This window comes from Thunnus thynnus, chromosome 18 (genome assembly GCF_963924715.1).
Source record: "Thunnus thynnus chromosome 18, fThuThy2.1, whole genome shotgun sequence".
NCBI lineage: Eukaryota > Metazoa > Chordata > Actinopteri > Scombriformes > Scombridae > Thunnus > Thunnus thynnus.
This window is the reverse complement of record NC_089534.1, coordinates 19,776,777-19,837,299: the sequence shown is the minus strand read 5'-3', so window position 1 is coordinate 19,837,299 and position 60,523 is coordinate 19,776,777. Positions and strand designations below refer to the sequence as shown.

The window sequence follows — 60,523 nt, the reverse complement described above, 5'->3', positions numbered from 1 at the left end:
ACAAGAATTTTTCATTGTATAATAAGTAGAGCTTGTGTTAGGGTTTAATGTATTTTAAGACGTCTGTGGAGAATTTAAGCGTATACCGTACTTGATCCTATTCAAGTAAAAATGTTAATGAACAACTGCAACCTTTGTTCATACTGAATACTCTTCCTCTTGTAATGTTATTTTGACTCCTCAGGTTTTAATTTTCCTATTTTAGGTGGTAATTTAATGTGTAATGAAGTCAATAACCTTCAAACTGAGAAGATAAAAGCAGGGTATCCCTGAACCTGCACAGTCCCAGTAGGCATCAGTTTGGAAATTGTGAGATGTTTTGCTTCAAGTTGATTAAGGCACAGAAAATTCTTATATCTCCTTGTCAGAGTTGTATAATTATTGAGACTGCTTCCCCATTCATTTAGTACATTCTCTAAATTCTCTCAGATTAGGATGAGGCTTCCTATAAAGGTAGGAGTTCTCCATTCATTCATCAAAAGAATGAGTAAGGAAGCTTTTTTTAGCTTGATCTTGCAGATATATATTTAATAATTTGGAGCAAAGAAAAAGAAGATTCTTTAGGGACATTGTATTTTTATCAGTAGTCCAGCATGCGCCAGCTGCACTTTGAAGTCCAAGGTAATATCAAGATATGCAAAGCCTAAAAACACGGCTAGAGCATGACATAAGTTTTCCATTCACTGTCACAGAGTCCTACAGAATATTAATTTGAGTGCTTAATATAGCTTCTCAACTAAAACACATAAATGTATTCAAAACAAAAGTATGAAGCATAAAAATAATGGCTGAAACCCGCTCATACACACAAGAAGAAGGATCAAGGGGACCATGAAAATAACCTGACTTGTTTTACAGCTACATATGATGACACTTTTTGGTGATGACTAAAGACTGATCACATTTAAATATGTAATTAACCACTGCTGGTCTAAAGAGATAATGCTTTAGTGAATGGGCTTCTATAAAAAGATGTTATTTGCGGTTGACATGGAGAGGGAATTTTTCGGAGGGAAGTGATTAGTCTTTGTAGTAGAGAAGTGCAAATGACTTGGGCAGAAAAGAGCAACTATGACCTATGAATGAGACGGATAATGGCTTTTTTCCCGGATTTACCAGCTAGCGTTCTCTTCATTGTGAGTGTCCTTAATACTTCATCCACTCTTGCATGTGTGTGTGTGGCAGGCTGTTTTCTATGGTCTTGAGTAGGTAGTTTCAATTTTGCTTCATTCAGAGCTGACAGCAGCTTCACACACGCTATTCCTGCTTCTTTTGTATGTTTCTTTTATTCACTCTTTTGACATACATTACAGTTCTGTTGGTTTTTTGAAAAGCCATTGCTACAACATTCAATATGTACTGAGGAAAAAACATGAAAACACCTTTAATATCCTGACCTCGTTTTACTAGTAACTATATATTACATGGCAGTATTGCATCATCCTGCCCATTTTGTGAACATCAAGGAACAAAGAACATGTTTGTATGTGCTATATGTGTGTTCAACAGCAAGATCATGTAATGTGCCCCTGTATTTTGCCATTATAGTGCAGAGTAAAGCAAAAGAGTGAAGAACACAAAAAGAGCCAGCAGCAGAGCATAGTATGTCCAATTAGCTCTGGAGCAGAGAGAGACTCAGGGAGAAGTCTATGTGGACCTTATTAGTGCCCAGCTCTGACTGCTTGTTCCTTAGAATAGAGTGTTGTGATGTGCATGAAGCTACTGGGCAAAGAAATTCAATGCTGGTCATGCACGGTTCACCTTACAGACACCCCTCATCACAGGACTACTACACTTTAACAAGTGATACTTGCAAATGTGACACCCATTAGCTCTGAATTAAGTCACATGAACACACACACACACACATAACCAGAGCCTACATAGAGTCTGCTGTGTATTACATTTTCTGCAGACATGAATCAATTAAACTTGTTGTCAGGTATTACACTGTTCACATTATCTTTTCATCCCAGCATGCAGCCCCACACTGCCCCCTACTGGTATACTGGGAGGAAACTCTTTTATTGAACTCAAAGCATAAGTAACTGAATTGTACTAATTAAGTCAGTGGAGGACAGAGGGTATTTATCATAAAGGGCAGACGCTTGGAGCTCCTAGAATTTGCATGACATAGTATTTTTTTAATTATTGCACTGTAATTTAATTTTGGAGTGTGATGCATTCAAATTCTGCATCTGCTGAGGTGTAGACATTCGCCCCCCTGCTGGTGTTGTCTACACAAGGCTGACGCGTGTCAACTCCCCCCAACAGCACGAGCCTTCTTCCATCCCTCCCCCGCAGCAGGCAATGACAGTAGGGCACGTGTGTCTTTACACCTCACACCCAAATGGCAACACAGATAGAGATACTGAAAGGTTAAGGGGATGAAAAGTTCAACAAGTCTTTTTTTCAGCAAGAAATTAACAATTCAAACTGAGAAATTACTCATGATTAGATTTAAACATGATCCTAATTTACACTTATTGACTATATTGACATTTTAGACTGAAATGGATTGCACATCATCTGCTCAAATAATTCACACGGGCTACATACAGTGGATGCAGAGAGCAGACACACCTAATCAACATCTAATCTAGATTTGAGAATACGTTTCAAATAGACCCAATCTTCTAAGGGAGAATTAATTTGATTGTACATTTAAGATTAAGCAAGAAACTGGCCATATGGTCGGAGTTTGCTCAAGTGTGACTTCGCACCTCAACACCGTGGCGCATGGAACCACTTGGGGACGCGTGAAAGCGCAATTTGGCACCGACTGCGGGGCCCTGATAAATAGGAGGTTCCTGTGTTCAGTGGCACATCCTCTGAGGACTGTTTGCAGGACTGATCACTACAAGGAACCATGGAGACTTGCGCTACCACCAGTGGATTAATTTCTGTTTTTACTCAGGACAACGCTACCCAGCAGTCCGGTTTGTGGAGACCGTGGACTGGAAATGAGGACAAAACTGCCAAACACAAGGTAGGTTTAGACGACTGAAAATCATTTTTGAAGCACTAATATTCAAACAGTGCACCGCAATGCAACATGCATTATTCAACGGATAAAAAGCTTAACAAGATCTCTTTTTTTTTAAAACTTTTAGGCTCACTCCATGAATGGAGATCTTACAGATGCAAAGCAACCCAAACCTCCTCAGTTCATTCATCCAGTGAAGTAAGTATAGTTTTGTTAATGAGATTATCTTTATTTTTATGCAGCTTGTTTCTTTATATCTTACCAATATATTTCTCTTTTTGAAGGTTGTACTGGCCGAAATCGAAATGTTTCGATTATCTGTACCAGGACGCAGAAATGCTCCTGCGCAACTATCCGGTCCAAGCGACCATCTGCCCGTATGAAGACTCCAGCAGCGATGAAGACAGCGAGGATGAAGAGGAGGAAGTGGAGAAGGAGCTGAACTAAAACGTCGCTCATTGGAGACTTTGGAGACAAACTGTTGCATAATGTGATAATTTATACTTCTCTTTATTTATTTCTGTAAATACTTGTAAATAGACCGTTTTTTTCATTCCTATACCAAACAAGAATGTAAATGCTTAAGTTATTCCTTCAACATTTCTACCTCTTTTGTACTTTGTTGAGCATTGCAATAAAATGCGTTAAATGAATGTCGTTGTCTGGGGCTCATTTGTGTGTTCAAATTAAGTTTTGTGTAGGTAATCTCGTTAGAGGAAGAAGAAAACACTCTCTGGGAGAATGGAAAGACGATTCTTAACTGTGAATATAAAAGTCTGTGTGCAAAGACATCAGACATCAGGTTTACTTTGTGTAGGTGCATAATGTGTCCCTGGGGCTTTGTGATATTGAAGCAGCTCCATAAATGCAGTTCTTCTCATTATTAAATCTTAGAGCTAATAGACATCTTACGAGAATATTGGCCTTAATAGTGGTCTTACTTTATTGATTAGAAGTTGTAGTAGTGTAGTTTTTTTTCTCTTACTGTGTAGCTGACATAGCAGCCTGCCTGAAGCTGAACAGATCTTCTCCCCATGGATAAGTGCAAAGTGGTAAAAACGCACCATTTCCTGCGGAGTGTCGTCTGAAGTGCGGAAACTGCGTGACATGTGGAAGGTGTCAGCAGTGTCAGGAGAGCACATAAATATCTAGACTGAGATAGTCAAAGGAGAAATATATGACGTCCAGTGGAATCATTAGACAAAAATCACCACATTTAATGTGGTTGAACACTTGAGATAACTTAAGCTCTCTTTAAACACATTTTATAGGTACATTTACCTTACAGAGATATTTGTCACCCTAAAGATATATGCCGTCCTTCACTCACAGAGCATAACCTGAATGGATGAACTGAAAATATATTAAATAACTTAATAAATACCAGTTCAACATTTAGTCACTCCACCCTCCACAAATCTCATTATATAAAAATACAACAGAAACGGATCAGTGCAAACAGACTAAACACCAGAGCAAGATGTCAAAGCAATTCTTTAATGCAGTGCTGCAGTATGACATTATGAGTTACTGATGTAGACATGATGACATAGAAATGAAGTAGTTTTAATATGTTATAGTTATAAATTGGCTGCAGATTTAAAGTCACTGAATATTAAAACACAAATATTTGTCTGTGATCTGTTTGAAAGAAGTTTCTTAAAGGATAGGTTCACACTTTTTCCAAGTCTGTCTTAAACTTATGGTTTCTCGCTCTCATCACTCCTCCATCAAAAGATCCCTTCCTAATGCAATTAATGTCCACAGTCCTCCTTCTGTGTAAAAATGTATTTAAAAGGTTTTTCTGGAGCTAAAATGAGGCTTCAGCTGTCTAGATGAGACAAATTGAGAGGATATTTTCCAGACTTTTTGGTACACATTTACCTCTTTTTTGTGACTATTCCTCCACTTCAGCTCAACAAGGAAATACTATGTGGGGAAACACAAAGGAATTTTGTTCTAAAAAGCAACTGCAACTTTGGAAAATATCCACTTGATTTGACTATTTTGGACCACACACAAAATCAGGACTGTGATTTTTTCCTCCACCATTTACATTGAAAGTGCATCAGGAAGGGATCTTCTAGATTAGTATGAGCAGGAGGAATGATTACAGCAAGAATAACTATTTGTTATCTTCATATGGGCACCTGATTATTGCTTTAAGACAGACTTGAAAATGTGTTAACTTATCCTTTAACTGTAGATTGATAGTTTGCATATTGCAGGTGAGCATAATCCCAAAGTTTCTGTCAATTTCATAAGAAGCATATTGTTTGAATCTGTTGTTATATATATATATTAATGCATGGCTGCTGTAACATCAAAACCTGTATAGGCCACATATATAAAAGTGCAACTGTCTACAACAAGACATGGAATCTAATATGCAGTCTGTGCTCAGTAAAAATTGATAATAATGCTTTGCAGGCTTTTTTTCTGGAAAAATAAATCCTCATATTGTTTTAATGCCCATATTTTTCAGGACTGACGTACTGTAATGACTTGAACTCTTCAACTTACCCCAGTGCCAGGATTTCAAGCCCTTCCGTGGGAACCCTTGGGATCATCTTTACGTGTTTTTCAAGGTGCAAAGTTCACACACCTTGATGGGAGACGCGGTGGCCTCTGAATGCACCAGGGCCAGTGCACTGAACTAGTGACCTCCACACTGGATAGATTGTATTCTAACTGCATGAAAGATAGTTTTAATAAGTTGACAAACTGGTTTTATTTTTCACATCTACAGTACATTGATATGAAGCCTTTAGGAGGAATAAAACTCATAGATTTAGAATCAAGACCGCAGAGGTGAACCATGACAAAAAGGTTGAATGTTTTCCAGAGCAAGTGATTATGGATGGCTATTGAGCATCAAAGTGATTTATGGGCCATAATGCAGGGCTTTTATTAGATGTGGTGATGAAATGATGAAGCTCTGATAACCTCTTCCATCCCTGGCTGACTGGGACTTTCCCAGGGTTGGGTGTCAGAGCTGATGGTATTAGCAGTGTCACTTACTTGGGTGTGAAATTTGCTCACCTCCAGGGTTAAATATAAAACCAGGGACTGATGCCCTGTCTGATGAACTTATAACCTTTGCTGCACATAGCTTTAGGGTCAAATAAAGCAGATATTCTGGCAGGGTTTATGTATTTTGTCTGGATGCTTTGGTTAAGGATGGTAGATGTTACAGATGCAGGCTGTTAATGGAAAGATTGTTGGTTTAAATTCTGGACTGACAGCAAAGTAAAGCTGAAGAAAAAGATGTTATGAGTCAAAAGATTCTCTGTATGGGGGAGTTTCTTTGCTTTGAATGTGTTTGTGTATGAGTGTAAGCAACGTGCAAATACATGCGGTTAATTAATATAAAATTACATTTTGGATTTTGGCCAGTGTACACTATCCTGTCCCTGCATGACATTGTGAACCTTGGTGAACTTCTCACAGTTTGAACTTTTCAGGAACATGCTGCCTATTTTCCCAGGAGCTGGTGTGAATTTGGGTGTGAGGAGGACACACCTAAAGGGGTGGACAGTGTTCAGTCACCATGTTTGACCTTTGTCATGCCATGGACTTTGCGTCCAAACAGTTTTACACCAGCCTCTAATAAAGTTAGTAGCCATTTTGAAGTGTGAATATAAAATGGATGATGATAGAATGACAGCTCATTTTTCAATATAGGACAGAACATGATTATGTACATTAGAACATTGCTGTTTTGTAAGCAATTGTCTTAAATGAACTCAAGCGAGCTACTCAAAATCAAGCTATGATTCTTAAAATTGAGTTGAATTCATGAATTTGGTATTTCTAATTTTGCTACAAACATTTGTGTACATTTGGAGACTGAGACTGCCGGCGCGCCCCTGTGAACTTTGACCGAGCTTGTGGTGTGATCACTGACACCAAAAAAGGTGACGAAGTGTGACTCAGCCGAGCTGAGGGCTGGCTTCTCACAGTCACACCTCTCTGCCTGTCAGTGGGAACAGGGTGCTTGTTGTCAGAGTTGCACCAAGTCAAAACAGTTTTGACAGTAGATTGTTTATTCTTAGCTGGTCACACAATGGTGTGTGTTAAAAGGCAATTCTGGTGCAACCCAGGAGGGGGCACTGTGTTTCTGTTATTGTACAAGTTTGTGTTCAAGAAATACTGTACATGTAGACAGGAAGTGCTGCATTGTGTGAGGTAGAAAACTATCACGAGAACATTTATAGCTGCTGTATGTGATGCTATGTTATGGCTGTGCATCTCATACAATATAATAAAAAGTGATTTTCAGTGTAATGATAATGATGCTGCAAATAATATAATGATATTGTACTTGGGGCAAGTTACGCATTTGTAATGACTACAGGTATGAATGTTTTTAGTACAGGAATGATTCATTTTTAAATATTTATTCATTATTGAAAGGACCAGTTAACCTGACATATTAATGCCTCTGAATGTAAGAGTGATACAGAATATTGAAAATAGTTTTAGGCAGTGTGTCTTGATCAGCAGCTGTCAAAAAAAACCGACCCGTTCTGTGTTTGTGATGTATAGACGGATGTCGTCTCCTGTAACCATCACCAGCTCAACACCCATCTTTTTTTGCATTATGCTCTATATGTGAACTGAACTCTTCCATCACTACTTCCCTGCACACCTTGCACATGCCCTCTTGCACATACAGGGTCCATTTTTGCACATGCTATGCACCTTAATGTACAATCAGACTGTACCACTACAAATTATGTTTACATGTCCCTTAAATGCAGCCATTTTCCTTTGTATCTAATTTTGTATTTTGATCTTGTAAAGTTTGTATATTGTGCTTATATTTCATTCTCGACTCTCTTTAGTTATATATAGTAGCTGGAAGGGAGCACTGTAAGTAAGAATTTCATTGTATGGTGCAACTGACCGTTCTCTGTTGGAACTTGCTTCTGCTAAAACTGTAGCTTCTTGCAGATGAAAAGCACAACTTAAATCTTTTCTCTTATTCACACTGAGAAGCTGGAGAATACTGATGGGGCTCATGGACATTCATCCTTTGTCAGGTTGACATTATTTAGAGAAACACAGCACAATGAGATTATTTGACCAACAGATGGGGCAAGATAACTAAAAGTGGAGGTTCAGCTGGCTTTGGGGGTCTATGATGTAACTTGACACTACTTCCACCTGGGGGCTGTGTTGCACTGACCTACCTACTTGCACAGTAACCAGTAATTTTCAATTATAGGATGTAGAAAATTCAAACTCCGCATCTGTAGAAAAGATCAGAGGTTTTTAGAAAGTTCAGCGTGTGACTTCTTTTTAAAACAAATAGTGAATATTGAATATTGAATATTATTGGCCGAATATTGAAAATTAAATTGCACAAAATGTCTTTATTTTATGTTGTAAAATATATTAAAAAAGACTAAATCCACAAGTGATGGGGAAATTGTTGTTCTACAAAATGGCTTAAATAAAAAAAACAACCTTTACTATATTTTTCATTACACTGCAGTAATAAGAAAATACAATCTGTAATTTTATAAAGCAATGACTTTCAAATAAATTAAATTGTGCATATGAGTAAGTAGATCTCTCATCAGAACTTACTTACCTACTTACTATTCTGTCATTGGGATATAAACACTGGATCAAAATGACATTTAATACTGCTCAGGTAAAATATTTGTTTACAACAATACATTGCATTATCAACTGCCTTTCAAAATGGTCTTAATTCTCACTTTTTAGCTCACAAAGGCTGATTACATATCTCAACTGAATCTCATTGGGCTTTGTTTTAAGTTTGGATTGCTTTGTGGTGCAAAAAAAAAAATGTGAACAAACAAAGATAAATAAAAAAATGAATAAAATAAAGGTAAAAATAAGTAAAAATGAAAAACCTGAAAATAAATATTTTTGGGTTTATTTCATGATCTTCTTAAAATGATTCCCCACAAAATGTGTAACTTATAAAACAAAGCATATTTTATATTTTTTCTATTATTTTATATTTAATTATATTACTTCTTCATATATATTATTTATTTATTTATATTGAAAACTTTGGCTTATTTTATTGCAATTCATTAATTAAGTGCAGCTCCTAGACCAACAAAAAACACATTAAAACAACAAATACATGAGGTGAACAAATCCTTACATGACACTGTATATATTTAGCACTTGTCATCCGTGCAGTAAAATAATGTGATACAAACACAGAACAGGTGTAATTAAGCAGCAGTAACACTGAGCAGTAGCCTTGCTGTGATGACACAGAGGATATGAAGCATAAATCTGTCGAGTGAAACTCCTTCACATGTATTTCTCTGCTGAGCGAGAGAAACCACAGAGTTGTACCGGTTCCTCTCAGCACATAAACATTCTGACTCATGCTGCTGTCTAAGAGATATATCTGTTGTGCTTTTCTACACCTTGCTACCTTACCCTCCACTTAAATAGTTAGTTTGGTCTCCTCTCTCTGAGATGTGTGCGGTGGAGATAATTACAATTTCAGCAACGTTTGCCAGGTGATTACCTCATAATCCCCTATTTCATTTGATAAGTCACGCATTGATTTAACTCAGAGTTGGACCTAATGGAGTATCTTTTCCACCGCCACAGTGATTTGTATGTTGGGGCGAAAGGACAACGGTGGATTGGAGGCAGAAAAACAGTCGCTCGCCATTCCTGTTCACTCAGTCACCGATTAAAGATGAGCAACAAGAAGGAAGGTTTAATCACCGCAGCCTGAATGCAAACAGTAAATCATTGCTGATACAGTAACGTGTGGTGCTGGTTAGAATAGTCCCTCTCACATAAAAGCATCCTGTTACTTTTTTATATTCTCTCCTCTTGCAGGCATGGGAGGGGGATGGAGTGATGAAAACGGTGGTTGAAAGATAAGAAGACTGAGGGGAAGAGAGACCTGCTTGGTATTCACCTGTCTCTCTGGATCAATAAAGGTAATTTGGGCTGATTCCTCCCCGTAGGCCTCTTAGCAGACAGAAGGGGAGAGGGGTCAGCCACTGCTGAGCTATGGGGAGCTGGAATAACTTAGAAACACACTCTGCAAATTACTGCCCCTGTTTGAGAATCTCTCATTCAGCTATTCCTACTGCCTGGACAAGAGCAACAATATGATGCAGAGTCCAAAGGGTATGCTGCCTTGTAGTTTTGACATTTACATGTACAGTATGTCTAGAAGAAATCACTAGTTTTGTTCATGTTGAAATGGTGGCTGTTTTGTAAATTTATGGCCAACCTGCAATTCTCCCAAAAAAAAAAAAAGCAGAAAATTAACCTAAACTTCACCTTTATCCTAGCCTGAAAAAAGAAAAGTTTTGCCATGACTATCGGTTTTCACATTCAGGACTTTGTGAAAGCTGCAGTGGTTTCCATACAGTTCAAAGAGGGGTTATGATACCCATGAAAAAGACGGTTTTGGAGGTGGGAGCTGGGTGTTCAGATTCACAGGTCAGGTCTCATAAATTACCATGGAAACAGGGGTGTCAGGTTGAATGAAAAAGCAACCAGCCCATACACACACATATACACATTCAGTTACCCTGATGGAAGATCAAGGAATAAAGCCAGGGATGTGATTTTCTGTTTTTATGCGTCAGGATTTGCTTACATCCTCTTAATTGCTGTTATATCCACTGTAAACGTTTTCCTGATTGTAATTTTTCCCTGCTTTTTTCTTTTGCCCACATTCCTTATCACAACTTCGGCCTTTTAGTCTCTTGGGACTGCAGCAGGTCTCATCAGTTGGTTATAGGCATGGAGGATGCCGTCCGTCATGTGGGGTCACCAGTCTGAGAGGAATGCTCCATGTCAGGGATGTCAGGGATGGAAAGGATATCCCAAGGGAGACAAAAACCACAAGCGGTGAACCCCTCCAATGGCCAGCCACTGTTGCATGTCCTACTTATGTTGTGTTTTTCATCAAAGTACACAGGTGTGCACTGCACCTGCACATACATATTTTCTTTCTCTGTCTTCTAACTTATATTCTCGTGCATGCACACTGTTGCGACCTCATATTTGAGTGCTCTCATGTTACCAAATACACTTATATGCTCATGTATGCTCTTTTTTTTCTCCACACGGCCCCTTATAAGAAAGTGTAATGAGTGCAAAAGGTTTTCATTGAATGGGAGTCCACACATACGTTTTCTATGTTTTGTTCACAAAAAAGTAAAAACAAAGAAAAAGAAAAAGTAGTCAGACAGCCTGGAAAACTTGTCTGCAGGGATGTTGTGTGATTTACTGGGCAGGTTTGACCTTTAATGCAAGGAGGCAGACATAATAATTAAACGTAAGGGTCAAGGAGGAAACCAAAAAGCTAATGATCACATTGACATTCATGAATTTTGAATTTTCTGATGTTACATTATAAGAGGGAGGGAGTTTATTATAGTTATATTTAACTGAATATAGAAGATTTTGTTTGCAGCCAACATTGATATTGGCCATAAAAAAACATATATATGATTTATTTTTAGAAATGCTGTGTTTTTAGGTAAAATGTGCCAGTTTCTAAGTTTTCTTTCCCCATCTTAAAATGGGGCTTCAAATTCACAAAGTGGCTCTCAGTGGTGTCAGAAATCTCTCTTCAACATTATGAAGCATGCAGTGATTAATAAAATAAATGTACTGTGGCTACATAGAATATATTTTAGTATTTGTTAAACCGTGTTAATAAAAAGTCACTGCAATAAACTGTACAAAGGGATGAAACTGATAAAAGTGCTTTTGGATGTCTCTGACTAAAGCATAAGTATGCAATAAGAATCTTGCTAAAGCATCAAGTGTCTTGCAGAAATTTGATTAATAGTCTACTTTTGCTTTCCACATCCTACTATCTAACTTCAATTATCTTTCAACATCATTAATTGTTTCTTGAGGAAGCACATATTGATAGTCCAACATGTGCGGAACTGTTTGAGGCTGACTTAGCTGACAAGTCATTTCCATTCTAGTACCCTGACCTAATCACCATATCTTATTATCATTCACATGAAAACACTAATTACAAAGGCAGGGTGAACCTGATTTATGCTAATGGAAACGTGAATATGCGACGGATGCATTAATCTAGAGTATAGGACCCTGTGCTGGTGTTAACTGTGATTAGCATTTGATTACCATAGCATGGGTTATATCTACTGGAAGCCCTGCTTCTGATGGGCTCGCGAAAATCTCTCCACTCTAGCAGAGAATGAGACTGTGACTCCTCGCTGCATGAGGAAATATTGTTAATAATACAAAATGAACAATTTTGATTGTTTTCCTCTAAACAAAAATATCTAATTAGCATCAAGCTTTTAACACTTTCTGTTACTGAATGAGTGTAGTCGCTAAAATACGGGAACATTAGAGCTTCATTTGTCGTAAGTAGTTCAGAGTATTAGGATAGACAGGGCAAGAGTTAGAGAGTTTTAAAAAAAGAAAATGTTAAAGGGTGAGTCATGGTCCTTTAAAGTAGCTGTAATTAAACCTCTTCTTAAAAAGCCTATTCTTAATCCAGGTGTTTTAGCCAACTATAGACCTATCTAACCTTCCCTTTCTCTCTAAGATCCTTTAGAAAGCAGTCGATAATCAGTTGTGTGACTTTCTACATAACAATAGTTTATTTGAGGATTTTCAATCAGGATTTAGAGCACATCATAGCACAGAAACAGCACTGGTGAAAGTTACAAATGACCTCCTAATTGCATCGAACAAAGGACTTGTCTGACTCTCTGTGCTTGTCTTGTTAGATCTTAGTGCTGCATTTGACACCACTGACTATCACATCCTATTACAGAGACTGGAACATTTAATTGGCATTAAAGGAACTGCATTAAGCTGGTTTAAGTACTATTTATCAGATTGATTTCAGTTTGTACACATAAATGATGAATCCTTCATGTATGCAAAAGTTAGACATGGAGTTCCACAATGTTCTGTGCTTGGACCAATACTATTCACCTCATATATGCTTCTTTTAGGCAATATTATTAGGAAACACTCATTGTTATGCGGATGATACCCAATTATATTTACCAATGAAGCCAAATGAAACCAATCAGTTAACAAAACCCCAAGCATGCCTTAAGAACAAAAGACCCGGGTGACCTGCTCGATTTTCTGTTACTAAACTCAGACTGAAGTTATCATGCTTGGGCCTAAACACCTTAGAAAGACATTATTTAATGATACAGCTACTCTGGATGGCATTACCCTGGCCTCCAACACCACTGTAAGGAATCTGGGAGTTATCTTTGACCAGGATATGTCCTTTAACTCCCACATCAAACAAATTTCAAGGACTGCCTTTTTTCACCTATGTAACATTGCAAAATTCAGGCACATCCTGTCTCAAAAAGATGCAGAAAAACTAGTCCACGCATTTGTTACTTCTAGGCTGGATTATTGTAATTCTTTATTATCAGGCTGCCCCAAGAAGTCTCTAAAGACTCTCTAGCTGATCTATTATTATTACTATACATCTCTATGTGGAACTTGCATTGTGCCACACCTCCACCACTGTCGCCAATTGCTTGCTCATTGGGGAATGTTGTTGGGTCTCTGTATATATTATAAAGAGTATGGTCTAAACCTGGTCTATATGAAAAATGCTGATATAACTTCTGTAACGATTTGGCTTTATATGAATAAAATTTACTTGACTTGAAATTGACTTGAGCTCACCTAAATTATAGAAAAAAGGGTAGTTTTATTATTATTTTATAGTTTTAGTTTTATTTGGCAAGGTTTTGAGATATCTTTCCACAGCAGTACAATGAAGGTGAATGAAATGTTGTATCTGCTCCTGCTCACACATTGAAAAATAACTTTCAACTCCCTATTACTCTGGATAATCCATAGATGACTCTACAAACAGTGTTCAGGGACTATTTCTTTGGCAGGAAGTTGTTCCGATGAAAACTTAGCCATAAATATCTCAAAACCTCATCACATAAAATGTTTTTTGCGTTTTGGGTGAATTGGCCCTTTAAAACACAATGGTGGAAATAATCTATACTTTTGTTATTGTCAAAATAATCCCATGAACAAACTAAAACCAACAGTGTGTTAGTTTCTCAATACTTTCTGACCATATATTATATTAAGTCTTTTTAAGTTATGTCATTTCCCAAAACAGGTGGGCGCTGTTGTTTTTAGCAAACTTTACTCAAGCAGGAGCAAATAGAAATTTGTTTTGGACAATTTTCAACTGCAGATTTGGTATGCTGGTGTGTATTTATGAAAACACTATTATGTATGAAGGACCGACTGAAAATAAATGTTCATGGTAATGAAGGAACATGTCAACTTGTGCAACAGTGTGGCTAGCTGATGTGTTTTTAATAGTTTTTGGACAACAATGGAGGTCTGTTCAGTAGAGAAATAAGATGTATTAGGCTTTTGCTACACAGAAAATACATGTTGGTGAGATTAATTCATTGTTGGTTTTGGTCAGTTTGTTGACAATGAAAAGTATATGTGATTTTATATTAACATATGATTGAGATGGATGGTTGTACTCAAAACCGGAAAGCCACATACTTAAACAGAGAGCAACATTTTTAGCACATCAGCAGCATATGATATACTATATCATTAACTGTTATTAAGCAAGCCCAAATGTTTGCTAAACCCGACATGCAGATGTGCTGAATGCGACACTTCTTTTTTGCAGAGTGCAGGTGTCTCCCAGTGGAAGTCCTCTGCACCATCTGTTCCTGAGGCCGGACCACCTCTGTGGCTTCCAGTGGACAGGAGGATGCGTTTGTTTTGGGAGACACGAGAGCACAAAGAGAGGGGGCCCATCCTTCTATCCCTACTTTGATCCCTCCATTGAGAGGACCCAGGCGTGGCCCTCTTGCAGCGCCGCCTCCCCCCGGCTTGTGCCTGCCTGGATGGCTGGTCTGACGGCTGAAGCTGGGGGCTAGCAAGCACAACACCCTGCACATGGCACTCTAGCAGAATGAGCCTATTGACGAGGCAGCAGATTGGCTTTGAGTGTACCTGATGGTTATCCCCCACTTCTCCCCGCTGGTCCCCCTTCTCTCTCTCTCTCTTGCAACCAAGCAACGACAATCCCTGAGTCTCCATCTTTCTAATACAAATTGCCAGTGTGTAGTGGATTTAAGAGAGTGGCAGAAGCCATTGTTGGGTAATCTGTAACAAAAGGGAGAGGTGATGTTGAGTGCAGTCCTTTTCTTAGTCAGGATTAGGCTAGTTTTTTTCTCTGCTAGCCCCCTTTGGATGATGCATTTGACTTTAGTAGCAGCTTGGCAGAGACAGAACAACTCTGTGATGGGTGTGTAACCAGCCACCGGGTTGAATAAAAGTGTATCAGAGTGTGCGTGCGTGGTGTGTGTGTGTGAGGAGTTTGTATGAGTGTGGCTTCGTCATTAGCCGAGAAGAGGGTCATCTGGCTTTAATAGGTGTTCTCAGGTGTTGGTTCTGATGTCTGCAGCAATGGAGTTGTTTGCTGTTGGGAATCAGATCCTGGCTCTCCCCTTCCCCCGCCGCCCTCCCTCTGCCCTGCTCCAGTCCCTCTGCACCCCAGCTAATACCAGGCTCATTACACTGCTATCGATCGGCCCTCGCTGCACACCAAAGGGCAAAGAAGTCCTGTCCTCCCTTTCTCTCTTTTGTCATCCTTTTCCCCTCTTATACCCTTTTATAATCTGCTCTCTTTTCTATGTGCCCTTTCTTCTCCACTGACATCTTTCATACTGCTATTTCCTTTCTGGCGATTATGTTTGTGTCCAAAGAGATGAACATTCCAAGACACTGAGAGTATGGGTGCTCAGCACAGTCAGCACTGGCTGATTATCAGGAAATATCTGCATTGAAATAACTGGAAACAGACTCTTTCTGCTTTGTTAAGCTTTGTTTTGAGGGGTCTTATGTTATTTTATGTGGAGATGGTGTGCTGCAATGCAGAAAAGATGAATTTAGACAGAAAATGATATAAGAAGAGTCCTCAAAGACTCTCATTTTCACTATACCCCCCACCCCCCATCCTTAACTCACCTCCTACCATGCTGTCCAACCCCCTCTATCTCCAAGCCTTCACGCTTTTTTCCCTCCTTTTTTCCTCTTTATATCGCCAGATATATTGGTGTCTTGTAAAATGATACCCAATTAATTAGCCAAATCTCTGTAAAATAAAAAAGTATGCAACATTCTGTGGGCTACAGTGTAAACACTGAGGTGGCTTCAAATGAAAGGCAGGTGTTGAATTTCAACACTTTCTAGTGTAGTGTGAAGGGATCACATTAGACAAAATATTTGCTTGCATGCACACAGATGCAAATGCATTGCACACATGCTAGGGTTAAAAGGCCAGAAGTTTATCAGGTCTTTTGGATTTTTTGCTCATGATGGGTCCACCTAAATATTAGGTAGAGGACCTCCACAAAAATGTATTATTAAAGACATGATTTCTTCTAACAACAGTTGAGGAGGATCCCACAACAAGTTAAAAAGTGCATTGATGCATTAAGTAATTCTGCTGGTCAAACACGATGAAGACAATTCTCAATTCATTTCAATGGGTTTTATTGGCATGAAAGTTTTGAGAACAATGTTGCCAAAGCATCAAAATACAGTTTGTCCAAATATTTGGACAGTGCAATATAACAATAATATGAACATTAACACAACATTAAGCTCGATATTTATTAATTGTACATATACAGTATATCCTATGCATGTATTTGTGTGTGTGTGTGTGTTGGTGTGTGTGTGTGTGTGTGTGTGCTGGGTGTGTCTAAGTCATTCACTGTCCCTCAGGTTGTGGCATGTTGATACATATTGGGCAGCAAGATATGCCCCTGCTCCTTCTCCTAGGTGTATTTTTAATTTTGAGAGGTCATTAAGCTCTTTTAAATCTGAAATTACAGAGTTGAACTTGTTAAAGTAAATGTTCCTTATTTCATTGAATATTTCACATTGTAGGAGGAAGAGAGAAGAGAGATATTCTGTCGATTCATCATCTCTTCTAATGGCCAGATAACAGTCTAATCTACTTTGGCTTTTAGTTTCTTCTTTCCAGTGTTCCAAATAGGTTTCTTTACATTGTGTTATAATTTGGTTTACTCTGATTGGTGTTTGGAAAGCAGCGTTGGAGTGAGACTGGTCAGAGAGTGTCTGAGAGGGGGCAGTTAGTCTCAGCACCAGCTGACATAGAGGACTCTTCTCTGGGCTCAGCTCTTGGGTTTGGAGGGTTTTGGGATGGAGGGTGTCTAGGGGACTGGATTTAAGGTGATTAAAACATTTTGAGTGTTCTCTTTTGAATGTTAATTATCAGTGGGCATCTGTCTAATTCTGCTCTACACGTATTTGTTGAAACTCCCTGTTGTTGTTATGGTTATACCGAGGTAGGTATAACTCATACTATGATTGTTTATGGTAAACTGGTATTTGTTATTCTCACATTTGGGGACACTGTAATATAGTTAAACATTGTAACTAAACAGATAAATGGAGACAATTGCAGCAAGAATAGCCAGATTAGTTTAGAAACCTTTAATTTCAGAAAAAAATAACATGCAAGCTGTGCAATGATGTGATGACCAAAATCCCAGATAATATCTCATGTAACAATATCCGTAATACATTTACACCATCCCCTTTATTTGTACTGTGCTGTTTCATTTTTTTCCCACAAATTTTAGATCATACTACTTTATCAACTATAAAAAAAATACACTTCACAATCTAATTCATCCCATAACCACAAGTGAAATGACCTCATTAGACTTTAAAGTTTAATTTTAGAAAAACAATATTTCCAGGCTAAATTCTACAGTAAACAGCTACTTAAAATGGTCTTTTTTTGGCAATTACTTACTAATTTCTGCTTTAAACTAAAAAAAAAAAGAAGCTCATTGCTGTTTTTTAATACATACCAACACGCATCTTGCAACAAAGACCTTCTCTTTCTGTTGACAGAATTTATTTGCATTTTTTTCTGCTACAGTAACTCAGCAAGGGGTTCTCTGTCCTCTGACCTTACAGCTCGCAAGCTGCATCGCCTGTTTAACCATAATTGCTTGCATACCATATTACACCATACTTCTTGACTTTACATTTGCATCTTCTGGCACCATGGTTGCACATGTCCCTCAGTGACTTCACCCAGTCTTATAGTACAGTTTGATAATAGAGGACTGTTCAGAGGTGGTGCTTGGTCTCCTGTTGTTACCCAGGTTGGCTACCTCTGACCCCCCACTACCTCTACATCTTTGTTTCACGGCTGACAGAAGGAGTGCCAGAGCTCCTCCAGCTCGAGTGATTTATGACCAGCAGCTGCTCTTGCAGCCCATGACCCACACAGCTGGGTGTCAGATGTGGTCTCCCTGTAAGCAGAAACTTATCTGGCAACCCAACATCAGTCGAGAGCTGGACAGAGAGGGAGAAGGGGTAAAGAGGAGAGAAGACAAAGTGGGAGAAAGATGAAGTGGCAAGACAAATCTTAGAGAAAAAAAAGGAGAGAATGAGAGGAAGCAGGCGAGAGTGCAAGTTTGCAAGACAGAGAAAAAAAGATTAAACTATACAGAATTGACAGTGAGAAAGCTTGAAAAGATGTGAAGGAGACATCAAAAAAAGTGAGACATGTGGTTCAAGACAATTGATTTGAATGCACCAGCTAAGCTCTGCATTGATTTCTGCTGGTGTCGAGAAAGCAAAATGTTTGTATTATTTCATAAGCCAATTAGCTGCAAGGATACTCCTCTCCCTGTGTGCCTATTGACCCACAGTCTGTGGCTACAGCTTTATTGTCTGGGGGGCGCTCTATAAAAGATCAATAACAGGCGAGTGATTGGATTATGCGGTAATCAATGCATTGTACTAATATATCACCAGAGTGATTACAGAGCACTGGCTAATAGGAGGCCTTAGAGAGCTGTAATGACATCACACTCCTGCTGGCGGTCAGGAGAAAAGTGTGTGTCTTAAAATGAAGTGTGGCGGGGATGAAAATTATGCATGTATGTGTGCGCAGGTGCATGTCACACGTCTACATATCACTGTGTGTTTATATGTGTGTGCGCATGAGTGCAGGGGGTTGGGTGGGGGTAGATGATGGGTTGATTTTCTTGATTCTTCAAACAGCTGAAGAATAGTACTACCAGATGGTGCGTGATAGCTTGCTCAGAAGAGGCCATCATCAGATTCCTGCTGTAACACAGTGACAGGGCTCCATTCTGATGCCGGGTTCAGTGCAGCAACATATGTGGAAACTGCAAAACAATGGCTGTGGAAAATCTGCTGTTCACAACCTCTGCAATGTTACAGCATTTCATAATCATCTTTTTGTGTGTTTTGTCACATTTTTTATAAATAAATTAAATTAGAAAATGTGGATAAATGCTGCTTTTGTGTAGGACGAATAAAGAAATGTTTTCCTCTCAATATTTGTGCAAGAAAATTGTCACCAGATGTTTCAGTGATCAACAGCAATGCAGATGTTTGTCCTAAAGACTCAAGAGATCTAACAACATGACTCACTGGTGTTTTTTCTCATATGCCATGACTCAACTTGGTCATAATTTCACATATTTCAAATTGTGAGTATCTCCTTTTTGAGCTGACAGAGCCGACAGCAAAAAGCAGCCAGCTGGTAAAGTTGTCCATTGTCTGCTCAACTGAGAGGAGAAACGTGACTGGCAGGCTAATCTTGTTAGACACTTAGCACCAGAATGCCAGAAAGTAATGATGTAATGATAATGATGAACCTTTCACAAGTAATTATCTGTGTTTATCAACACGTGTCAGGCCATTTACTATAATTGAGAGAGTGATAGCCACCAATCTCTCCACTGCCATTCATAATTTCTTTGATTTGCCAAATGTTTGAAAGCTTAAGTCATCAATAGTGTGATATCCATGAAACTGCTGCGACAGCGGTGTTGTGTAAGGAGTACTGCTTTTGTTCCAGTGCTTTTTCCACCTTTTTTCCTTCTTGGAGACAGAGAGGAAAGTTGTAGAATGAATGAGATGTAGTTAAACACCTTAAATCCTTTTAAAGGTGTCTTTGTTTGGTTTCTTCTTAGCTGCTTTGTCCCCGCGTCTTTTACTCAAATACAAGGCAGAGACTTCATCTGGTCCCAGAGACTTGCACTGGGGAGCTTTGGTAAAGTTCCTGTTTGCTCAAGAGTTTAGGAGGCTTTTATGTGACAAATTGTAAAAGAGCTTTTACAGGGCATAATGAGAAGCAAAGTCTTTTAAATAGGGAAGAAAAACATGCAGTGATGTAAGCCATATAGTTCGTGATATAAAATGTTTCAGACAAATTAGACTTAAGTTAGATTGACAACTTTGCTTCTATAAAAGTTTGTTTTAAAAAAGTTGCTCACATAACACTGTCTTATTCAATTATTTGTTTGTTTTCTCATATTGTATTTGTTAGCACTTCACTGTTGATTCTCTATTTTCTCTTTTTCTCTATATTTAAAAAAAATAGAATTAGTATTATCTGGAATATTTTAATTTTATTTATCAAATATTTTGTGAACACCATATGGAGGTGGTACTGTATTTTCCATTTCATTTTACCTTCAGGTGCATCGCAACACTGACACTGGAATTACATGCTCTGTATAACATCAGACATGTACGAGCTATCTGTATCTATATGCTAAACCCTTGTCTTCTTTCACATGACATGCACATCACAGGTTTTGCTATCAGCCAGAGTCTTTGATGCCTGTTTCTCACTGCTGTCAGTTTCCTTGCTGTTTAAGTGTCCGTTTAAAAGCAGCTCCATCCCAGGGGGCTTGTCTTTTACCCGTCAGCCCTGTCGAAAGCGCTAATCACCGCACAAAGCTGTGGGAGTGCGCCATGCGCTTGTTAGCCCTCGTCCCAATCTTCTGCCACATCCCCCTTTGACATCCGCATGGGCACTTAATTCCCCCCTATTATGCTCTTATGTTTCTATAGCCTCCTAATGAGACAAGAAAGGGGAGTATCAGGTTGTGTCCATTGATGCGACGGGCCTGGCGTGTGTTGAATGCGTGTGAATGCATGTGCGGATGCACTGAGCCATCTGCCCATCACAGGAACATGGCGTGTAATAACAGAATCATGACCGTGGAGATCAGGGCCCGGCAGGGAGCCTTGTATTCATGGAGCTTTAAAGGCAGCCATCCAACACTGATCAGACACGCCCAGCTCATACCCCCCTCGCCGCCTCTTTATGTGCACCCCAAACCTCATGTACCCCATGATTTCATCCTCCCAGCAGCATGGGCCTCAGACTCCATGTTGCCAGGGGTGATGTGGCCGTCAGGGTCAGAGGTGCTTGTTGGAGGTGAAGTTCAGACAGTGGGCCCATCTGATAGGACCATCTGGACGAGTGACCTGACATAATTAGTTATTAATTCTTCTGGAGGGGGAAAGAGAGGAGGTGGTTACACACAGCTAATGCTCTTACTCACAGTGCTGCTGTCAGCACCAGGACCACAGATGTAACTTGTGTTCTACCTTCAGAGTGAAATAAACGAGAGAATCCCCATCCAACTATTCTGTAATTTGCTTTTAACATAAAGTGCGCTATCAGTCAACTTGCATGGTGGAGGAATTTTGCATTTCTTACTGTGCGATACTTCCAGTGTACCTATAATTTGGTTTAAGACCGCAAATTGCTTAAACAACAGTAAACAGCAGGTTTTGGCGTCAGTTTCTTACAGTTACAGAGAAAGGCCATCTTTCCAGTAAAGAGTCACACTGATAAAACAATCACACATGAAGCAGAAATAACCAGTGTCTTCACCAGCAGAATAAGATAAAGTAGAGTAGAATACAATGCAGCCAGAAAGTTTTCTGCCATTTTAGTAAGGGCTGCTCACTTTGCTCTCTTGCTTTTGTGTGATTACACAATCACTCTCTCAATCAATCAATCTTTATTTATATGGCACATTTCTTACAGTGGCTGTAGCCCAATGTGCTGCACATGATCGAAAGACAATGCAACAAAAACAAAAGCAAACAGAGTTGAGCAAAGGCACAAAAGAGCCAAACAACAAATAAAATAATGAAGCAACAATAGATGAATAAAACAATAAATGATGAGGCACCTAAGTAAAAGCCAGGCTAAAAAGATATGTCTTAAGGTTTCTTTTTAAAATGTCTACAGAGGTGGAGTCCCTCAGATCCTCAGGTAGACTGTTCCATAGACTAGGGCCATAGTGACTAAAAGCTGTCTCCACTTGGGACGACTCGGAGGCCAGCTGCAGAGGATGTGAGGGACCTGCTAGGTACATATCTAAAAAGCATATCTGAGAGACAGACTGGTGCCATTCAGTGATTTAAAAACTAACTTAAAATCAATTCTAAAACTGATAGGCAGCCAATACAATGACTTTAAAATAGGTCTTATATGTGCTCTCTGTCTGGTCTTCGTCAGAGTTCTGAACAAGTTGTAGGAGGCTTTTTAGGTAGACCAAAGAAGAGAGCATTGCAATAGTCAAGCCTAGAGGTTATAAAAGCATATGTTAGTTTTTTGTGTCAGCCTGAGAGAGAAATGGTCTAACCTTAGCAATGTTTCTAAGATGATAAAAAGACACTTCGGTGACATTTGAAGTGTGGACTTTAAAACAGATCAGCATCAAAGATAAGTCCAAGGTTTTTGACCCGGTCCTTGGCATAAAGAGCTAATGACTGAAGGTGCACAGACAGTTGCTCTCTCAAGGCTTTTGCCCCAAATATTATGATCTCTGTCTTGTCTTGATTCAGCTGAAGGAAGTTGTATGACATCCATACATTTATGTCATACAGTATTTACATAACACTAACCTATCAATGGGGCTAAAATCATCTGGGGATACAGAAATGTATAGTTGGGTGTCATTTGCATAGCTACGAAACTCAATTTTGTGCTTTCTGATGACATTGTCAAGTGGTAGCATATAGAGGCTCAAAAGGACTAGACCTAAAATAGAACCTCATATCCCACAGGTTATGTCTGTTTTCTCTGAGGAGTGGTCACCCAGGGAAACAAATAACTCCTGGTCAATCAAACATGATCTAAACAAACTTGATACTCACCTTACACAACTAAACTAACCAACTACAAAAGCATAGCCAAATTATTTGTGCATTTTATACATGTGAACTGGAAAAAAATGATGTAAAAGAGCATTCTGTAAGATTTGGGTTTGCTAACTCTTTTTGTACTTGCTGTATTGCCATCATTGTTTCCAACTACGTGGGAAGCCAACATTTATAGGCCCTTTAAGCCCTTCCTCAAGCGGTTGTCAAGAGGCATTTTGGAAAATTACGAAATTGCTAAGCGAAATAAAAACAGATGAGGAAAGAAGATACAAAACAAATTACAACAGAAGACAAAATAATTCATGACACACGCTGAGCGTAATTTATTGATTATATATATTAAAAGACTATTACATATGTTTTCTTTAACGAGAAACGGGAATCATACTGAAACAAGCAGATATTTTGGATAATTGTTGTTACACAGAAATAATTATGACCCGCATGTTCACCTTGAATTTGCTATTTGATAATTTTCTCCATGTGTTGCCTCAGTATTCTGGTGTTCTTTGTGAGGAGTGTGTAATGTGAGTATCAAGGACTATGGTGGTACAGTGTCAGCACCGGCCCCTCCTGCTGCTCTGCTCCACTACTGCTGCTGCTGCTACTGCAGGGGAATCTCCTCATTGGCATGCATGCGGTGACTTGGAGCTGTGGAGCACCGGCACCCTCTCTCTAGGGACTCTCTCCTCGCTCTTTCCTCTCTCCTTCTTTCTCCTTGTCTGTCTCCTGCGCTCTCCCTCTTGCCCCCCTCACGCAGCTGTCACAATATCTGCTCGGTACGAGTGCTAGAGGGATCGTAGGAATAGAAGAGCCCGGCTGATGCGCCGCTTTAGAAACAGAAGATTTCAAAACAGAATGGCTGAAAGGCCTCTCATGAGAGGCATTGAATCAATCTTGAGATGTGTGAATGATTTGTATCGTGCATGTAGTATAGTTGTCAGTGCACCAGGGGATTATTCTTACAGCACTATAGGAAATCATTTAATGGTGATATATTTGTATCCTTTCCAAGTATGTCCAGTAGACTTACATATCTCCCTAATGAAATTATTAAAAACATCATGTGAAATGCAAAATGACACTATCAAAACTTGCCATGATAAGATCTTGGCAGATTTATGAGGTGTTTACAGTAAGAGGGAGTGAGATGCAAACAAACAAACACAGCTCCTTGGCATGTGTATGAGAGCATTTCGTAGATATGTTGGAACGAACAATGGCAGATGAGAGCAGAGAAAGAGAGAGAGAGAGAGGAGACATGGATCCTGTGTGGCTCTGTGGATTTGGCAGGAGTGAAAGCAGTGAGAAGAGCGCTGATACCAGCCAGACTCAAGCTGTGGGCAAATCAAGCGTGAAATCAGGAACAAAGGGATTCACAGGATTGGAGGGCATTAGATTCACACTGTCTGAGCCTTGGTGGTGTGTGTGTGTGAGTGTGTGAGTGTGTGTGTGTGTGTGTGTATGTAGCAGGGGCTCAGGATATCGTACTTGTAGTCTTTTTTAATAGCCTTATTTCTGAGGGATTAGTGAGTTTTAAATTAAGGTGGTTTTGTTACGGTTTTGTAAAAGTGATCATGATTTTGATTGTGATTTAAAAAACAAAATTCTTAATGAAGGAAGTGACATTTCGTCAAAATTACTATCCTATAGTTTCAAGTTTGTGGGATTTATTCTATATGGCCTAAGTGTTTTTGTGGCTTTCACAAAGGTGGAGTTGTGGGAATACTGAATAGAACAAATTCATCTGGTCCAATTATTTGAAAGAATTTACTAACATTTAAAGTCAATCATCATACTTGTAGAGCTAACCATTTATCCATTGTAAGAGAAATGTAGTCGTATTTGAAAAAAAAAGACTATTAATTAGATAACAGAATATAGGCAATGACTTGTTTGAATGCTTTAAGGGACAAAATGCAATTAAACTGAGATTATAAACCCTGACATCATTATATACCACTTGAAATTGTGTTGGTAATGTTATGTACATGATAAGTCTGGTGATATGTATTTTCCTATTGTCAACAAATCCCATGAAAAAAACAAGACCAACAATGAATTGATTCTACTGACAAGATGTTTGTGTATCCAAAGCCTGATATAACTTATTCCACTGTAGTACCAATCTCAATTTTTGTCCAAATCTATTAAAAACACACCAATGAGCCACAATGTCACCCTGGAAGACATGTTTCTTCATTACCTCGAACCTGGGCACTGCAGTTTATTTGAGTCAATCCAATATACACTATCCTGCTGCTTTAAATACTCACTAATAGAACAAATCTGTAATTGAAAATAGTCCCATACAAATGCATTGTTTACTTGCACTTTAGGAACGTTTGCTAAAAACTACAGTGCCCAGCTTTTTTGGGAAACTATTAAGCTTTTTTTAAAAAATAAAACTATATATTTGTGCCTTTTTTTTCAAGATTTACATCTTCAGGAGGAACAAATGGTCTTGGGAATGGGTGCTAAAGACAGGTTGGGAAGTGTTGGGAGATGGACAAACACATGTTTTGTTTTGGTCTTTTCATGGGATTTGTTGACAATAGTAAGAATACAGAATATTGTCAGTCATATCCTTCAATTTTGAATCTCTAAATTAATTGTTTATCCTAGTTGGTGAAATTTGAAAATATACTCATCGAATACTAAGAGTGTTTTTTATAGTGTCTGTAATTACCAATATATTTTCAAATCAGCAACTAACTCAGGTGCTGTGACACAGTGAGAAACCTTATTTCCTCTCCACTTTGCAGCATGACCCCTGTCTCCTGGCTCAGCCAATCAGATCGACCAGATGACCTCAATATCCTGGTCCACCCGATCAGAACATCTAAATGTGTTCTGGTGCAATGAGGTCTGCTGTCGCAGTGTTGCTAAGTGCCCTGGTTGAAGGATTTTCCCAAATCCTGTGCTATTTTGCCCTTGGTTGACTCATTTGCAGGTGGTTCACCACCAGAAGTGAACAAGTTTATTGTAGCATAGGAAATAATTTAATGCACAGTAGAAAATTCGCCTTTTTTTCACACTTTGATGTTGTGTTTTGAAGCAAAAAAAATATAGAAACCGCAATTCCCAAGCTGAATATTTGGAGGGGAAAAAAAGATTTCAGAGATACAGAGGAATTAAACAATTATGCCAGTTTACACTCACAGAGGTCATAAAGTACACAGAAAACATGTTGAAACGTTTTCCTCTGAGTTGGTCTGAAGCTGCTTCATAAGGATGACTCTTCACTAGGCGCCAGGTTGAATTATGGAGGCGCTAGTGGAGGAACACTTTAATTGATGTATGAATATGCAATTGTGCCTCAATCCCAGGCCTGAAATCAATCAAGCAGACATTCAGGGCTATTCTGAGCCTCGCCACCTGCACGCTCGTATTTTGTGGTCGTTTGTGAAGTTAGGTTCTATTTCTCTTTCACTGCAGTTGTGAAGCCCTGGGATCTCGCTTTTGTGGTTCTATAGCTTACCTCCACTCAGAGCTGACCGAAACACACATCCAGCATCTTTATCTCCTCTAACTGCTAATACGTTCTGCTGTAAACAAAGCTGATTCATTCATGCTTTCTATTTGCAGTAGCATAGAAGTTAAATCAACTGCATATGCTTAAATTTTGTAGCACTAGAGTAAGGAAACAATTAACATAACACATCTGGTCTTGCAATGACATCATAATCATCCTTTATTTTATCCCTGATTGATTTTATTCTAGTCCTAACATCTGCTATCCTCCAATAACTTCATCAGTTCCAAAAAAATTAAAGACATCTCGATTGTAGTTAAAGAAAGATCTGTCCTGCTAATGTGTTGTCCCTTATTAATCCTTTATTTTAAGTATTTGACAGGAGTGGAAAATAGCATAAATAACTGCACTTTTACTTACATAAACTTAAGCACAATTTTGAGGTACTTAAATATTTTCAGTTTATGATACTCTGTACTTCCACGTCTCTACATTTCAGAGGGAAACTCACAACCAAGTTATTCTTATTCATGGCTTTAACTATATAAACATTAGTAGATAATTTATTAATTATAATAAAACCATTCATTCCAACTTATAAAACCTTTATAAAGGGATCCTTATTAGAAAGTGGGTCCAATTTAGCATACAAAATGTATTATTAACCTATAAAATATGTTAATTTGTTACAGTACATAAAGTAGTTTATATTAGCTCCATGCTGAAATGCTACAGCATTAAAATGCTGCTCACACATCTTTCATTAATAATAATGCATTCAGTAAAATAACTTTCTGAAATTCTACATAATGAGTACTTTTACTTTTGACACCTAAAGTATATTTTACTGATAATACTGACAGACTTTTATTTGAGTAAAGCTTTGAATGCAGGACTTTTACTTGTAATTAAATATTTTTACATTGTGGTATTGCTACTTTTATTAAAGTAAAGGATCTGAGTGTTTCTTCCACCACTGCTATGTGATGACTTTATCATCTGTTCTTCCCAAAATCTGTGAGAAAACTGTTCATCCTCCTCTTCACTGGCATACAACCCCTCTGATATGGAGGCTCTATAATAGCTTTTTTCTATCTATGGATCTGGGGTACTGAAGAGAGGATCTTGGGTGTAGGGGTAAGGTATGGATGTTAAAGGGCTATATGCAAGTGTGCACAGTCTGGGCAAAAGGCCCAGTGTTTGGCTCCATTTGTAGCCGACTCTACATGTGAAAGCCTTTAGGGCATATCAGGCAAAAGCCCCAGTGTGAAGAAAAAAAAAAAAAAAGGTTTCTTTTTATTGAAATATCTCAGCTATAAACACAACCACACTCATTCACACACACACACACCGTTTCTAAGCTTCGGTGATGTCAACAGCAGAACAGAGCAGTAGTTCTACCTCCTGGAATGACAGCAGCAGTGATATCTGGCAGACCATCAGATGGTCATGTCAGCCGTGACTGATGGAAGTTCTGCATCCAGACTGTGTCCAGGACCTTCTCAGCTCAGGCAGGCAGGCGCTCCAGCTACATGTGAATAACTTACATACATTAAAATACATGGCAGAGAAATTGCCTCTAAGCAGAGGTCAGAGCGGCTAAACGTGCAAGTTCAACCGCTCCAAACAGTGGGAACGTGTTGCTGCAAGTGCATTTAAAACGTGGCAGCTCAGTAGTCATACTAGTAGTTTGCTGTTGTAATGACATGTTCAGGGTTTGGACTAGATGTTTTTTTTTAATTCTTTCCTGTAATTCACTTGTTTTTGTGTATATTTAAAAATTGGATATTCTATATTTTTCCACGAAAAGACCTTAGATCTTATGGTCTGTGTAGCCAAAGCCTGATATAACTTATTCCTCTGTGCCATAGACCTCCATTGTTGTCCAAAATCTATTAAAAACAGATCAGCGAGTCAAACCCTTTGTACCGGGAGACAAGTTCCTTCATTACGATGATTGTGGGCACTGTAGTTTATTCTTAGTCAATCCCAAATACGTTCTCCTGCTCTCTAGGGTACCAAATGTAATAATCTGTGGCTTAAAATAGTTCCAGGCAGTTACACCATTTACTTCAGCTTGTGCAACAATGCAACAATGCCCAGTGGTTTGAAGAAATTACAAATATATAGTTAAAAATTAAATTAAATGTAGGTTTTTAAAAACTATATACAGTATATTTACATCCTCACTGTTGGTTTTGGTCTACTCGTGGCATTTGTTGACAATAAGACCATCTAATCTTCCTAAGATCTCAACTGTTCAAGGGGCTGAAATTGAAGTAGTCGCGACATATAAGTATTTAGGTATAATAATTGATCAGAACTTGTTATTCAAATCACACGCTGAAAACCTTGTTTCCAAGTTGAAACTTCAATTAAGTTTCTTTTTTTGGAATAAATCCCGTTTCTCCCTCCAGGCAAGGAAACACTTGATTTTCGGCAACTTTTTTACCTTTATTGGACTACTGCGATCTGCTCTTTATGAAAGCACCTGACCAGTGCCTTAAGAAGTTGGATACTGTATACAACTGTGCTTTACATTTTCTTACTGGCTGTGGCAGTCTCATAAACCACTGAACTCTGTATGCTGCTGCTAAGCAGCCATCTCTGTATGTCTGCAGATTTTCTCATTGGTTGGCTTTTATATATAAATCTCGCTCATGTACATACATATGTGAAAACCAAAATCGATATGGCCTGTGCTCTCATGATATTCAACAGATGTGGGTCCCCAGAGTTAGAACAGAATTAGGCAAAAAAGCTTTTAAAAATGCTGCCCCTTCTCCCCGGAATAATGTACAGAATGACCTGAAACTGTCAGAGCTGATTACTGAGGGGGAATTAAAGTCCATTTTAAAGCATTGAGAAAATAGTACTCTTGGTAAATGTGCTCCTAAATTTTCACTGAAATTGCTTTAGAAATTTGTACCTGTTTATGCATCATAACTGGATTTTTGTCCTTGACCTTGTATTGCATATTAACTGGATATTGTGTTCATTCGTTTGTTATGTGTGACAGTTGTATTTCTCTGTTTGTATTGTTTGTGTTTGTTGTTGTAACAATGTTTATGCTGCTCTCTTGGCAAGGTCACTCTTGGAAATGAGTGAATTATCTCAGTGAGACTTTCACCTGGTTAAATAATGGATATATACATGTATTCTTTTTCTAATGTATTCTACAAAAAAATTCAAGATGAAATAATGAAACAATGGCCATTAAAATCTAAAGGTCTATAGCTTATAAAATTGCGGTTATGTAGTTTTTCTAAGGCAGCAGCATTATATGTTTTCTTTAAAAATTGTTTAGACAGGAAACAATTGTAAGACAAAAATCAACACAGACAAAAGTTATGTGTTTGCAACTGTATTCAGATTTAAGAGACCTTTTTAACAATTAATAAATAATCTTGTCACTTCTTGTCCAAAAGTTCATTGTGTGATGATATTTACATCATAAATTAAATAAGAGAAACTAAAGACATTCAACATATTTTTTAGATAAGCTTGTGTCAATCATTTCATTTTTAACCCCACTGTCATGACAAAAAAACAAAACAAATGGTTTTCTTTGAGAACAATTGCATGTGGAGCAGGATTTAATGCATACTCTATATACAGTATGCCAATAAGTTGGGTAAAGGTTAAGTCAGGTAAAAACAGGAAAATGTATACTCTGATATGTAAACAATATTGTTTTAGCCACAACTGTACGTCATTAATATCATGCCAAGCATGGGGAGATCACAAATGAGTTTGTTTCGTAATCTCTACGCCTTCTAAGTGAGGGCATTTCACAGATACACTAAAACAGTTCCAACTTTACACTTTTACATATCAGAAGCATTTTCTCTTTCCTGTTTTTTCCACTTTGTTTCATTTTATCACCTAATGTTGGTGTAATCCAAACACCAAAACTAATTCCACCAGTAAAGATTCTACTTGGACAGAAAAAAATGACACATACAGAAAACAGCCCACTGACAAATAAATACCAGAAAACATTGACATCTTACAATAGTGAAATGCTTGCCTTTCCCATGTTGCACCTCATGTGTCAAACATTATGCTCTGTGCAATGGAGTTTTCAGGTGAGGGGGCAATGGAACACATTTTCTTACTGCCTTTGGAAATTGTGTCCTGGACAGATTAACTAACAAGGCCAATGGTGCATGAGACGTTTGGGACAGAAACATTGGCTTGATGTTTAACCAGACTCAAACCCTTAGTCACCTTTGGAGGGAGGGGAATTCAGTTCACCGCCATTAAAATAACTCTCTATTCCTATGTAATGGAGCAAACCTTCACCCTATGCCACTTGGCGTACCAAACATTAGTTCATGAACATTAGTTCATCAGAGTCTTGGAAAATTGTGCTCCAATGACAAAGAAAAGGGAGACATATGATACAAAGGCCTGATGAACACAACTTGTGCTGTATGAACCACAAAGGGTGCATCAACCCAGTGTAGGTACCTTTTTTTTCATTGTTTTGCCTTTTGTATCAAGCACCTAAGTGTTGCATGTACATACATCACCACCTTACTGTAACATCCTCATTTAGAGAACAGGACTTATCTGCATCAGACATCGTCAGCTTCCATTGGTTATGATAACTGAGGTGGCCTTGTGTCCCTGCATCTGCTCGGCTTGCATCCTCACATGGGATGCCACATCATACTGAACTCCTCCACAGGCCAGACCCGAGTAACTCCGCAGGCTCTCCGGGTCATACAGGTGCTCCAGGGAGTACCCAGTCAAAGCATAAGCTGCTTGCCTGTCCAACGGTTGCCTCTCCTGGGCCGAATAGAGCAGAGGGCTCCCCTGGGGTTGTGGAGGGTGGGGGGACAGATCCGTCTGCATGTAGTCTTTGTTGAGGGAGAGGCCCGACCTGGGGATCCCATCAGAGCTGGGGCTGCTGAGACGAGACAGAGATGCCGGGCTGGTCGTGTTTTCGTCATTGTCATGAGGACCGAGCACTTTGACGCCGTCCCGGTGATGGAGGCGTTCAGAGGGGAGGTCAATGCTGGGGGCTCCTGGGCCTCGACACACCACGCTGGGCATAGTGAGCTGGGAGTGGTGGGGTAGGGAGGAGGTGAAGCATGGGCTATGAGCCTTAGTGAGACCTGAGATGTCCAGCGGCCCCTTGTGTTGCTGCAAACGGCTCTCTTCCTCTTTGATCATCTGCTGTGTGGCGCGGATCAGGGTCTCCATCTTGCTGGGCTCTCGAGGGCTAGCCCGGAAATGGTCACCATGGTATCGCTCACCTGAATCACTGGTGGACCCCCCACCATCCGGTGAACTCACTACACTGTCTTCATCCCAGTGGCCCCGTCCTGTAAGAAGAGTTCAATGGCCACATTTCAAAACAGTGAAATAAATGAATTACATTGTGTTAATAAGTAATTTGACCCTTTCTGCCTGCATTTACAGTGTGGTTGGAAAAAGTTTCTAAAACCATGAGTTGTCTGGGTAATGTGTGAAATTCAGTTTTAAATTCATATGGAACCATGGTCTGTTAGACTGAATGTCTTGGCAGAACCACAGTGGGGGTTGTTTCACTGTTTGAGGATGTGAGATGTGAAATGACTTGGCTTTCAATTGCAGGAAATTTTTGAACAGATGGTAGCAATCGGCACACTGGCAAGAGACGGCGTAAACAACTTAGCATGTCCCATAATAACATTGGGAAAACAGCTACCAGGAGAAGCTAGGCCAGAGTTATTTTCAGAGACAGATGGTTGTAGTCTCAACCCTAACACCTCACCGTGAATGGCTCCATGGTAGGATGTGATTTCGTAGCCCTCGCTATTCTCCACGGAAGATTTCGGCAGTGAGAGCACAGACCGTGTGGCATCCCACCACACCTCTCGTCCTGACTGGGGGGCTCCCAGGAAGTAGCGCCCACTCTGGCATCGAACACGATCACAGGTGGTGGTGTGAGGATGCGCTTGAGCATGGGCGAGATCCTCTTCTGATAGACCCAGGCCGTAGCACAGGGAGCCTGACTCTGGGTACAATCGGTAGGCACATGATGCCTCCGTGGCCTCACCAGGATCCAACAGCTGGGGAGAGGCAGAGTCTGTCAGCGGGCTCCCTCCCCATTGGCTGTCTTGGTCTGACTCTGAACGCTCTGGATTGAAAGCTGAAAACTGCTGGACATAAACAAGAAAATCAGTTTGTGATTTGAACCTCTTTCTAACAATTAAGCCTGCACTGAGTCCCCTCTCTTGATTTAGCTCTATAAAAGAGGCTGTTTATTACCTGCGGGTAGGGTGAAACTCTGGCTTTGGCCTTCGCCTGGGTCAGACGTGACTTTGTGGTCTTCCTGTCTTCACTGTGACTGTCAGTGTAGGGGAAGGCGGGCTTGGTGGGGCTCATTTGGTCCAAAGACAGCTGCATTCCCTTATACTCAGTGTCCCTTTTGACACACATAAAATATATGTTAGAGATAAAAATAAGTGTTTTAACCAATATTTATCCAGGTTGTGACTTTTTATCCATGGTAGCAGCATGGCTCAAGGGAGGCAATGTTGGTCTGTCATCTGGTCAACAACTACAGAATGGACTGACATGAAATTTTGTACAAACTTCCTCAAGGTCCCTAGAGGATGACGCCTGATTTTGGTGATCCTCTGACTTTTCCTCTAGCGCCTTCATAACTTGTGGTTTTGGGTGAAATATCCCTATTTTTTATCTAGCTAACTTTCATATATCCACTATGTGTTTACAGCTAATGAGCAAATCTTAGTAAGCTAACTCACTGAACTAAGACGATGACATTGTTAAATATTATATCTGCAAAACAGCAGCATGTTAGCCTGTAGATGTTAGCATTTAACTCAAAGCACCACAGAGCTGCTAGCATGGCAGTACATTCTTAGAATCGTTTAAACATGGGTGCATCTCAGCTTCTCTTTGGTTAGAATTCTTTTATGCATTGTCTGCCGCAGGCGACTAAGCAGCTTTATTAGATGGTTGAGTGCCTTGCTCAAGTACACTGAATGTTGTTACTCAGATTTTACCAATTAATTCAGAGTTTATCAAACCTTTAAGATGGAATTTCTCCTAAATAATCTGAGCACCTTCTTTCTTTCTTACAGCCCTGTGTTGTGTTACATTAGGTGACATAAGAGTAATGTGTCTGAAGCAGACATCTTGGCCAATATTGAATATAGATAGCTAGACAGACTTATTTTACAAACACAATTTTTATGACATGAGTGATGTGAGGACTATGAGAAGTGAAAACATAATTTAAGATAAATTTAAGAGATTACGCCCTCCCACTTCTCGGCTTTGAGTACCTGAGAAAAAATAACAGACACCCTGAAGAAAGTTAATCATTCTTTTCTACCGTAAAACCAATGCCAGAGCGCTGCCAGAAAGCAACATGAGTAATGTGCACATGCACAGACACATGCACGTGTGTACACACAAACTACCCTTGCATTAAATCTCCTCTGCAAGCATCTTATAAAAAATATTTTTTGATTATTGCAGACTTGTTTTTACTTGCATGTGTGCATGCAGCTTGTGCACCATCTTTGACATTTTAACCCACTGTCCTGTAGCTGAACTCAATCCAAGTGTCACTGTCGAGGGAGTGAAAAGGCTCCTGTGTCAAGTGTTCAGCAAACATGAGCCTATTCTTAACTTATCACATCAACAGTATGTAATAGCAGCTGCCTGGCATTTTAAACCCTGTGGCCCATCCCTGACCCTGCACTGCCAGCCTCTTTAATATGACTCTAAATATGACCCATTCTTTATGTACAACACCTTAGGGGAAAGGCTGTGTTTGGATAGCCAGTACACAGTGTGACTGTTATTTGCTTTTGCAGGTATAGTTGCTGTGGCTGGTTCTGCATCCTATCTGTGCCCTGGCTGACTTATGTCTGAGCCAATAATGTTGGGCCTTTGTGCAAACTCAGCTGTGTTAGCCGAATTCCACCTCAGGGTCAATGTCAGAGCACCTCATGTCTGAAATGCGCCACCAGCCAACCTCTAAACATGATTTATTAATGGATTCTTGTTGGGTTAAAACGCTGTTGGGGCAAGGCGATTGAATTGCTGTTCGTATTTTTTAATGTAGTTGTTTTTTGGGTTTTTTTGCGTTCTTGCTGCGTGTGAGCTTTTGGATACTCCTGTGTTAGAGCTAATTATGCGTTTGGAAATTCGCTGTCATTTTAATGTAGTTACTTTGTTGTCTCCTTACTGCATTGAAGAAATCAATACCTGGAGTGCAGCCATATGCATGCATGCACGTACAGAGACTCACACCAGCACACCATCACACACAGAAGGACACACACAGAAAAGCGACATGTGGATCAACCAAACCTAACAAGGAAAATCCAACATGTGCTACAGCTATGAGATAGCTATTGATTCTTAGTTCACCGTTTCGATCGATTTTGCTTTCTTTAGACCTGCGGATCGATGGTGACAGTAGAGGTTTTTTGATGGGGTTGAACCCTGGTGTTTGTCTTGCTGTCTCAAAGGGCCTGAGTGTGGTTTGTGCTCTCATAACACACAACTGCCTGAGACCTGCAGCCGCAGTAGTTTGTGGATTTGTACAGAGAGGCTACAGAGGGATAAAGGGAGGGATTTTTCAGAGAGACAAAGACCCATCACATCACAGAGTGAGCTTCAAGCATGGATCATAAGAGTGTATGATATGATTTTACTTAATCCAGTTAAATATTCAATGCTATTCCCTCAGCAAACACCATTAAACATGCACTTGCTTTTAGCCCAGTATGACCTCATAAACCCTGTGTTACTAAAATTATGTAACTGTAATTTTGGGGATTTCAGTCCAAAATGCAATAATTGTGATAACTTGTATATAAAATGTATGACTTATAATCATTAATGAAACATAGCAACAACATCATATGTATGAATGATACCTTTTTAATAAACAAATGTCTCAAGAAAGCTCTCACTATTACTCTCAAATGTTTCTCAAGAGTAGCTCTGTTTTGAAAAGTTCTCTCTGCAGATTTAGGGATTAAAATTTTTTTTCATGACTCACGTGAGGACGTAGTTGACGCTGACTATACAGTGGGGTCTTGAGGATCGGCTGTTGTGGACAATTGTGGCGTAACTCTGGACCCAGACCCAGCCGCCGTGCTTTGCCAGGAAACGATAATACTTAGTAGTGACTTGGCCTTTTACCAGCACTGAAAGAGATAAAAGAATCAGACAGATGACAGGGATTAACGTATTTAACGACATGCATGTTTGTGTGTGAGAGCCATGTCTGCTCGTACAGCCGTAATTGTCTGCATGTGGTGGTTGCAGCAGGGTGCCTGAGCAGTTACTGTCTGACAAAAAGAAGGTCAGGCAGCCTGTTGTAAAAGAATAATAGAGCAAGCTTGTAACTCACAGAGGTGGTGTGCACAGCGGAGGTGGAAGATGTCACAGCTGTGGACGTGATGGTACAGAGTTTTCTCTATCAGGTCCTGGGGTTCATAACCTGTCAGCTCTGCTACCCTGGAGAGGAATTAAGGAGTTATGTTAAAAATATCCAGAGGGATTCTGATATTTTTTTTTAAATATCTTTGCTTTTGCTGAGGGAAGAAAATCTGATTGTGTTTTGCAGGCAACAACTTTAGTAATTTTTTGGAGCTCTTGATTCACCTCACTTGTGAGAAATTGAGTTGTAGGCTTCACATTAAACATACACAACTAATGAAAATTACATTACAAATGATTGTAACAATTTAAAAATGCAGTGAGAGATTATTATTAAAGATTAATGGCATGATGTATACAGCACTGTGTACCTGGAGTCAAGGAAGATGAGCTTCATGTCTAGACTGGCTCTGAACATGAACATATTACTGTGCAGTTTGATCTCAGTCACAGCGCTGGGAGGCAGAGAGTGTCCCACAGCCACCAAACCCACATTCTGGTAGCAGCCCTCAAAAGGTGACATGTCCAAACTGTACTGACGGATCTTCAGGTAGCCGCTGCAGTGGATCACCTGTGGTGGAGCAGACAGAGTGTAAGACAATAAAAGTTAAATGTAGATTAACATAATAAAATAACAAAATACTACATAATTTATATATTGTTCAACATGAATTATGATGATCATTGAAATGCAATATTATATTAAATATGAATATTAAAATATTGAAATTCTGGCACAGAGACATTACAAGAATTATATGTTCATTATTCTTTTAGATACAAAAAATATAAAGCATATAGAGTATAAAAAATATCAAATAAAAATAAACGATATTAAAGAAAAAAAAATTGAATACTGGTCCCCATTTTTTTATTTTATCGAATGATTACATCTATTAATTCGATTTATTGAAATTAGTTAACTGATTAATAATTAACTAATTAAAAAAATACTTTTATGAGTAAGTGACAAAGCTTCTTTGCCTACCTTGTATCCACCACTGGTAAGTCCCGCGTTTCTTTTTGCCAGCACACATTTCATCCGCAGAAAGAAAGAGCGCTCTACTTCATACTCTGAAAGAGGACAAATAAATAAATAAGTAAAATAAAATAAAATAAAATAAAAATAACTGTGCGCTTTTAAAAAATAGCCCGATCAGAAAACACACAGGAGGCAAAAACAGAGGCTGTCATAATATGGCTGCATATTGAAAAACGTTGTCTCACAGACCAACATGCCAAACTGTCTTATGTTAAATATAAATATATACATTAATATTAATATACAATAATAACAATACAGGTGAAAATACGGAAAATTAACTGCGATTGTACTTCATGCAGGAATAAGACACAATAAAGAACATTTATTTTCCCCGCACTTTGGCGCAGACTATAACCATCAATGTTCCATCTGTGTAACATCACAGGCATCTGTTGCTTTTATTATAGCCATATGCTGCTTCTATACAAAGCAAGTTGCAATTAAATTGCAAATAGACGAGACAGTAATGTATTTTACCTTGGACGAAGTGTGAGTGATAGGGCTGATGTGGCGTGAGAACAGCTGTCATCTCGTCGTGGTCGGCAGGATGCACATATTCATAAATACTGTTCCCGGTCAACTCTACCTGTTGAGAATAACTCAGGTAATTAACAGGTAGGGACTGCATGACGGACGATGTACCATTAAATTATCTTTAAAGTGAAAAACAGTAGAAACGCAGAAAGTATATATGTTTATATCTGAAATAAATAAATATGATTGTACAAGCGGACCTGAGAGAGACCTAAATGGACCGACGCTGTCTCTGATATGTACATTATCTTCCCATCTGGAGCCACCACAAAGATGAATCCGTCCAGAGTCTGCAAATAAACAACATGCGACAGTTACGTGTCAAAATTATTTTACACGACCACGTTGACCATATTTGTTTGGCGCGTATCAGTCTATAGTGTTGGTAATGAAATAAAATAAAATAAAATAAAATAAAATAAAATAAAATAAAAATCAATATACCTGCAGTAAATGAGATCCCAGCTCTCGTCCAACATTGTCCAAAGATCTTGTTCTACTCGCATGACCCCAAGCTTCTCCCAGACCTGGAAAGAGTTGCAAATACTGTCTGTTTGGCTGCTGCGTGACATTATAATAAAGGGCTCGTGTTTTTATTTTATTTTGTTTTGCATCTTAATTATAAAAAATATAATGTTATATTTTGCCCTGCGTCTGCTTCTGATTATTAATATTATTGAAAAAAGCTGCATGGAATCACTCTTTTCTCTTTCACACACACAAACACACACACACACACGTGTCTGTTAAAAGGGCCTATTTAGAGTCAAAGCATTCACAGTTGTCTTTCCTGTATGTCTCTCACATGTTGCTCAGGCTGACTGGAGACATGAACCTCAACAATCTGCTGCTGTTTACAAGCTGCAAAGGCGACGCGTCTCTTACGACAACTATACAAATATAGACTCCCTCAATCTAGAGAGATTACACAATTTAAATAGCAGTATTCATCATGATGCTCCGATATTACTGTTATTTTATTATTATTACTATTATTTCATACCCTAAATGTAACCACAAATATGTCCATCTTTTGATTTTTGGGCCCAAGCACCCTACAAATCCCGCGCTGTGGGCTATTTTCAGTGTGCTGCTCGTTGTAATTCACTCAGTTAAATCAGAAATCTCATAGTGCTCGGCTATCATCAATAAATTAGATGCTCGTCTCCCCTGCTGTAAATCAAAATTTTAAAAAATAAGTCTCCGCTGTTGGATATTTGGCTTAATTTCACCTCACCAGATGAGAGGTTGCAGAAAAAAACCTGCAACAACAACAAAAAAGAAGTTCCTCTGTTTTTCCTACTCAAAGATTGAAAATACTAAAAATACTAATGATCAAATTGCTTTTGAAAAATCTTTTTAAATAATCAGGTCTGTCTTACAGGCTTTTATGTTACATGTTATGACATCAAACATATTAATAAACCTGTCCGTTACATTAACAATACATGGCAGCAAAAACGTGGAGCTTATGCTTTGATTTCATGGGAGATCATTTATAGCAATTTTGTTTTTCTTTTTTCTTCCACCGACCAGAGAGGCTGTGTGTGATTGTGTGTGTGTGTGTGTGTGCCTCCTGCTTACATGGCTTTAGGTGATTAGAAGCCTTGCAGGGCCTTTTTTTTTATAATTGGTGCGTCTTGTTCTCAGTCACGCAAGCCTGCAGAGACCTGTGTTAAAAAAAAAAAAAAAAAAAAAAAAAAAAAAAAAAAAGATGGAGGCAGATCGCCTCCTTTGCTGACGCCTTTGGACACACTGAATTAAAAACGATCATATTCAATTTGTAAAGACTCCCTGTAGATCAATGAGAAATTAATGTAATATTAATATTTCTGTATGGCTGAAAGTCCTTGGCGCGTGCATTAACAGTACTCTACTTAAATTTCATTTAATTGTATTTTTAAAAATCTCCCATAACATTACTACATTTAGTAGGAGAGCTAAAGTGATTTACGATATTACTACTACTTATATTATTCTATTTGCAGTAATTAACAGAGGCCTCATTATAAATAATATTTATATTACTGTGTTATTAGGGAATAATATTGAGTCGTGGAATAGTGATTTTTATAGTATCTCTCCTACTTTAACACCCATATACTGTAATTTTTCTTGTAAATTTGAGTTTTGTTTACTGTCGTTTGAACAAATAAAGCCATCATTATTTTTGAAGTGAATAATGAGAAATTCTGTGTATTCTCACTAAACTGAGCTCCACACCTGACAGGAAAAAAAAAAGTCAGTCAGTTGTGTGTAAAGTGGGCTCGTCGCTCACCCTGAGGGAAAACAATCCTCATCTTCAGGTAACTTGTGGTCAGTCTGATGATGGATGCTTTGTCCAGCTGTGATGTGATGGCCGATGGTAAGGGCAACATTTTGGCCAGTTCGTAAAATTCACTGTTCTCCTTTTCCCGTCTAGTCCTTGCGGCCGTTTTGGATTTCTCCTTCATCTCGACGCCGTTTCACTTGTATCCTTTTTCCTCCTCTGTAGCGGTGCTCAATCAAATCAGCATCAATTTCACTGATTTCTCTCCACTTTGCCTCCTTTTCATTGTAGAATAATTATCGACTAAAAGCTGGAGTACTAACACAAACACACAGTTGAATCCCAAATGTTTAAATATCCCTGGTACTCCTGACGGTGACGCTTCAGCTGGTTAAAGATCCACAATGCAGCCGCCGGCTTTCATCCATGACCTGCAAAATACAAATAAAAGAGAAATGTCATATCCAATTGGCATCACTGCGTTTTGATCTGTTGGACCGGACATGATGTAACTGTCCATTGTGTTATTTTGATGTGTGCCTGTTGCAGGCCTGCATGTCAGATGGAGCTGACTCTGGAAATGATATAGATATTTTTAAAGGCATGCAGTCAGTCTGTGCAATAACAAAAGCAGCAACAATAACTACAACATCAAAATATACAATAATGACATCTCAACCATCGCTACAACAGACAAAAATAATAATTAAAAAAAATCCTGTGCAACAAGAAATATCACAGAAAAGAAAACTACCTGCATACAATAGGAGTAATATCATTTCATGAAGATATGTTATTTTATTGATTATGTTATTTCACAGCTGACCTGCTCACAAATTCATGCATGGCCTCAGACCCATTCACACTGACTTTTCTTTACTTTTAAAAGACAAACTCAACCTTTGGTGCAATAAATTTCTCGGAATTTTCCTCAAGGGAGCACTGCACACATGTTTGTCTTCTGTCATTTTAACGAGCAAGTCCGTCTTTTATTTTTCATCCTAAAACAAATTTAAAAAATCTGCCAGTGAGAATAAATAATTCTGAATAATGCATTCTGTGTCATTCCGTGCTATCACAATCACTCAGTGGCATCGAGGAAATGACATTTGACCCGACACAATTCCTGAAACGTGAGGAACTGCGCTGGTAGAACAACTACAACATTTTTTTTTTCACCTCGCCGGTCGGTTTTTGAAAAGATACTTTTAAAAATAAAATCAAAGCAAAAAATGACATCCAGTACTAGCTGACAGACTTGTTAAGACAGATATATCCGCAGTATTCCTACCCGCGCTCAGAGACACTGTATTGTCCTACATGTGAATCGATCCTATGGCCTTGCAGGCAGCCTGCTGGGAATTTCACCTGTCCTGAACCGGGTTCACCAGTCGTCCCAGTTAAGTTTGGTTTCAGCTCCTCCTGGATTTCCACCTGGAAAGGCGAACGGGTCGTGCGCTGCATACACCTCTCCAAATTATAGTGACGCGCAACGAGTGGCTTTCGTGCCCAACAAGCCTCCTCTCCCCAACTATCTCAATGTCCCTCTCTGGAGCAGCTCGGGACCCGCCCACCGTGTGTCCGCATCGTTCTGATTGGCTGGAAGCGTTGAAATCCATCGACTGATTGGATACTTACCGTGGGCGTCAATTTGGCACGGCAAGGTATGCAAGGCACTTGGCAGTGAACGAAGTGAGCTTAGATGTGATCTTGTTGTGTTTTTGTCATTAGCGCGGAGAAGATCACGGATCAAACAGAAATAAAGAAATAAATCTGCATGAAATAGCACAGTAGGGATGTTCTGCATGAAAGCTTTAAAGACCTCCAGTTGGTGATTATTATAAGAAAATATAAAGGGGAAAAAACAGATTTTATTCCAGTAAAATGTTTTATTTCCACATTATAACGAGCCAAGTTTGTATAATATTCATATATAAACGTCTGAGTTCTCTATCCGGTTCAGTCTTTAAATGATTTACTACTCTCGTTGGTGCAATACTAAATAAATCCAGTATTTTTCATTAGTCACTGGTCAAAAATGCAGTTCCTCAAAAATGCAATATGTACTTTGGTAAAATATGGATAAGATGGACTGGTTTAATTATGTTTAAGTGATTAAAAAAACACAAACACAACGCTAAAAGTGGCCTAAAACACGGGTGTCTTTGTTTGGGAAAGTCAGTAAATGTGCTAAACGCATGCAGGTCCTGTTAATTGTCTAATAACCAGGCCTCAAACACCTCACTCCTCGCATTTTAACCTCTTATCACTGCTTGTAATTCTTAAAGTGAACTGCACACAAAATATTGATATCTGCGCTGCTAGTCTGCTCACCTGTTTAAAGGTTACGCTGAGTTTTTAACTTGTTTTCTTGTTGATTTCCCCCTTTTTTTTCTCAGTAGTTTGTTGCTGAAGCAAAAAAATCGTCCAGACTTCTATAGCAACAGCTTTCAGCTCTGAAGTGTAAGATATTTATCAAAATTTGAAACAGAAATCTCGAGGTTGAATTTGCACAATTTTCGGCGCATAGAAACAGGTGGAGTTTGGGATATTTATCATTTACCCTCTCTCCTAATTTACCCTCTTATGACCCGTTTTTTTTTTTTTTTTGTCTTGAGCTATTTCGAAACTGGGATTTTTTTTATTTATTTATTATCATTATTTAAGCCAAATGCAAAACAGTTCACACCCGGCTGAAAGAGCAGTGCGCCGCGTCCTGAGCTCATGCAATAGTTTGGTATCCGTCAAACATGTTTATCTGAGGATTAATTTCCATGGTGTGAATCAGATGAGAGCGCCGCGGCGCATGTAGTTTTTTAATTAGATACCGGGCGCTCAGATGGAGAAGGGGGGTGGAGGTGGGACGCGTATGAGGGGGGTTGGGGTTTAGATCAGCGGGCGCGGTGACGGGGGCGCGGACGCATGACGGTGAGCTCATTACGCACATAATTAGCCCTTAAATTGATGCTGCATCCTGCCATAATTGGAGACTCTCCTGCTGCCTGGGAACAGCTATCTTTCTGTTCCCCCATTTCCTCTCTCCCGCTCTCTCTTTCTCTATTTATCCATCTCTCTCTTTCTGTGTGTGTGTGTGTGTGTGTGTGTGTGTGTGAGAGAGAGAGAGAGAGGGAGAGAGAGAGAGAGAGAGAGAGAGAGAGAGAGAGAGAGATAACATATCTCTCTAAATGACTTCTGCTGGACTCAAAATTAGCCACACAAGGCTACACCTTTCTATTATTGTCTCATTTCTGACAGATAAAAACAACAAATTGGCAATTAGAGGACAGCCCCAGATGCTGAACAGTCTCAGGTTCTCCCTCTAAACCAACAACATGTTCCTGCACCTTCACATCTGATGTTTCCAGGTATTCCCATCAAGTCTTTGGAGTTGAACACAAGCTCTCTGATTTATCTGACATCACTCTTTGTGTCAAATCCTTCTTCGCTGTCTCTCATTTCTTTCCTTTTTTTTTTTTTTTTTTACATGAATCACCCACAGGTCAGAGGTCACTATGGTTTGTTCACTTCCTAAACCCTGTTCCATGTAAAAGATTTGGTGCTTTAAACGCCTTTTTTTTTTAACAAAACAAATGTATTTCATAGAGATTCAATAGATCAGACCTACAGTTGCTTCCTATCTGCCAGTGACCCTGCTGCAGCAACTGACAGCCTGTCAGTGATTGAGAAATTCTCTGAGGGTACGAGCTCCGAGCTGCTGGTAGAAGATTTACCCTGCCCGGACATCCTGTTAATGCCCCACCACAGGCTATCACAACAGGGGAGCTTGCTTTGCTGTCCTTCCACTCCGCACCACCCAAGTCTCACCCATCTTTCCATTTTTATTGTGTTTTTACAAATCACACTTCTCTGTGGGAAGCCGGGTCTGAGATTCTGCCCAGCATGAAAAAAAATGACAGTAGGGGGGCAAGTGAGTGAAGGTTATTTCGGGAAAGGATTCGAGGAAAAGGTGGGAAGGAGGTGGTAAGACAAAGGTAGACAGTGCACAGTGAAGAACATGGCGCATCATTTCCTCTAATGAGCTCTCATAATGATGATGGAAGAGTTTCTGTTTTATGACTTGGGTCTGTGAGCAAGATTATCACTCAACTATATCTTAAGGTGCCCCCAAACAAAGCACTTAAAGGGTAAATTCACCAAACAAATGTAACCTACCTTCCTCTACAGTGATATCTAGCAATGCAGATAGTTTGGGTTTTATTTCAGAGATTTTTGCCACCACTTCAGTGTGATGGAAGTGAATGGGATTTTGTTTGTGGTGCTCAAAACATTAAGAACAGACACTTGAAAAAGTCAACAGCAGTGTGCCTTCTCAGAAACATTGTACCGGTTCCTCAGGAAACTCATTAAGTGGTAATACACCGCTGAGTAGGGACTGAAAATGTTTCCTTTTTGGTGTGTTTAAGCAACTTTAGCTGAGGTTTCTTTCAAGATCTGATATTTTGAAACATTGCTGTATGCAGGAACTACACAGGAAGAACACAGGCAAACAGTAAGCAAACATTTTTTGCATGAAAATGTTTTTGTTTTGCAGTCAGCTGTTAAGCTTAAAATATTTCCCACAAACATTTAAATGACAACAACAGAAATGTTACTGTGACAGTTATATGAATATTCGATTAACTCAGGCAGTTTCACATCTGCTTGGTGGTGATGGCTGATATATTGTACTGATGAAAAAATATAATACATTCTTGCAAAGTTGAATTGCATATCACAAATATTTGGAAAATTATCTGCGCAATTATCTAATTATACAAAAGGGCCAAAACTGCCAGTTTTCACATTTTACATCGGTGCATTGTTCTGACCACACACAGTAGTTTAAAGGATAGGTTCAAAATTTTTCAAGTCTTTCTTAAAACAACAGTCAGGTTCCCAAATGAACACTAAAGCAGGTTTTGCTCACTGTAATTATTCCTCCTGTTTATACTGACTAATAAAAGATCCCCTCCGAACGCACTCACAATGTAAGTGACGGGGGGCAAAATCCATAGTCCTTGTTTTGAGCAAAATGTTTATCTAAAGATAATGTGAAGCTTCAGCTGTCTGAGACAAATAAAGTGGACATCTTCCAGAGTTACACAGTGCATTATGAGGGGATCTGTTAATGGTCAATATAAACAGGAGGAATAATTACAGCAAGAAAAACACGCGTCAGTGTTCATTTGGACACCTGACTGGAGATTCACCTTTTTCTCATATTCCCTCTTTTATACACTCACAGATAACTTCATCATGGACTTATGCACAGCCAGCACAGATTCAAATAACCTGATCAGATGTGACATCAAATATATCATGAACGAGAATGGTCGAAAATATATAGTGTCTTTATGTGTAGGAGGAGAGACATATAAAGCCTTATGGCTAATACATGAATCCAGCGAGGATGAGGAAGTATGGTACCAAGATGTTTAAGAGAAGAAGGAAACATGAAAAAAAAACATTGTGTTAGCAAAAGATTTCACAGAATGAGTGAGAAGGCAATGAGACACCATGAGGCACCATGTTGAGTTACACCCTGTGCTCCGAGATTGAAACGGTTGGGCATATGTAAACAGGCTGCATGTTTGACCAAGATTTGCCAGTTGTGTTTTCTGTAAGCTATTACTGACTCTTTGTGTTCTGTTTTCCCTTAAAAAAAAAAGACTGAAATATTATTTAGTGCTCCCCACCTTCTTTAGCAGTTGGTTTTGATTGGAAATCTTATATTGTGTTCTTTTTCTCCCATTAACAGTGACTCCTTTCCATCTACTCTCGCTCTCTGTCTCTTTCTGCCAGGCCCTTCACTGAGCCCATCTGCTGTGTGCGAGCGTTAATTAACCACACTGCCATTTCCTCTGTGCGCGCTGCGTTTGAAGGTGCTTAGAGTACACGAGTCAGCCCCGCAAGTTCATCAAAATGCTAATTCAGCCCAAATTAAAGTTGTGATTAACATTACACAGTTTCCTGTGCAGACAAATTGATCCTTACACGAGCTCTCTCTTTCACTGGGTGATGAGTGTCTGGGGAGAGACAGACTTTCCTCTTGGGGTGTTCTTGTCATCATCGCCAAAGTGGAAGAAAAACAGAAACAGGCCATGAAGCAAATGGTGTGTGAGTAAGGTTTGTGTCTAAATGTTGGCAGTTTTCTTTCTAACATAAATATTTGTCACAGTATTCCGTTTTTTCTTATTGCACAAATATGGATTTCCATAATCTTTTTCCTCGCCTTTCAATATTTTACAGCATATCAATCCATACTTGTTTGTGCGGTGTACTGTACTGTACCTGTGGGTGTGCTTTTTTGCATTGTCTCACAGTGTGTACATATGTGAGGAGCCAATAAGCTGTAGCGCTGATGCTGTGACACAGTTCCGACTGTATTTACCCTGCTCTCCAGCTGCCTCTGCACCTCCCAGAAACTAAGACCCTGTGAGGTTAAAAGAAAAAAAAAAAAGATGCAAAATTGTATTTTCTCCTTTAATTTTGTGACTGCTTCTATTTTGGTTTCTCTACTTGTGACCTTAATCACCTTGACTTTTACACATTCACACGTCTGTTCTGTCAACAGGCTGTAAGCACAAAATAAATTTGTAATGCTGAAAGACAGATTAGTAGCTTGTCTTGCAGGGTAGCCGTGCTAATTCATGAGAGCAAATCACCAAGCCATATGCTCCTGGTGCAACAGAGGCGGTGCCATATGTATTTTTGTTAAAACAACAACAGCTTGACATTCCCAATGGGTAAATGACAGTGGAATGCTTATTTAGGTACGTACTGTAGTCATACACACAAACTCACACACACACAGACACATACACACACACACACACACACACACATCTTGCGGTAATGAAAGCCCCTGGCGTTCATCACTCTGTCTTAAGCAGTGGTTATTGAGGCATTAAATATGTCTACACAGGGCTCAGTGAAAGGCTGCCAGATCAGTGTTCTCCTCTGGGGGGGCTCTGTTTGCATACAGACAGGTTGGGGGATTGGGAACGTGCACCGAATGGAGCCTGGGAGTCATAACTGGGTGCCCACCACTCTGGTGTTAGTGCCATTATGGGATGTCACTGTGGGAGAACTGCAGCTCTTCAGCGGGATTACTGAGATTCTTGCTGAAATTGAGCGGAATTGGAAATGTGGCCGAAGGATTCTCTCCTGATGTGTGCTCAACGCTGCCACACACACACACACTCAGACGCACACACACACACACTTACAGTCATGTTCAAACAGATGCCAATGCACATTTAAGCAAACATTTTGCCACAACAGGAACTCTGATGATGTTGATGTTTGTGTAAAAGAAAAGTATACAGACTGCTGTTGCAGGCGGATTTGAAGCGAACTTCAACTTGATCAACTATGAAATTCTCATCTTTCTTTTCTTCTCACAGCTTGATGACAAATGCAAAACAGCACTGGTGCATACCTCAGCAGCCTCTACTGCCTTTGATGCCTGTTTGCATAATATAAAATGTGGTGGTTTGTTGTGTTTTTTCAAAACCTGCTCACAAACCAAATTTCCCATATGGAACAATGAAGATTTGAATTGTATTAAAATTAACTAAGCTTACAATGTAATGATAAAAATACCAACTCCTATTTTGAGTTAATGACACACCAAAATCTACAAGAAATTTGGGAGAAAATCTATGAAAACAATTCATATGTAGGATTTGTGAAATATTCTTCAAATGCATTGAAACTGGGCAACTTTTATTCACTTTGCATTATGAAACCGAGTTCATTTATAAGAGCATTGGTTTTCAGAGTTACTGTTGTGGATGATAGCCCCGCTGCAGTATCAACACAGACCAGTATAAGAAAGGGCCTCTACAGTTTAGGAGACTCCTCTCTAATGGGATTGGGGGGGTCAGTGTGCAGAGGCCACACTCCCTTCTGAGGTCCGTTCTCCCGTGTCATAAAATAAACATGCTGGGTGCAACCCTGGTGAGGGTGAACATTAACACCCCAGCCGCTGGCCCGGGGGTCAGCAAGGGGTCAGCAGCCGGCTGTGGTGGAGGGAAGGATGGAGATCACTCTTCCACACTGACAGCCGCGCTAACACAGCATCGGGCGCTTTACAACGGGTGTGTAAGGCGCTCACACCCCTGATGTCATGTAAATTCTGTTTCAAGGATTAATGGACTACCTAGACTCTTTAGGGTCAAAATGGTGTTTTTGGCCTCTTGTTTACTCTGAGTGGAAGATTTACAGACCTTATTTATCTGAGGAAAAAATGTTATCTTTTTGCTCTTATTATGTTATTTTGTTATTAAAAATTCATAATTATTATTTCTACAATTTCTGAAGGACTGTTCACAGCTTCACACTGTCAAATTCAATCAGTACATTTTAGTAAAAAAAACAACAAACACATCAATTCCTTAATCCTGCAATTATTTTTTTTTTCATGATTTTTTTGGCTAGGTCAAGACAGAAGAAACTAGGTGTAACTTGCTAGCAAACAGTTGCTAACACATTCACCAGACATAGAACAACTTCAGCATTAATTTGGAGTCATGTTTTGCTCCAAATATACTCTCCTTTTAGCTCTGTTTTGATCTCCTCGTGAGGTAAATTTGAGACAGTAACTGCACTAATGAGAGCCGTAAGAGTGAACCATAATAGTGCAGCTGTGGGCCAGAGAATCAAAACAATGAGCTGAAAGATGATAAAATGCTCCCTAAAGCTGAGGGGAACTGCAGAGTCAGGTGATAATTCTCTGTTGCTTCATCAGCACAGGCGACACTTTTGACATACAAGTAGTCACATGATCCTTTGTTAATAGACCATTATTTATTATAGCTGCATGCGATAACCAAACCCAGAAGTGTACATCATTCAGCACAGAGTAAATTATAAGTTGTTGAAATGAACTGTTTGCAGCATGTCACAGGTCCAGCAACCAGAAGAGGCAGAGCAGAGTGGCGTGTGCCTCCCCCAACAGTGCTGCCCTGGTGTATTATTCAGCCTGGCATTCACCCTGACTGTGCGGAGCCACAGATGTCAGACATGGCTAACCAGCTATTGTAGAGAGCAGGCACGGACATCAGACCTGCCAAGACTGGTCAGATTTGATAGTGAACTACATATTCTAATATTGACATTAAGAACGAACGAAAGAGATACCAAGAGAATGAAAGCCAATGATTGACAGCCAGGTAAAATAGCACTTGTAAATATTTCTTAAAAGTTTGTATTGCGTTTGGTAAAATTTACAATATGCTGGTCATTGTATATTCTGTGGCGGTAAACCCCACTCATGGTTCTCATGGCTAGTAAAACAAAAAGACTCATTCTGCAGCCAGAAGACACTGTAATTAAAATCCAGTAAACAAGATGGAATGTGAGAATTTACCGGCAAATTACAAGACTAAGGATTTATGTGTTCTTTTAGCCTATCCTCAATGTGCTTATAAAACATCCCCCATGCAACAATTAGGGTGGCATAGATCACATTCTTGCCTTCGCAAAGGCCAGATAACACCATAAGGCTTTGGGACATCTCATTCGCATTGGGAACGGTCTGGTAGATGCTTTACTAGATGGATTTATATGTGGCCTGTGCTGCTTTCCAGTGATTGAATGTCTGTGTGCATGTGTTGAGCTGACTCTGTGTGGATCTGTCAGGGGACTCATAAGGCAGGTTTGAAGTAGGCATGAGATAGGAGGAGGATGTGTGTGCGTTTCCTTGTGTGCTTGTGTGACTCAGAGTGCTTTATGGTGAAAGAGCGTGTAAATAGTGACCGGAGACAGATGTGGTCTCATCCCTGAAAGACTAAGGATAAAAAATTATTGGGACAAGACCTCAGAACAAGGCAGACATTTCTTAAGATAACATACTTACAGCATGTTATAAGTGAAAAGTCAAAACATGTGAATGTGGCATATAATCAAATACACATAGCTTTCTTTCTCTTTTTGATGACATCACTGACTGATAATATCCAGTTGCACAAAGTGAAATCAAATCTGTGAAAAGTTCACACAATCTTTTTCATCTGTGCATTTCACAGCTTCACCTAAGAGGTTAGCTGTAGCTCTTAACACCACACAGACTATAAAACATGAGCTGGAGAGTTGTGAGAGACATAAAAGCAGTTCCTTTTAATGTAATATTGATTTACAAACCGCATGTTAAAACACCTCCTGGTCACGGGTCATTACTTTCAGCCCCTAACGAATTACGCTGGGTGCTGAATTGGAGCCAGTGCACATGAGGCAGTGAAAGTTTTTAGATCCACATGCACAGGTTTTGGGTATCCTTATGTCTAGACAGTAGCACGCCGAGAGCATGAGCTTGAACTAAAGAAAGACTTTACACAGCAGTTGAGTAAAGCAAGAATATATTGATAAGAACTTGTGTAAAAGTGTACTCAAACTACCTATAATACCTGTAGTTACAAATATAATCATGCAGTCGTGTATTTAAAATTATATTTCATTTTGTTTTGACATGACATTTTTAGATAGATAACAGGCTGTGGGAAGATTATTGGATTAGCTGTCAAGATCTTGTTGATCTGCACTTTCACTGATGCCATCCAAGCATTTTTACATGCCCATATAGATTAGTACAATTACACCAATTAGGTAAAATTGCTTTCTATGGTTTGACCTCACAACATAATGTTGTGACAACAGGGACAACAGGGGAAAATTACACTAATTAATTTGTTTCATTCAGTTAATGTTTTGGTGGTGTTAGTGGCAAAAGAAAAGCAAAATGTTGTGAGAAATGGCGTAATTGTTTTATTAGGACAATGTGCTCTTTGGTCCTCTAAAGATGTAATTCAACTGCAGCAGTTCAAACAATGTTTAGGTGAATCCTGCAGTGTGATAGTTTCTTAGAGATGAAAGTACTGCGTTTGTAGTAGAACCAGTATCTTAGTTCCAGTCAGAGTTTCAGATCCGGATATGACAAATATGTTTTCATATATTTACATACATTTTTAATTAAGTATTTTAAATGCAGAAATTTTGAAAAATTGTTTTAAGTAGTCTAATTTAACCAAAACCTTTTTTCTTTATTATTATTATTATTATTATTATTATTATTATTATTATTATTATTATTATTATTATTATTATTATTATTATTATTATTATTTATATAAGTAGCAGTTGTAAAAGTCAGTATTGAGGACACTGAGGTCATGACGTTGCTCCTTTTTCTGGGAATTTGGGATTTACATTGTACATCTAAAAGGCCACATTCGGCAGGTATATAATTGGATGATTCCAGTGGTTTTAGACTACATAAATCTCTAAAATAAATAAAGGTTTCTGTATTTTTCCACTAGCATTGTATTACTCCCAGTTTGGAATGCTTTGAAATAGCATGTCAGCTTTCTTGTTAGGAAATAAAATGTGTACAAAATGTAACAGTTAACATGAAATAAGTCAAAATAATTTATTCAATTTACTTTACGTCAATGGATTATTATTATTATTATTATTATTATTATTATTATTATTATTATTACCTTGAATCATTTGAAAAATGAATACCCTGAAAATATGAGACCCTTCACAGCATTTCATAACGCTCACCAGACTCACTAAACATGCAGCGTGTATTCAAGCATGCAAGATGCTACAGCAAATGGCTTCCATTTACATTTTAATTCACCTACTGGTAAATGTTTCCACATGAGCCTTTACTCTTGGCGGGAAGTTATGCTCCTCATCGTCAACAATTGATCTATTTAGAGGCTTATACAGTACAGACAAATGTAAATACATTGTTTTTCAGACTTTATTTATAGGCAGTAACCAACCAACAACAACAAAACACTGTTTCCATAGCTCATGCAAATCTGTGGAGCAGAACACCCCCTTTGCACTTTGTTTTTCTATGGTAACATGGCATTTACATTTCATGAGCTCGCTAACCCTTTTTCGTCCCTTAGCACTGACTTGTCACTGGGCTGATTTAGTGGACCAGTCATTTCCATGCAGGCCAGCGGCTGCAACGCTCTCCCTGCTGCAGATGAATATTTACATGGCAGTTAACAGGTGGTGAGTAGTTTAATGGTGGTAATTGCTCCATGGCACGTGTAGCAGGAGAGGAGGTGTGTTGCTTAGGGCTGTCCCACCCCTGTGATGGTGCATCCCAGGGGATATATGTGCATATGTGGATGTGTGTGTGCACCATATTTTAAGTTGTAAAAAACAGCATTGTGCACTGTGACATAATGCGTTTCAGTGTCAACAGCCACTGATGATGATGGTTAACTTCACCACCACTCTACATTTACATTACATTTTGAATGCAATTTAGTGTTCATGCTGATAAATACTGTTTTCATTTATTGTTTTAGAAAGAAAAAAGATCCCTGCAAACCACTTTTGAAACATGATCATTTAGGTGCTTTAGACAGTTTGAAAAAAGCATGTACAACCTTTAGAAATATCCTTATATTTTTATACTGTAATGGCCTTCTAATCTCCTGGCTCATGGACAAGTAACTACATTTCTACAAATTCAAGGTTATTAAAGTGTGCAAATTTGCAAAAGTAACCTATTATAAGCAGGAGATCAAGACATATATTCTGTTTCCCCAATTTAATAGGATAGAGATACGGTATACATTTTAGGGATTTGTTATTTAGCACCAGCTTCATTTTTTTTTTCTATTCAGTGGATAGAGATTAGGTTTTATTGTCCGTCTGACAGCCATGCAAATGTTAAAGCACTGGAATGTTCCAAAAAACTGCAGCAGATGGACACGACAAGCCCCTCCCTTTCACTCTCAAGGAACATGACATCACCACATATGGTCGCAGTGATTGATCTGTCGTTAGAGAGTGATGGCTGGCTGAGTGGAGAGAATGGGGAAGGGATATGTGCAGAGCAGAGGCAAAGTACGGGTAATGTTTTCCATGGCAAAACTCATACAGTCAAAGGGATGAATGTGTCAATGGCCAGACCATTTTTAAATTGATTGCCTCTGTGTGTGTGTGTGTGTGTGTGTGTGTGTGTGTGTGTGTGTGTGTGTGTGTGTTTTCGTGTGGAGAAAGAAAGAGATCTACACTGTATGGATGTCCCACTTCTTTTTTGCATATTTCAGTTTAGCCTTCATACTTGTTTATATTCTACTCACTTGAAAGGCTTTAAAGAATTTACATGCATTTGTGTTTGTATTTTTAAGTTCTTTGAGAAAAAATGTCATCCCAACCCTAATGTCCTTCTGCATAACTTTATTTTTAAGAGCAAAAATAAATCAAATTTTGTGGAGTTCTTGACCACTATTAGCGCTATGGAGCAAATTTTTTTATGATTAGGTGCCTTTGTTTGTTTGTATTATTATGCACACAAGGTTCAATGCGACAATCAGTGTATAATGTAAAACACAGAATAGAGGCTGTCAGTCTTCCTGTGTGATTACATTTACAGATTTACTATTAATTTACTGTAATTTACTAAAAATGATATATAAGTAGTACCTTTAGACCCAGTGGATCAACTTGTTTAAGGTGATTTATCTCTGTTCATAAAGTGAAACATTGCAACTTTGTAACCTGGAGCTAAAACAGATGCAAATGCTGAATCAAGGAGAGCGAGTAAGCAAGAGAGAGTGAGAGAGATGATGTTGGAGAGAAAAGCAGTAGGATGGATATGCAGTTCCAGACACAGAACAGAAGCTGGGAGCTTGTCTTGTCCTGCTGTGTGTCTGGCAGATTGCTATGGAGCCTGTCATTGCGACCGGCAGGGTGTCCAGCCACTACATGGCATTCAGCAGGGGAGCTGAATAAATCACTGGAACACACACAGTCCAGTTTACAATTCGCCTGACAAAGCCAAGAGCGTCCTCTGTTCACACCTTTACTTTGTACAGCTATAGAAACTGCATTATTCTGACAGCTAAAGTAACACTGTTTATGTAATTGATTTTACACAGAGGGGAGAAACAGAAAGTTTTGACAACCAGAAACAACTACCATATAAAACGTAAAGGCTAATCAATTTAGGTAATAGAACTAGTGTAGATTGCCACAGTTTTCCCATGAAAAAATAAACAAAAGAATATTCAAACACATGTGCATTCAGCAAGAGATTTATACAACAAATAGTGTTGCATGTTCAGGTTTCACCCAGGCATGATGAACAGCATAGAGGGCATAGTGATTTGGAGGCCAAGGGGAAGTGCCATGTGAGGGCCCCTGAATCCCAACTCCGACCCTTTTCAATTAACCTTTCCTTTAAATAACCTTCAAGACGCAGCAAAGAAAAAAAACACACAAAGACAGGCTGACAACAACATTTTAAGCCGGGCTCAGACTACGAGAGTTTTGGGCCAATATATCCCAGCTTCACCCTCCCGACAATCGGAGGAAAAATCTGGTCTTGGAACTTGGTCAGTACTGATGTTCAGCCTAGATTATCTGGTAATGTGAGGGGTTAATAGATCCGATCTTAAACCCCCAGAACTGCTCGCAGACTCATCAGGGCCACCTTGATAATTTTAAAAATGTTTGATATTAAGGATTTAAAATCTGGATGATTACATCACTATTTTCTCAGTGGGACCACAATAGCCAATGAGAGTGAGTCTACAAGGAGACGGAAGTGAATGAGAGGACTTTTAAAAGGGTGACTGAAGAAACAACAACAAGCTGTTGTTTGGGTGTGTTAGACAGCGGAGATGGAGGAAAGGTTTGTTGCTATGTAGCAAGAACATAACTGTCTTCCAAGACATATAATAGACATCCCCATTTTGTTTACATCTGCTTCCCCATGAGATCATGTGAGGTCATGTGAGGTGGTGCATGTTAATAATATACTGTAGTGTGTGATGTGTCATTATTTTCAAATCTCATAGTGCGTGCATGTTTGAGATTAGAGAGAAGAACATCTGTGACGTTTCTCCTTATATGCATGATGCAACCCAATTTCATGATGGGTTAGGATTTTAAAACTCCTGTAGTCTGAGGCTTGCTTTAGCTGATCCTTACTGAATGAGAAGATGTATCAGTGGACATACCTGTATACACCTACTTGCCACCATTGTACTGCACATCCTAATAAATGCTCGCTCCAAACATTAAATAGTGATAAGCAGTGACAATAATAATATGCAAACAGAGTTGTGATGAACAAAAAAAGACTTTTGGCAAACCACTTTTCAATTTTAGAGAAAATGAATCACTTAATTTACACTCTAATCAAGTATTTTAGCATTTATAATTCATACATTACACGCATTGCAAGACAAATTATTGCTCTCGAGCTTTTCTTTATGTTCAGTAGGTTTATAGTCTGTATTAACAACCATATCGCAATGGGTTATTAACTATAAAACTAAGCTATACAAACTCAACATCCAATTTAGATAATAGATACATGTACAAAATAGTTTTTTGAAGGAAACCAGAGATGTGTGGTCTCAAATTCACATGCCCTATTCATTAGACATACTTAAAGGGCATTAGGATGTCAGTGTCACCTCTTTTTATCCTGGTATGCATCAAGGAAATGCATGGAAACCCTGCAATTGGGCTGGAAAATAATAGGCTCTGTTCCTGGTAAGAGTGGCTCATTGGTTTGGGTTGAGAAATGGCTGTGATGAGGAAGAAGACAAGCTTATATTTACACGAGACACCCACACAGGCCTCCATAATCAATCTTCCAATCTCTCAGGGTGCAGACTGAGCCAAGAATCAGTGTGTGGGATGTCGTGGTAAACAGCATGAATCTTTGCCATGAGTCTGTTTAAAACCTTTATTTATCCACGGACAGATTTAACTGAGAATCCTTTCCTGCAATGTCAGACTCAACACGACAGTCATGCATATGTCGGCATTTTGGGAGATATGTTTACCATATTTCCCACAGTCAGATAACAAGATGTCCATGTCATCTCTGTGTCCACAAAAATGTGCTTCGCCCATAGCTAAGTCAGAAGCAGAAAGAAACAGACAAAAGTTTTAAAATACTGACAACTGATTTACATGTATCGTTAGTTAGCATTATGGTCACCAATACATCCAAAAGGGTTTCCGCCCAGGACATGTGAGGAAGACTTCAACTGTTGTTGGTGAGGGAATAGCTGCAGTGCAAAGACGAATTGCTCTTAAAACCACATTTTCCATTTTTACACGTTTAATGTGAAAATAAGGCAAGTTTGGAGTTGTTGGAAGGCACTGTGGATGGAGCAAGGCTTAAGGGTGGAAATGAACTGGTTTGCAAGACATGTTATCCAAGCCATAGACTTTCTATAAAGATGGACGTAGCGATGTGTGACCCACCAATTGGTTTGCACTGGAGACGGTTTGAAGCCTAGAGACCTTCTGAATAAGGAGGGTGGGGTGTTGCTTTTCACGGTCCGGAAACACATCCTACTACCTCGGACTGAAGCTAACGGTAGCTTACTGGGAACACCAAGCGGTGCACACTTGGGATAATGTTAGCTACTTCAGCTAAACTGTGCTAACAGGGCATCTATCACAATCAAGTAACATTGAACTTACCGAAATATTCCGACAATAGTCAAAATAGTCCAACTGAGTGTGCGTCCCAGAGCCAGGGAGAGCAGCAGGTGATTGAACTGTCAATCATAGCTGTCAATCAATGCCCACATGGCAGACATTGAAGCTACTATAAGTCTTCAAATCTATGAGAGGGCCTGAATTTAGCAATTGAGACCACAAAGACTTGTTGAAAAAAATGAATAACTTAGTATTTCTAGAGAGAAGTTGACACTTTTTGAATGGGAGTCAATTGGAGCCAGGGACTTTTTGGAGCCAGCATCTAGTGGCCATCAGTGGCATTGCACTTTAAGGTACTTCCGCATTTGCTTCAGCCTCAAGCCATGGTAGTTGCCACTTGATTTGACCACATCTGCTGTAAAGGCAAATTATACCTGTTCCAAATGTTCAGACTTGATGGCAAAAAGCAAAAAGCTTGCTGTGGCAAAACTCATACAAACTCATACAGGAATAATGGCATTTAGGTTTTGTGACTCACGTAAAAGAGACAAAGGTTGAATACCTACAGCAAGATATAAAGCTTTTCTTCCTGTTACAAACTTGAACAAGACAAATGACATATTCTATCATTTCATTGAACCCTTTTAAATTGTCTGTGTAAAAATATTAGCTTGCTGCTGAGGATGTGCCTACAGATTCACATCTTGAAATAACCCGAGTGTATATTGAGAGATATAACTGGGGTAAAAAAAAACAACAGCCTCCCTCATCACTCATCTCCATTTCTCTGAAAGGCTAATGTAGACATCTCTATAAATATCACAACCATTTGAAAAATAACTGGAATTCACATGTCGCTGTGATGACACACTGTCAGATACCAGCTAACTAGAATGCAATTTTCAATATTTTCCAAGATAGACCTTCCAATACCACAGCGCATATTTTACTCTGAACATGGGCATCTGTCTGAGACAGTGAAGTTAAGAGAGGTGGAAAATGGCAACAACACAATAACAAACTGATCACCAAGTGAAGACCTGAGAGAAAGAAAGACAGATTAAAGGATGGAGGGAATGTATGAGAAGCGGTCATTTAAAATGAACAGTCATGAACACTTTAGGGTGAATGGGTTCTCTGGTGCAGTTACCAAGTAGATCTCAGTGTGACTCACTGGAGCTTAGCTTTGCCTAAGCAATAATTGGCAACATGAGGGAACCATGAGTGTTCATGTGTAAAAAGTGAGCGTTTTCCATTTGCATAAGACATAGATGGCTGAGAAAGTGGAACAGTGTCACTCTGTGGTCTTTATGTTCTCTAATTTTCTTTTAAGCTTCATTTTCTGTGTCTCTGTTGTCACCCCTCCTTCTTGATGTCTTTTTTTTTACTCTCTCTCCATGCTAGCTTCCTCCTCTCTCTAACTTTAGCGATTGGCAGCTCAGCAGAGCAGAGTGAGTGCAGAGACTGTGCATGTTTTTAAATTATCTCAAAGCCTAAGCAAAAGATCTCCCGCTTGATACGAGTAGCTGCATGCCAAACAGTTCCACCTAGATTTATGACTTGGCGCTATGAGCAGAGCTGGCAATCTAATACCTGTTGCCCAATGCATCCAGCGTCCCAATCCTTCCTTTCACAGTACTACATCAGGCCAAACAGCATTTGCAAACACATTTACAGTTTGTTTTGGCCTGTAGGTGGCGGATAATCAACATACTGTGAGCTCCAATGAATTTAAATAATCTATATGGAAGTATGTAGAAGAAGATTTGGATTGTACTGATTTGGTAACTCACACTCCATTCCAAATTGAACTACTAATCAGTGTGGTGGCAAAGTAAACTTAGATCAGAGGATCCAGACGCTCCGAGGGTCATGGCAGCAACAAAATAATTCTTGAGTTTGCAGTTCGGATTCAGGAGTTTGAGTCAATGCAAGAGAGAAGAATTGGTCAAACTGTTGAGAATAATTTTCTGCTAATACTGGACATTTGGAAGTTTGCAGGGCAGACCAGATATTAAGCACTTATCATTATACATATAATATATTTGAGAACAGTGATGCTGGAATTAAGGCTGGATATAGAAGCTGAGTACCTTTTTGGTACCAAACAAAATGTGAATGCCTTGAAAATGTCAAGTAACAAATATAAATATTTGTTACTTGACATTTTGCAATGCTTGTTCAGATTTTTAGTCTTACTTACTTTATGGCTAATTAGATATTTTGTGAATTTAATTATAATTTAGCTTATTTTGGACTGTTTTCATTTACAAAATGTAACACTGGTGCATTTGTTTTACGTATTTTGTTGAATACAAAAAAAGGGTTTGTTTTTATATTTCTCAAAGTATCTAACACACACTTGTATTCACATTGAGTTTGAGTTTTTATATTGATGCATCTGTCTGTGAGACTTTCTGGTGCATAAGAACTTTGTAGTGATTGTTACTTAAAGTAAAGTATTGAAAAAGTGTTGTTTGATATTGCCACTGAAACTCAGTATTAGCACTGGTATCAAAAAATATAAAATTATAGCCATCCCTCCAGGAATAACAGTTTGGATCCACTCGTGTAAATTAGAACACTTTGTAAACCCAAACATTCATGCTCTGGGTGATGAATGCAAAGTCATATCGAAAGATCAAACAACTGACAGCTTAAATCTACATTTTCTTGACTTCCTGCAACCATTTTTATGTTGTAAATAAATAAAAGGTTCTTTTTTGTGTGAGCTTGAGAAGTCATCTTGTATTTTCTCTCTGTGCTTTGGCAGTTTTACACAAGGAAGTGATTATTGCTCAATAGCTGAAACAGGGAAGGCAAGCTCATGAATATAAATACACTAAAATTCAACCCACTGGCTCAACTTTTCCAACCATTATAAACTTATTTTCATTATGTTTTCTGAAAAAAGTTTTTTTCTCTGTTTATGAGTCATTGTAGCATTGTGAGATGAGTGAGCATTTGGCTTTTCTCAAAGACTCTAATGTTCTATGTTTATGGAGAATTAACCCCATCCCCTTTTCTAAATGCTCATACATTTTTGATGTTGCTGGATTTTGCTTCCCTTCTAGTCACGAAAGGAAAAGCTAAACTATTGAACCCAGTTTTTGAAGTTTGTTTCCTGTCTTATTTATAAAATTTCAGTGCCTCCTCACATAAAAAAATCACAATATTTTCTCAATTTGTCAAAGACTCATTTGCGTATGTCTACTTCATTTTTATCACCACAAACATCAACCCCCCTATTCTAGTTCCAGATGGAGTGCTGCCAGCCAAGAAAGGTGTTCGCTACAAACCCAGCTGTGTAAATTGTTAATTTTGAATCAGTAAACAAAAACCTGAGTCGTCCGCTGAGGCAAATATGATAATTGTTTGCGGATTATGGAGATCTGGCTGGCAACTCGGCAGAGGCTGTGAGTAAACGGGAAGAAAGCTCAGCTCAAACAAATGCAGTTACTCAGCCAATGGAGCAGTAAGACTGATGGCACACACACTGGCGTGATCCTCGGGGGAATATCCAGCCTGGGGGCCCAGGAGGGTCTTTGCAGAACAGGTTGGTCCAATCATTAAGACACACATGAACATCTATAAAAATGGATTCTGCACAGACCGTTAAAAGGCAGAATCAATCCATGTCAGGCGGTTTTACCTCAGATACTGACAGGATTAATCAAAGGAGGACTAAAATTGCTGTTGGAGTCGGTATGGTAAAAAAATTTAGCTTTTTTGTAAAAAATTTCAGTTGCCTTCATGTAGGAAAAAAATAGTAAACAACATGTGGTACAAATTTTGTGGAAATTGAAACCTCACCTCAAGTGCCATACTGCAATTAAGTTTAACACACACACAGTATAGAGGAGGAACATTTATGTTTATATTCAGTGTTAATCAAAGAAACTCCTTTAGGTTTAATAAATGTCTTGAATTTCCTGGATCATAAAATATTTGCAAAGTTGATTTAAAAATATTCTAAATCCAGCATTTTTAGATTTATATTAATTAGCCTAGCTATCAGGTACTTGCATGATAAAAACAAAACGTGGACCCACCCCTAAATACAATGCTCCATAGCACCACTAGTGGTCAAAATCTCCAATTCAATATAAATGAAGTAATTTTTAATATTTTTGGCAATCTGCCTGTATTTGGTAGTATGACAGTATAGAGAGACAACAAAAACAAGGGCGGATGGGGGTTACAATGTATGCATTTTTAACCACCAAACCACCTTTACTTTTCCTATTTTGTCACAAAATGCAGAGAAAGCTATGGATGAATTGTTTTCTGTGATCAATT

The 60,523-nt window shown here is 39.0% G+C and overlaps 2 protein-coding genes across 5 annotated transcripts; one reads left to right on the top strand and one right to left on the bottom strand.

The window, feature by feature from the left end:
* Nucleotides 1-2,087: 2,087 nt before the first annotated feature.
* On the top strand, nucleotides 2,088-3,604 carry ripply2 (ripply transcriptional repressor 2). Its single transcript, XM_067572815.1, has 3 exons — nucleotides 2,088-2,989; nucleotides 3,114-3,184; nucleotides 3,271-3,604. Exons 1-3 carry the CDS (start codon nucleotides 2,870-2,872, stop codon nucleotides 3,431-3,433), a joined length of 354 nt encoding a protein of 117 aa, XP_067428916.1. The 5' UTR covers nucleotides 2,088-2,869; the 3' UTR covers nucleotides 3,434-3,604.
* A 26,254-nt stretch (nucleotides 3,605-29,858) lies between these two features.
* On the bottom strand, nucleotides 29,859-41,308 carry LOC137169446 (single-minded homolog 1-like). Of its 4 annotated transcripts, none has more exons than XM_067572638.1 (12): nucleotides 41,070-41,308; nucleotides 39,788-40,209; nucleotides 37,954-38,036; nucleotides 37,710-37,799; nucleotides 37,453-37,561; nucleotides 36,919-37,004; nucleotides 36,302-36,501; nucleotides 35,902-36,008; nucleotides 35,548-35,695; nucleotides 32,772-32,928; nucleotides 32,275-32,662; nucleotides 29,859-31,843 (listed from the first exon to the last, which is right to left on the bottom strand). In XM_067572638.1, exons 2-12 carry the CDS (start codon nucleotides 39,960-39,962, stop codon nucleotides 31,101-31,103), a joined length of 2,286 nt encoding a protein of 761 aa, XP_067428739.1. In that variant the 5' UTR covers nucleotides 39,963-40,209; nucleotides 41,070-41,308; the 3' UTR covers nucleotides 29,859-31,100. The 4 variants fall into 4 exon arrangements, with proteins under 4 accessions (XP_067428739.1, XP_067428742.1, XP_067428740.1 ...); XM_067572641.1 differs by having other exon boundaries at nucleotides 32,275-32,659; XM_067572639.1 differs by having other exon boundaries at nucleotides 41,147-41,308.
* Nucleotides 41,309-60,523: the final 19,215 nt, after the last annotated feature.

What these genes read in the sequence shown, in the direction of transcription:
- LOC137169446 (XM_067572638.1), bottom strand. Translation starts at nt 39,962, where the DNA reads ATGAAGGAGAAATCCAAAACGGCCGCAAGGACTAGACGGGAAAAGGAG. An exon ending in CTCATCTTCCTTGACTCCAG is followed by an intron (nt 36,009 to 36,301) that starts GTACACAGTGCT and finishes ATTCCTCTCCAG; the next exon opens with GGTAGCAGAGCTGACAGGTT. An exon ending in GAGTTTCACCCTACCCGCAG is followed by an intron (nt 32,663 to 32,771) that starts GTAATAAACAGC and finishes GTTTATGTCCAG; the next exon opens with CAGTTTTCAGCTTTCAATCC.
- ripply2 (XM_067572815.1), top strand. Translation starts at nt 2,870, where the DNA reads ATGGAGACTTGCGCTACCACCAGTGGATTAATTTCTGTTTTTACTCAG. An exon ending in ACAAAACTGCCAAACACAAG is followed by an intron (nt 2,990 to 3,113) that starts GTAGGTTTAGAC and finishes TAAAACTTTTAG; the next exon opens with GCTCACTCCATGAATGGAGA. An exon ending in CAGTTCATTCATCCAGTGAA is followed by an intron (nt 3,185 to 3,270) that starts GTAAGTATAGTT and finishes CTCTTTTTGAAG; the next exon opens with GTTGTACTGGCCGAAATCGA.